Genomic DNA, 72,089 nt, shown 5'->3' with positions numbered 1-72,089 from the left:
GGGAGCATCAGATCAGATAGATGGACTGCTATTTCACATCGCTCTGTGCGTACATGAGCACGCTCGTCTGAGAAAAATTAAACCCGGTGTTTTAAAAAGAGACTCCTTGCGGGAATTACGAATCTTTTCTTTCATTGATTTTAGACCCTTTTCATTGATTTTTAAAGCTTTAGGATGTTTCAATTATGGAACTTAAAGTACATTAGAGAAGGTCATTATAGACGTAATTCAGCAAAGTATATCTTCCAGTTAAAAATAGCGGGAATGAAAAATGATTATTGTGCAAACGGTGGTAGACCAGCTCATCTTGAAGACCTCTTCTTCCTCTTATAAGTAAATAACATTTCTACTGGATTGTAAATAGTCCACTCCAGTTGTCCAAAGTAGTTGCAGCATTTCAACATCCTTGCTGCAGAACATCATCCATATTAATAAACCCTTTTTTGCATGTGGAAGATGTCTGGAATGAAATTGAAGATACTCACAGCTGTTCTGTTGGGTTAAATTTCTAAAAGTGAAAGTATGTTTTGTGTTGTCTTGCATCTTGGGCTGTAGCCCAGTAGGCAACATCTGCTTTGCATGCCCAGGACCCCTGGGAAAGACCCCCTTCATGAAACCTTGCTACCAGTCACTTTAGACTGTACTGAGCTAGATGAACCAATGGTCGGATTCTGGCAGCAGCGTTCACACAGCGGTTTATTCCATTTCCCTGACATGCCCCTAACTATTAATTTCGGCCATTATATTTGAGCTTTTGCACAATGTAAAAGGCTGTGCTGGAAAACTAATGGAATATAGTGCATTTGGGTGCTCATTTCCATGTTATTTGCTTCCAGAAAAGAATCTGTTTGCAGTCCCCTTAACCTGGAAAATGGCAAGAGTAAAGAGATTGAATTGGGGACAGCACATCAACAAACAGCTCTTTCCTGCTGCTTTCATGAGGGAAAAGAAGCAAGCATGTTCGAAAGGGTGGGGAGTAGTGATGTCGTCCGATGACCTTTGTTGTGTCACACCACACCCACAGGTGTCGATGATATTATTTATTATTATTTGTCAAATTTATACGCTGTCCTTCATCTGAAGATCTCAGGGTGGTTCACAAAATAAAAATACAGGATAGAAGCACAAAATAAATAGTTAAAACCATACCAAAACAAGACTATAACCTCCCACTCCCACAAACACATTCAAATGGCCTTAGAACATTAACCAGCCAAAGGGCTGGTGGAAGAGGAACATTTTTGTGTGGCACCTAAAGATATGTAATGAAGGCACCAGAAAAACTTCTCTGGGGAGTGCATTCTTCCAAAGTGCCCGTTCTTTTGTTGCCACCCTCCATACATCTTGTGGAGGAGGCACACCAAGAAGGGCCTCAGATGATCATTACAGAGTCCAGGTCAGTTTATATGGGGAGAGACGGTCCTTGAGGTATTGAGGCATTGCCAGTTTAGTGGTCAAAAAGCGACAGAAAAGGGATAAAAGCCCAGACATTATAATCAGGAAAACCATAGCAATATTCCCGATGTCTGAATGTACCCTTAGAATAAATTGGCTCCTTATGTTCCTACACTATTTGAACGTAAATTAAGTCCTGTCAGTATCTTGCTTTTCTGCTCTTCCTAAAATGGACATAGTTAGGGGACTTCCTAGAAAAGCTAAGGACCTTCTTATGAAGGGCTACACCACAACCAAATCCAATCACCTTTTCTGCCACCGCGAGGTAACTTCCATCCCTGCCCCTCTGTCACCTCCCACCACTTATCTGCATGCATATACTTGTGGTGTGGATGACTCAATGTTGAGTTCTGAGGGCAAAAAGTCACTCCGGGGAAGGGGAAAAAATTATAATGATGTGAATCCGCAATGAGTCATCTGCCCTCACAGAAGTGTCAGTGGGAATAAGGACTATTTAGCTGCTTTGCGTTGTCAAAGTTGCTGGCTGGCAGAAGCAGCAGAGCAGCCTAGGTTCCTCCAGGCAAGCTGGAGAGTCCAGCCTCTGCTGCATACACGCCATCGCTGCCATCACTCTGAACCTACACTTGCAATGGGTTGATACAGATAGGTGACAAGCATAATAAGCTAGTGTTGATTGTTCTTGTGGCGTTCATACGGAGCCCCCGGTCGTCTCACGGACTATTGACCTATACACCACTAATCCACTGCCAGGTCCTCCCCGGTAAATCACTTAGTCTCAGTCAGGTTCCTAAGTTAACAATGAAGACTGTAGTTTATTACAAACACAAATAAACTTTAAATGCATTTGAAAATCTGTTACCCTTTACCCTCTTAAAGGTAAAGGGACCCCTGACCATTAGGTCCAGTCGTGGCTGACTCTGGGGTTGCGGTGCTCATCTCGCTTTATTGGCCGAGGGAGCCAGCATGACTAAGCCGCTTCTGGAGAACCAGAGCAGCACACAGAAATGCCATCTGCCTTCCTGCTGGAGTGGTACCTATTTATCTACTTGCACTTTGACATGCTTTTGAACTGCTAGGTTGGCAGGAGCTGGGACCAAACGACGAGAGCTCACCCCATTGTGGGGATTCGAACTGCTGACCTTCTGATTAGCAAGCCCTAGGCTCTGTGGTTTAACCCACAGCGCCACCCGCGTCCCTCTTTACCCCCTTAGTCTTATTTTATTCTGTCTCTAACTCTTCTACTTCCCCTCACACAAGAACCAACTGCACTAACTGTCTCTCTATTTCCATCTGTCTGCCAACTGCTTTCCCAACTGCCTTTTCCCAACCAACCAACCAACTAACTAACCAAACCTCGGGCTAAGCCCTTTTATAAACAGGTAGGCTCCGCCTCTGGCTTTTCTGTTGGTCTACCTATTAACCTTTTCTCTCCCCCGGTACAGACATTTTCAAACGAACGGGCAAACGCCACAGTTCTAGTCATGGGAAGGGATGTAGCTCAGTGGTAGAGCACCTGCTTTGCATCCGAAAGATCCCTGGCATCTCTGAGTCAGGCTTGGAAGGACTCCAGCCTGAAATCCTGAGGAACCACTGCCAGTCAGAGTGATACCTATCGGTGTGGACCAATTGTCTGACTCCAGATAGGTGGCTTCCTATGCACAGTGCAGCACCTTTGCAGGTCACATTTGCTTGAGAAGAGGAACAACTCTGCAGAAGGAGCAAAAGAACCCTGTTGTTATGTACTAAGCTTGAAACTAGAACAATAGGCACGTAGGATCCTAAAATGCAACAACTGATTGGCTTGCAGGAAAAGACCAGTCAGGCTCCAGGAGGAAGTTAATCGTCCTATTAGGCTGATAGGATCGTAGAATGCAGCAACTGATTGGTCTGCAGGAAAACACCAATCAGGCCCAGGAGGGAAGCAGAATCAGCCAATCAGATGGGACTCATTGTATATAATAATGTATATAAAATAATGTATATAAAATAATGTGTATAAAAACCTGAGGTTTACAAGCTGCAATAAAGAGCATGAAATCACTACAGGACTCCTGAGTATATGAGTATATTTCACCTGTGCTGTTTCTCACGCTCCCTTCAGAGCCTCGCTTTCAAGGCAAAATGATTCGACGTAGGGCTGCAAAATGGCCGTTGGGCATTGTGAGCAAATTTAAGCACTCTCAAAAGCAAGTGCAAAAATGCCACAAATTGGAGCTGTGCCGGGAGGGAAGGCATCGGTGGTGCGGAAGCAGTAGACTGCTAGCTCCTTCTTCCTTGGCCCTCCTGTGTCTCTGATGAATGGAAGCCACAAAATGGGGCTGCAATTTCTGTTGGGCTCTGAGGTGCACAAATGGAGACCTGGAAAGGACAAGCCATTTTATTTATGTATGAGCGTAGAATATCAGCTTGGCTCTCTGGAAGGGAGAAGCTTGACACAAACCAGCTCTCTCTCTCTCTGTGTGTTTTAATTCATACGCAAAGGATTAAAAAACAATCTGTTGAAGCTCAAATGTTTTCCCCACCTCCCATTTGGATTTCAAATGGACTATATCTCATGGGGATGTTTGCTAAGGAACATATGCACTAGGGAGCAAGCCTATATTTTACTTACCACCTGATTTCAAACGTCTATTACAGCCCAGCTGCGTTCAGTAGGTTTATATCATTTACATGCTCTCTAAGAACAGTGTTTCTCTGAGAGAGGCTCCTGACCTTGACAAATAGAATGGAGAAGATAACCGTCCTTCTGCAATTGCTCTAACAGAAAGTTAACTCCCACAAACAAATCTGATTTTTTTTTTTTTTTACTGTGCTTTTGGCAGAACCAAATGGCTTTTCGGATGCCATTTCCCCTCAGTAACAATGACTCTCTGTTCACTGTGGAGCTTAAAACTAGAACTAATAATGTATTCAGTAATTACAATACTCAGGTGCTATTGAAATGGAGGATCAGGGGTGTCTTACCCATAGATGTTAGTGGTGTGGGGTGCCGAGGGCGCCACAGACTGAGTGTCCAGGAAGGAGAGTCAGGGTGCGCTTCCTTCCCCGCTCTAGGGCAGCCCAGTCCTCTCCTCTCAGCCACCCATCGGAGGGTGCTGTGTCCAGCTCAGGGACACCCCTTTGCGTCCCCTCCCACCGGGGCTGCCTGGGCACCTGCAGGTGCAATCAGGGGTGGACATGTCTCTCCTGCCTCTCTCTGGCCATGTCACTGCCTGTGCACCTCCCTGCAGAGTCTGCGAGCGGAGCAGGGAAGCACCCTGTGCAATCCCGGCGCCGAGCGAGGATGGGACAGCCGGCAAGCCACCTGATCTGCTTGCTTGCTCTCCAGACGGGGGTAGGTAAGGGGCGCCAGGTGCTTAGAGGTGTAGCCTTATTAGACTTTACCGATTGGTAGGGTGAGCGTTGCTCCCAGAACAGGGAGGAAGGAGTCAAGCTTGCAAAAATATATCATTTGCCTGATAATAAATGCTGGAAATGTAAAGAGACTGAAGGTACATTCTTTCACATTTGGTGGACGTGCCCAAGGATTAAGGCTTTCTGGGAGATTATCTATAATGAAATGAAAAGGGTATTTAAATATACCTTTCTGAAGAAACCAGAGGCCTTTCTCCTGGGCATGGTCGGCCAATTGGTGTTAAAGAAGGATAGAATTTTTTTTTATGGATGCTACAGCAGCAGCAAGAATACTTATCGCAAAGTATTGGAAGACACAAGATCTACCCACCCAGGAAGAATGGCCGATGAAGGTGATGGATTACATGGAACTGGCGGAAATGACTGGCAGAATCCGAGACCAGGGAGAAGAGTCGGTAGAAGAAGGTTGGAAGAAATTTAAAGACTATCTACAGAAACATTGTAAAATTAAGGAATGTTAGAAGGTTGCTGGGATGAAGTTATGTGGTTTTAGCAGCAATGTTACAAAGGAGTAAGTAAAAATGGATTGTTAACAGGTGAGAATGTAAAGTTACAATATATTAAGATAAATTATTAAGATAAAAACAAAGATGGAAAGGATTTGCTGAATTAACTAATTGAACTAGAACACAAAAAAGGGAGGTGTGAGGAGGTCAAGGAAACAAGCAAATGAAAGATAATATATGGAAAGATTGACTTGTTTTTAATTGTTTTTGTTTTTCTGTATTTTGTATTTTTTGTTTTATTTTTCTTTATTTTTGTAATTTTTTGATATATATATATCAAAATATATATATATCAAAATATATATATATATATATATATTTTTGATATATATATATATGGAGTCAAATGACACCAAGGTTTGGTTCAGAGAAAGAGCTTATTCTGCTCTCCGGATAGCAGAAGGCACTGTGTGAATCGGTTCACAGCAAGCACAAAATCAAGAGAAAATGCATACAGTATATATATATCCTCCAGGCACCCTCTCCCCCCTTTCCAGGAATCCAGACACGCCAGCTTATGCATGTAAGTTGACATCCATGACCATAAACAGATATTCCTGTTCCTGTACTCTTGGCCATAAAAGGATGTTTTCCTGTATTCCTTATCTTGGGGTAAGAAGGTCACCAACTCTAAGAGCACTCCTGGCATCATTCCCGAGCGTGTCTTGCAAGGTCTGTGCGTCACACAAGATAAGATAAGCCCCAGCTCTGTCATCCTGTCTCCACTTCAGAACTGGCAAGGCCATTCATTGAGCATCACGTACTGATGAAGGAGAGAGCTTCGCTGGAGGGCACAGGAGGCAGTCTGGGCTGTGATCCGGGCGCCTCTTACTTACGTGCAGTGCCGAGTGCGCATCAGACCACGTGATGTAAATGAGCCGGACCGAAGTACCCCCTGCCACTTAAAAAAGGTCAACAACTCTGGGAAACGGTTTCTGCTCTATAACCAGCCCTTAGCATTTCTTTTTATCCTCTCTTCCATTTTATTTCTTAACTCCTTTTAGTGCTTCGTTTTGTTGTTTTAATTTATTGTTTTATCTCATTGATTTATTGTTCTAACTCCCCTAAACTGTGAGGCTGCATGAAGCTGGGCTGCATGAAGTTTGGCAGTGCCAAACGCAAGGTTGAGCCAAAGTTTACAAGATACAGTGGTACCTTGGGTTAAGTACTTAATTTGTTCTGGAGGTCTGTTCTTAACCTGAAACTGTTCTTAACCTGAAGCACCACTTTAGCTAATGGGGCCTCCTGCTGCTGCCACACCACCAGAGCACAATTTCTGTTCTCATCCTGAAGCAAAGTTCTTAACCTGAGGTACTATTTCTGGGTTAGTGGAGTCTGTAACCTGAAGGGTATGTAACCTGAAGCATATGTAACCCAAGGTACCACTGTACTAGTTATAAATTAAGGAAGAGAAACATCTTGATTATCAGAACTGTTGACGAGCGAGCCCACGTGGCAGCTGCAGAGAGTCTCCAAAACACTCCCTTCTGCTGGATGGCACTGAATTCGGACTCATAAACTCAAGGCCACCATATTTGGAGATAAATGATTTCTGCAAACTGCTGACGAATAATCATAATTATTATGGTACTTACTAGAAAGAACTGCAAAGATCTGGGAATCATGCCAGATTCGTTAATCAGCTCCCCAGAACCCTGAAGGAGACAGAGCAAAATCACTCATTATTTTCTCCAAAAGGAGGAGAGTAAGAGGGAGCTGAATGAGTTAATTCTAGATGAGGCCATTCCTCCTCCTTCCACTGTTTTGGATTGGTCAACTCATCTTAAAGGGCTCCGTCAAGATTCCAAAAATATTAACTACCCAACAAGCCTGGCTCAGGAACTGGCCTTAGCTGAGAAATCATATAAGGCAAATATAACTGATATAACGACTCAGAGGCCACCTCCTGAGCTTGGAAATAAACTTTCAAAGTCAACAGGTTACTTCCAAATGTACTCAAACAGAGGAGAGAGATGGCTAACTTCAGGACCAGTTCCACTTGATATGCATGGACCTCTCCAGCATGAAAAATATTCTAACGATAACAAATGGGCTACTTCTGACTCTAGTGAAAATTTTACACCTCAAGAAAGAGGCACAGAGCCAAATAACACTGACCGAATGAACAACCTACCCGAACCAGCAGATATGAATCACCCAGTAACCAGCAAGCAATCATAGTTGCGAAAACTATAGTGTTCTTATCAGCACAGGACAAAAAAAATCTGACTTTTTTTTGGGTGAAGCAAAGGGATTTGTGCCTTTGCTACAAGTACCTAGTACATTGCCCCACTTATATAAATAAAGCAGAAGAAAAATATTTTTTCTTCCATTTCACTGTGTGCATTTATATTAGAATAGTTTTATCCCACATTAAAATTTCACCCACAATCCTGATCTAATGTTTCTGAAAAGACACAGAAATGAAAACACCATTCACTCTTTGCTTTCCCCTTTTCGCTGGCTGTTTTGTTTGTTGTTTGCATCTCATTTTCTCAGCTTGGCATCTTTACAAGAATAAGAAATTAATATATATAGTTATCGGGTGCCATCTGGGCCCAGATGGTTTTCTTTGGGAGGGCTTCAGCAGCGTAACGTGTGCTGGCATGCATAGGAGTGAGAAGAATGATGAAAGACTCATCACTTCTTAATCTTCTGTCTCTCTGTCTCATTTAGACACAATAGGTATTCCATATTTCCAAACTCTAATGTACCTAATGGCTATTGTTAAAAATGCATCATGTTCTTTGGAAGAAAAAGTGTCCGAAACCTGGAGCTTTTCTTTTAAACACAATATGTCCAACAAGCACTTGTCAATCACAATAGTAAATGACAAAGACAATGACAAAACACACACACGATGAGGAGAAATCGGTTCAGTTTGAATTACAATGTGAATTTACCAAAACTGCACTTCCCAAGCCGATATGCAAACCCAAACTTCAGCAAACACTCCAACATCCCTAAAATGAAAATGGAGACATTTATCACTCACCCCACCAACTGATCTTGACTCCCCCCTTTTTTTTGTTCCTCCCACCCCACAAAGCATTTCCTATAAGGAAGACAAGTGCCACTATAACTATACCAATAGGACACAGCACACATACCTTCCATTGTCCTGAGAAAACCCCAAAATCCCAATTTTATTTTATTTTATTTCTTTGGGCATTTTTTTTTTAAAAAGAAAAACACACACCATTAAATAAATTTTAGAAAGTGGCAAGATTCAGTGGTGGAGGAAGGGGTGTGCGGGGTGTGTGGTCCGCCCTGGGTGTCATCACTGAGGGGGGGAGGGTGACAAATTGAGTTTAAAATAAAAAAATAAAAATTGGGCTCATGAAACTTTTTAGGAGTGACTTGGTGGCTTAGGCGCCTGCAGGTACCACACTGCCTAAAATGGCAGCGTGGGACTTGCGTCTGCCTACTGCCTCTCCCTCAGCCACCCTACAGAATAGCACGAGAAGGGGTGGGAGAAAGGAATGATTTATTTATTGAAAACATTTATATACTCTCCCTTATCCAACACATCTCAAGGTTGTGGCCGACAAATATATAAATATTAATTATTCATATCCTAAAACACTAAAATAAGGCCATGACGCCAGCAATAAGGTAAGGCAGAAGCTAAGACCAGACAGCAAGATAAAGTATGACACTAGCAAGCTCAGTTGAGGATGACGTTCCCTCCAGCCCCCTGTGCAATCAATGTTCACTTCCTGGAAATGGAAATGAGGAATTTCCTAGGGCCAGGGCAGCATTGGAGTTGTTAAACTATGGTGTGGCAGCCTATGCCCAGGGGCATAGCTAGCTCCCCCAGTACCCAGTACGGTGGGGCGGGGCGACCCGCCCATGAGGGTCACCACCACAATCCTCGCATGGGGGCCATTTTGTCACCCCCTCAGGGATGACACCCGGGGTGCAACGCACCTCCCACACACCCCTTCCTACACCCCTGCCTATGCCCTTGTTTGGTGCTGGGCACAGAGGCAAAACCCAGGGTCTGGCTCAAAAACCTAGGACGTAGGTCCTTGGGGCCAGTTCCTGATGTCGGTTTTGTTTTAGGCAGAGCTATAATTGTTACCAAATGTTCTCTTTTTCTGCAAATATTTCAGTTTTCTAAATGGAATTGATAACATCCAGATAGGGATGGATGAACATGATAGGTGTGTGTGTGTGTTTGCTTTGATCCACCATCCTTCCCTCTTCCAGTTTCTTTCTCTCCGTACTTCTTACTGCAGGATACAGACTTTTAAGCAACATCCACTGTACAGATTATTGAACCATTATATTGATAGGATAGCCTCAAGTACCTCTGAGAGAAGCTCAAAGAATAATTCTTTCTTACAATTTTTTCCCCTGTGTACTATATCTGTAAAGCTGCTAGTATCATTTGAAAAGCTGCTAGTCCCTCGCAACACAATCTTGTAACAGATTGCTATATAGTTAAGGAAACACCATAAGAAACATAAGAATTAATATTAATGGTTACTATCATCACCTCAGTAAAATAGAGTTTAAGGAAATGCGTACTGTAGGTCAGCACATCAGATCAGACAGCAGCTCCAAAACAATGACAACAAACAAAGTAGCATTAATATAATGGCCTGGGTTCAAAAACATTGTTTTTAAAATCAAGATTTTTTTAAAAACAACAACAACAACAACAGTACCATTAAATATCTCCAGCACTCAAATGAAACCTGTTTGGCTCACACAATTGGCAAATCAGAGAACACCCCAGAGCTTGCTTCAAAGTTCAATTACTGTGAATTTTTCCCCTGCCTCTAATGATAACCAAGAGCAAGTGCAGACAGTGAATTCTTTTTCTGTGTTGAAAAGGAAAGCTGCTGTCAGCACCACCAAAGTCAGAAGGATGCTAAATGTTCCAGCACTTCCAGCATTCGCAGAAAGTAATGAGGTGAAACTATTTTTGCCGTAATGTGCTGAAGACAATGATTACCCATGGCAGTGTCCACACAAAGGCTCGCAGACTGTTCTCTAGAGGCCTGTATCTCTTAGCTGCAGGCAATATGCCGACTCTCTCCCCAAGCCCACTTGTTTCCTCCGAAACCATATGAAGAGAGCCCACACATTCGGTCTGAAATGAGCTGAAACAAGCAGATAAATATAGGTACAAGGTATTTGCTGAATAGAAGAAAAATGTGCAAGTCTACAGGACATTGTTAACCAACAGTCACTGGCAATTATCTCCCAGAAACATAAGCCTAACTCGAAAGCAGAATAAACAAGAAGATATTAAATACAGCATCTCACTTATTAGAGGCGTTCAGTCACAGACCACTTCCAACCACAAGAGACTGGAGTCTGCTCATTTTTGCCATGATAGAAATACAGAATAACACCCGCTTAATTCAAGGATATTTTCTACAGTGTTACAAAGAGAGAGAGAGAAGGATCTGGAAGGAAGCTTTACAAAGAAAACAAACTTTCCAAGGTGATGGCACAATTGAAGCTTCCTTCTAATAAAAAAAAAAAAAAGTCCTCCTGGATCATAATGCAATATATCTGGAGCCAATGGCGATTTTGTACATAGCTGCTTCACTTGACTGAGCTGTTCAGAAGAATCATTGTTGTTTTTGTAAGGGCTCCACAGGAATACAACAGCAACAAGCTTGTAATGCAGAGGTTCACAACCCTTGGCATCCTGATCGTCCTTAAGTCAAGGACAACCCTAGCCTCCAACTCTTTGAGCTTTTAAAGGAGCAATTAAATTAAAACTTTGGGAGCTGCTTTACACTGGCCAGGCTATGGTCACCCCCAGACTGCCAATATTTTGTGGGAGGGATTGAAGGCTATCCTGAGAAATTCAGGGTGGCACAATTAAAGCGGATTAAAGTGTTCTTTTGTCTTAGAGCTACAAATCCAACATAGGAAATGCATGGAAAGGTGTTTAGCTGGAAGATGTAGAAACGCCATGGAAGCAAAGCTGAGTGAATACTCATTGCCTTATAACAGCCCCACAAACAAATCAGAACAGAGGCTCAATAAAGACTGAGCATTGTCTAAACTCTTTGTCAGCTTTGTGTAAGCAAGCCAGGATGGGTGCTAAATAAACAGGTGATGCGGAGGAGCCCTGTTTGCCCAGTTAGGCCAGTTTGTCAACTCTCTGGGGTCTTCAAAATGAGGCTGCTTTTACCATTTGCCATTTAGCTTTGTAGAGCTAAAAGAGAAAGGTTCATGATCATAACAAAATGCCACTTGCGGGCTTTTCTAATTCAGCTTCTGTGAACATTAATGTCATATCCTCCAACACAACACAGCCCAAATACAGGACACCATTTTGGGGGTCCAAAATCCCATGTGAGTCATGAGACCCATGCAAGATCATGGACCTAGGAAAAGTGCTTTTTCAGGCACTTTCATTCAAAAATGCACATTTTTGGGTGCTGCACAAGATCATGGACCTCAAAATGGTAGCCATACTCTCATGGGAAAAACAGTATGCCCTGGTTTTTCAGGGGCAGTTGGTGGATATGTAATATATTATTATTTTCCCACCTTCCTTCTGTAGCACTCTGGTGTAAAAATGTAAAAAGAACCCTGCTGGATAGAGAATGAGACTTGTTCACGGGGTTGTTGCTTTGAGTCCCATGTTGGACGAAAGATTCCTCCATTTCAGGGGGTTGGGCTAGATGATCCTTGTAGTCCTTTCCAACTCTACACTTTCATGATTCCATGATTCTAGCTCAAAGGCCCATCTAGTCCAGTGTCCTGTTATCATGGTAGTCAACCAGATGCCTATGGGAAGATCACAAGCAAGAACCAAGGACAAAAGCACTCTCCACACTTGCAATTTCCAGCAAGTGGGAATTCAAAGGCTTACTGCCTCCAACAGTGAAAGTAGAATATAGCTATTGTGGTACATGGAGTCCCCTGCTGGTATTGTATCCAGGAACTAACCAATGGTCTACTATGTGGCTTCAGATGACACCCTGGGAGACCCTATCCTACAACTCTATATACTCTTTACATTTTTAAAACTCCTCTCATTTAGATCCTTTGATAGATGGTTATCAGATGTCACAATATTCAAGGTCCCGGACAATAATTAAGGAGTGCCTACCTTAACAGGCTTTCTTTAATTAACTGATTAATGCTACCAAGAAAATGTTCTGCCAACAGCTCTGAAGTACTGGCAGGTCTGGGCTTCTCTGCATTCTTCTGGCTATAACTGTTGGGCTTGTTCCACCCAAATATGTCTGTCCCCGACAAGGTTTTAGCCGTGCACTTAAAATAGAAAATTGGTATAATTCTCCAATGAGTGCTATGGGCAAAATGCTTCAGATGTAGATCCAGCACTTGGCCTGAGAGTTCAGAAAAGGAGGGGTGGGGGATCAAAGCTGTTGAGTAAAGCCATAGACTAGGGATCAAGCCCAGTAGCATTTGATGCCTGGCTTAGCTTTGTATCAACTGCTTCTTCTCAAATGTTTTTGGACGGAAAATAATAGGGAAGCAGACAAGAAGAGGGGGAAGGAGCAATCACAAGCAAGCATGGAAAAGGACAGGAGCATCCTCTGATAAATTGATAAATGATAAATGATAGCCAACACAAGCTATTACCCCATCTCTGTTTGGCATTACGAGAAACATGATTGTGGACGAGATCAACATCTGGTCTGATCCAGGAGGGGGATCTTCTTATGTTCTTAAAGGTAAAGGGACCCCTGACCATTAGGTCCAGTCGTGGACGACTCTGGGGTTGTGGCACTCATCTCGCTTTATTGGCCGAGGGAGCTTCCGGGTCATGTGCCCAGCATGACTAAGCCGCTTCTGGCGAACCAGAGCAGCACACAGAAACACCGTTTACCTTCCCACTGGAGTGGTCCCTATTTATCTACTTGTACTTCATGCTTTCGAACTGCTAGGTGGGCAGGAGCAAGGACTGAGCAATGGGAGCTTATGTTCTTACACATTAACAAAAGGGTTGCAAAAAACAAACATTTCTTGCAAAGAAGCTGCAAGGTCAAGTGCAGCAAAGCAAGGCCATGCAGAAAAAGCACGGTCAAATAAGATACAGGAATGCCATATGCAAAATAAAAAGATACAACATGGATATATATGTAAGTAATTGCAAAAGAGTCACATATAGCAGTTCAGTAGGGTTGCCATATTTCAAAAAGTGAAAATCTGGAAAATGTTTTGTTTTGTTTCGCTGAGCTTTTTTTTTGCAAAATAAAAAAGTAAAAAAGTTTTTGAGCTTTTTTTTAGGGAATTCACCCAAAAAATCAATACTTCCAATATGGGCTGCCATATACCTGGATTTTCCTGGGCATTTTAACTGATTTCTGAAAATTCTGCCCAAACACTATTTTCAGCGAATGAATCCTGAATATCGCCGGGAAATTCCGGATGTATGGGAGCCCTAAATTCAGCATTTCACCTTTAGTTTAGTTTTGTCTAGTATTATGCAGGTTGTTAAGTATATTCCACTGCCACCCTAGTTTCTATTGCATTATTATCCAGGAGGGCAGGTCATCTTGGTTGAGTTTTGCTATTTGAAACAATTTCTTCAGGAACTAGTCAGTGTTTTGTGGGAGTTACCCTGTAATTTAAAAGTGCAAGATAAGGATTGGAATCAACAGATTTCCCACTAGCCCACTGAACTGTAAGAATTGTAAGAGGTTTTCTGATAGAATCCATATTTGTATGCAAAGCCGTCAAGTTCATGACAATCAATATGAAAGGCATTAGCTGCCCTCACTGGTTCTGGAATCTTATAATCGACACCACTGCTTCTGAAACCTTGTGGTGTATATAAATTGATTTTATGCAAAGCAAGGGGGTCAGAACACCTCAGTGGTTATTAAGTTTCTGAACAGGGCTGGGGAGGAGGAAGGCTGCGGAAGAGGTCAATTTCAGGACTGGGGGGATAATTATCCCTCACCAGACTGCAAGTAATTATTTCCTGCTTGCACAAGCTGACCCATACAGCTCACTAGGTGGAAAGCATGGAATTAGGAACTTTATTAGAAGTGCCATTGGCACTTTCCTTTGATCTGACCTGTATTTATGGCAAGCGGTGCAGGTCTACTGTTTATAGTTTCCTCTGTGTCAGCAGCTGTAATATACTAAGCCAATATAAAGCATCTCATACTTTGTTCTTACACACACACACACACACACACACACACACACACACACGTGTGCTGGAACTCGCTGGAACTCAGTTCTGCCATCTCTCAGGTGGGCCTGAACCATGTGCACTTTGCTGTGGAGATTGTTGAACCCCTGCCTGTCGCTTAGACTATAATGCATAAAGCTACTCATTAAATCCTGATAATCAGTGAAACCAGGAGACACCGCACCTCCCAAATGCCATAGATAACCAACCTTGAAATTCCAAAACAATGAAGGGCTTTCATTCTGTGCCATTCAGCCATCTAGGAAGACAGCTTTAGGAAGATACCGTATGAGGACATGAAATGCCCTTGTGGCTCTGGGCAGCTGGAAACAACAGAACATGCCTTTTTTCCACTGCCAATACTATACAGATATGTGAGCTAGGTTCATCTTGCCTATACTACATAAATTCCCAGGTTGCACAGAACAGCTTTATACCTCTCTACTTTATACCTCAGAACAGCTTTAAAACCCATCTTGAAGTAGTAGTACATACTTTAGTTGCTAGATTTTGCGCTGCTGTGATGGATACTCATCAAAGGATGGCTTGCACCACAAACTAGGCTTAAACTGAAAGACCTGTGCTCCTAAACCAAAATGCAGGACCTGTGCTCTTTTACGCCCCCTCCCCTAACAGTTTGTCCTTGTTTTTATGTTATGTGTGGTATAATCAGCTTTTAATTACTAGTTTTTATCCCTTACCTGTTTTAAGTCTCATGTGTTCAGTTTATCTGTATGTTTTATCTAATGCTGGTCTGTGACTGAAATAAAGTTTGATACTGATACTGGTAATTTTAGATCCCAGAGCACAGCTTGTCAGTGAACCTTCTACACTGTTATCCATTGAGCTCCCAACTTTTTAGATCAGTATGAAGGGACATTTCATATATTGACGAAGGTTATATTAAACATGATGACCAAGATTAAAACGTGTGTTCCCTTCTTCCAAACACCACACCACATTCTCAGGCCATGCACAACTTAAACCTAGATGAATAATTGCTTGCATATTAGCTGAGGTGACACATGCATCGAGGATGTAGCACCGGCATTTTGCTTTTTGATGCAAGGAGGCTGCATTTTGATGTTTTCCTGCCTTTTCAGATTGGGCATCCCTTGTGACTTGTGTGTAATGGAGAACAGGCTACTGGTGTAGAAACAAAACAGCTAGAAGCTGTATAGCTGTGCACAACCGCACATGGGAAAACAATGTCTTCTGCATTCTTTTGGTATTGTTTGGGCTAACTAGAGCCTCGTGGTTGTTCACGCCGCATAAATGGTGTGTAAATCTTTTATGAACATAGCCTTGGAAGTGAAATATTCACGCAGTGGCTTCTTCCCTCTAATCTCAGTTAAATTCTTCAGGGCATTCCTTTCTGATTCCTTTGAGCTGTACTTACATTAGGTCCCTTGTAAATGAGAAACGCATTCATTCATTTTCCTCTGGCACCGACTTCTAGACGTTTAAGTGGAAACAATCATTACACAATTACCGAACTGCACATCCCGCAGGTATAAAAAGTTTTCTCATAATTAGAATGGGGAAAGGTAATGGCAGAAATGTTTTAGCATGGCTTTAGTCCTTTCTGAGTGTTCAGAAAACTTGGTAAAGTAATATACAAAGGAAGCACAGGAATGAGTTTGCTTTCTCCTCTCTGTTCCCACATCACCCTCCACAACAGAGGGCAACTGTCCTGAATGGCTACCAACTTGGATAGCTTTCAAGGGGAGCTGAACAAATTCATGAAGGATAAGGTTATTGATGTTACTAAGCATTATGGCTGTGGACCTCCATCAGAGGTTATAAGTCTCAGAGTACCAGCTGCTGCAAATCCCAGTTGGGGAGAGTGCAGTTGTGTTCATGACTTGCTTTTATTATGCTTAACATTTATCGATCTACATAACATGTAATTGCTAAATGGGCTTCTAAGCCATTTTTCAGTGTAAAACCAATGGCGCTTATTTAAAATGCGCACCAACGGATTGTTGTCAAAGCATTAGAACAAATATTCACAATTAAAATGTTCAATAAAATAAGCCCATTAACACAGTACAACAATTAGACGAGTTAAAACAGCAATCCAGTCAACAGGTGTGTGTCTTCAGAAGTGTATGTCTGTGGGCTCCTCATAAGTCTCTGGTTGGCCACTGCCAGAACAGCATGGCTGACTAGATGCTCCCAGTGGCTCCCGGCTGTTGCCCAGGAAAGTATAAAGACAATGAAAAGTTTCTTACCATCTTTTTTATTTTAATATTTACGGAGACACTTTAGAATCCAGCCTCTTGGACAATGGTGTTGTCCCAAGTGAATTTCCACACCCCGTCTCTCCCACTTCCTCCTTTGTCATTCTCATTCTCTCTTCTATGAGTGCAGCTATGCACCCTCTTTCTTTGAGCTCTTTGCTCTCCTACTTTTAAGTTCTGGGAGATGGAGGGTCTGGAATGCTTTCTAATGACAACGTGTCAGCCAGGTGTTGCTCTGGCTCTCCCATGATTTCCCAGCTTTCCCCCTTATCTGCGTCTGAGCTGCTACCTCCCTGAAACCCCTGTTGTAAATCTATACTGTCTTCTTCCTCTTCCTCCTCCTTGGAAGGGTTAGGATGGGGAGGCAGTCTCCACCATTCCTCCTTTCCCCAGTCCCTGACACTAGATGGGCCTTTGGTCTGATTCAGTGGGATTCTGGAGAGCACGCCTGCATGGGTACACCTGCAGGAATATCAGACTGATTTGCTGGTACACCTGCCCAGCCCTGACTTCACTGCTTCACCTTTGTCCAGCATCATTCAGGTAAGCTGAAGGCTTACAGAAGGCTTTTCCTAGTCTTGTGTGATGGACTCAACCGTGATGAACCCAGGGCAGTCTGACATTCCGATTTGGGCCGAAGAATGGATCTGTCACAAACATTGCACACACTATTTATGCATGACTGATGCAGTCACACAAAGACAACATCCACAGGCAGTCTGTGGACCAACATTGTAACACTTGGGTAGGGTACCGACTCCTTTCACTGTGCAACATTTCCACCAAAAAGCATGCCTAGGGTGCTTATGGATTACAGTGGAACCTCTACTTACAACCATACTACATTCCGGAGGTCTGGTCATAACTAGAAACATACATAAGTAGAGGTGCACTTTTCCATAGAAAGTAATGGAAAAGTGAATCGATCTGTTCTAGACGATGAAAAAAACCCCCTAAAACAGCAATTTAACACGTATTTTACTGTCTAACAAGACCACAGATCCATAAAGAGATCCCCTCAGCTTTCCCCTTCCACCGCCCAAAATCTGAATGAATCCCTCCTCTACCTTTTTCCTCGACAGAAGGGGTGGGGAGCGACATTCTCAGCACCCCTCCCTGTCCCCCTTCCCCCTGCGCTAGGCAGCTTGAGGCTCGCTTGCTGCATGGGCTTCCTCAGCAGTCCTGCTACTGCCACGGGGTGGGCAGGAGGGAGAAGGGCTCTGTGTAGCTTTGTGTGCTACGGCCACTGCCTCCTCTCCCAGGCAGGAAGTGAGAGAGTGCAGCTGGCAGTAGGAAGAGCTGCCGCCACCACCCAGCATGGGCACCCCTGACGGGCGGGTGCCGTGGTGCAGGGCGCCACTAACCCTAATGGGTAAGACGGCCCTGCTAAGAGCAGTGGTAAGACTGGTACGAAGTGTACTCTATTACTTTTCAGCGTTGATGGCCTTTAATATTATTTCATTACAGCGTAGTTTGCTCTGCTCTTCACTCAAGTCTCATTGGAAACTCTGTGAGTTTAGATTTGCAAAACGCACAATAGAGAAGGCCCTTTGGCACTGGGAGCAGCTTTGCTTCTGCATCTATCATATCGACTTGAGACTGAAGCTTTGTTCCCTTTAATGCTGCCTGCTAACCGAACTGAGCAGTTTAACTAGTGATCTAAGTGAAATTGTATGTTTTTGTGGTAGTAGAAGCAGGATCCCTGCCCCTTTCGCTTGTTCTAGAAAGAAAGAAAGAAAGAAAGAAAGAAAGAAAGAAAGAAAGAAAGAAAGAAAGAAAGAAAGAAAATTAGCCTTTCTGCATGGTCACCTCTCCTGATCCAGGAAGTCTGCTCTTCCTCTCCCCCCTTCTTCCCATTTGTTGTCACAGTACAAAACCTGGAATGAGTAATCATTTAATTCCACAGTGCCGGGCTGTTTTTATCAGATGTGTTGGTTATGGCTCACATTCCAGACAATGGGTGACAGCCGATGTTAGAATCAAATCTGTTAGAATCAAAGACTAAGTTGAGCTGGAATAAAATAATGCAACATGCTTCTGAATCTTATAGGAAAATGAAGTACAACTTTAATCCAAAGTAGAAGTATTAAAATGTGGTCAAAATAGCCTGCAGTTTTATCTGTGTTTGACTACTGGTTTGTGATCAATTTTGTTATCTATTACCTCAGGATTTGATCTGACTAGATAAGTCAATCTGTTATTGTATTATCTTTGTAATTTTATCTATTTTGACCACATTTTATACTTTACACTGGATGAAAGTTGTCTGGTAACCTGCTGCTGCAACCACCGCTGATTCCCAGAATGCCTTGCCACTGCTTCTGGCTGCCTTCCTCCTTCCTGAGCTCCTCCTCCTGCCAGACCGACTCTGTTCTGATTTCCTGATTTGCAGTTCCAAGACACCAAATATTCAAATGGGCCTCTGCTACAAATTCCCTTTTTCGGCACTGCAAGATCCTCTTTTCATTTTCACGATTAAGCGCAGCTTGGTATTTGTTCCGTGATCATAATCAAAAGGCTGGGATCAGGATTCTAGAGATGAATAACTTAAGGACAAAGTGGTAGGCTGTAAAATGGGGGGGGGGGGGAATTAAGCTTACAAAACAAAGTGATATATAGTTTGGTCACAAACTGATTTTGATTTGACAGGAGATGGAAGATTGATGAAACAGGGTGATACATTATTCTAAACTAAAAGGTGATGAGAGATTTATGGTAAACAATCATTCCAGATTGTCAGTAGACTCACACTCTCACACACTCTTTCTGTCACTATATAACTTTTGTTATGACAGCTACACAGTTTTGGAAGAAGGGCAAAGACATAAATAATCATAGCAGACCTCCCTCTTTCTCTTAGAATGGCAATGGCACCCACTTGAGATGTTCTGGAACCCACCTCAGAAGTGCCAGAACTGAGTTCTGGAAAGTTTCCCCTTAACAAAAGTCCTGGATACAATCATGCCTCTCTCATTGCTGAATTGTGGCATTGGGTTTATGACCAGGAAGAAAGAGTTCACTCCTCAAGCTCTTTACTTCTGGGGCATTTCTGTGGAGCAGAAATCGAGGGACTCCAATCCACCTTTCTCAGGTTATTTGCCGCCACACTCTGTGGATTCAGTAGTGGCTGGTGGAGGAAGACAAACTGTTGTCATTTATCACCCAGCTCACAGAACGAATTGTGCATTTTATTCCGCAGAATAGGCCTGTGTGCTCTTCAGAGGAAGGAAGCATAATAATGACATCTCTGGCAGCAAGAGATTTTGCAGACTTTCCTCCTGGAGTGCACCATCATGACGGTATGGATCTGAGCCAATGGATTTGTTATGAATACATGCTCCTCAATGGTGCCAGGAACATGTCCTCATGGTGTGTGCTTGATGGAAAGCTACCACAGTGAGCCTCTCTCTCCCCCTGCTGTTAGATATTCATGACTCTGTGGCTGTTTGCATTTGACAGAATTGTCATTCAACCTGAAGACAAAACTCTATGCCTTTTAATCGATGTCTTTAAACTCAGTTCTCAAGGTTCTGTCACATTTTTCCATGGCCAAGATGGGCTTCTTAGTCACTGTATTTAAGTCTCACCTTGAATTAAAAGTCGAAGGCCACTGACAATTTGCTACAAAACAACCACATTGAAAAGTCACAATATATTAAAAAATTAAAAAACTTAAAACAGCAAGAATAGAACATAGATTATAATAATAAGAGAATCCTTAAAACGGTAGCCGCGTGAGACACATCAGAATTTAAAACTGCAGGATTAAAACACAACAGCAGAGTAAAAGGCTAAAAATAGTGTTAATAACAGCTATGGTTTCTAATAATGGTTTCTTAATTGTTTGCTTTCTAGAAATAGAAGTCTTTCCTGTATGGTGGAAATCCATTAGAAAGGAACAAGGCGCACTTCCTTTGAAAGAGAATTCTGAAGCTTTAGTGTGAGTAGCAAAAAGGCCCCACTTTCCGGTCCCAACCAAAGCACACACAACCTTTTCAAAGTCCACACTTTTCAGGATTTTGTGATGCACAAAAGAAAGTCTGGATGAACCCTCAATAATATCAAATAAACAGAGTTCAATGATGAAAAGAGGTAACCAAACTGATGAAAGCCCCCACCAGGTGGGTTACGACAATATAATCATACAACTAAAACCAGGTGAAACAGATACTACAATTATAAAAATGAGCGAAACAATTCCAAACAAATGCACATATTAAACAAAATGTAAGAAGTGGGCCCACAAAAAATAACTCTCAAAGCACAGGCTAAAGAGACGTATCTTCAGCATGCGACATATTACTCTGCTGATTTTATTTTATGAAACGTGCACAGAATTGGGCTACGTCGCTGAATACAAGCTTTCCAAGAGGCTGGCTGTCTTATCATAATTAAGAATAAACAGTTTGCAAGTGTTTGTTAAACATGAATCTAGCACTGAGCGTAGCTTGCCCTGCAGAACAAGAGGATTAAGACTGAAAGTCCAAAGAGATGTTTGGGAGAAAGGAGCATTACTTGCAAGCAGAGCACATGGCATTAGATTTGAAGCTTGACTAACATCTGTTACAGCCAGTTAATTAGTGCATAGTCCTTTATTAGCTAGGAGGAGGAAAATAATTGCAGGTTTCCATATTTGTGGTCTGGGATAACTGCTGCCAGATGAGGCCAATTCAAAGTCCATAATTCGCTGCCCTTCGTGTGCATTCAGTAGATGAGTCTTCAGATAGCTTGAACTTGAAAATCCTTGCTCAACAATTAGTTTTGCTGAGTGGTGCTTTTTCTTGTACACCCTGTAAGTGGGGGAAAGTGCTGTAAACAATGAAACACATTACTTTGCCATTCCATCACCACCAGTTTCAAGATCTGCAACTGAATCACCCAGAGCGCAATAGCACCAGGGAGCTTGCAAAAAACCACGTGGAATGACTGGAGTAGCCATGAAATGGGAAGGGGGAAGGGGAAACACAGGGATGTGGGGAGAAAGTCATTTCAACTTGCATTTAAATGCGAGCTTTTAATTTTGCACTTTCCGAAACAATACATGAGCCGAAATTCATCCAGCACAATTGGCACTTCACCACATTTTGAAATGCAGTTCTCCAGCCAAGTAACATGTGCAAAAAGGCATGTACCAGAGAAAAAATTGTATATATGTTTGACAATAAATGCATTGGGGGAATTTCCTTTGCCAGGAAAAGTGTGTGTGTGTATTAGAACGAATTGCATACAGACATGTGTATATTAGGAGACATTTGCACTAAAATGCTGATGACTTTTCATGAGGTTTTGCAAACTGATGCGGAAATGTGGAGAACTGAATTTGGCACTGGAAAAATGAGAAGCTAAGAGAAACCAAAATTGACCGATTCACCCATTCCTACAGGAACTTAGATGGAAGTACTTCCCGATCCCATCTCCTACTCATGAACAGTTTTGTGAAATTCATATACACACTGCCAGCAATATCAACCATCATTGAGAGAGATACATTGATGAAGTCCTCCCAGCTGTGAAAACTTCAACCAGGGCCTTGAAAGGCTATTGATGTGTTATCATCGGAATAAGATTTTCCCAAACATTTATACCCCCCTTTTTTCCACACGGGGGCTAAAAGTTGTATTCCATCCAGGCACTCACCAGACTCGCAGCTCCTTAGCTTGTTAGGTTGTTGTATTGTATGTCTTCCTTAGCCATGATTATTTTGATCATCCCAGCCTAGAAACTACATTGTCATGAAGTGAGAGCAGCTTGAAACAAAACAAACTTTGGAAAAACAAGCAATTGCTTCTTGGATTGTCTGCAGCACATCTCGTGGTTAGCTCATGGTTTGTTAAACAAGCCATAGCTTAAAGAAATCATGACTTGGGGTTATGTGCAAACCAGGCCATTATATGCACTTGGAACATTATTTAGTATTCTGAAAGCATTTTCTCCTGTTTTTCCTAATGCAGACATTACATTACATTACATTTACATTACTATTAATTATACAACAGCACCCAATTTGCACTAAATGTAGGCCCAGTTTCGTGTTATAAGATACCTGTGTTCGAATGGCTGCACCCTATTGTCATGAATGAGCCAGCCCCCAGGGAAGGTTTGCAGCCAGCTCCCAGTGATGGAAGTAGCCAGGAAGAGAGAGGGTTAACTGCCAGGCAAGATGAGCACAGCCCAGTGTCAATTCCCCTGCCCTTAGGAATGTCAGTTGATGAGAGAATGGTGGAGCCTTCAAGAAGTGCAAAATACCAGGAATAGAGAAGGAAGCAGTTCATCAGGCAGGAAAGAGTGAACAGACAGTCCCTTAGAGAATGAGGAAGAGGTGGGAGCTGACCCTCTTAGTCCCAGGTCTTGGCGAATGGGAGGGCTACAGGATGCAAAAGACGTCAGAGGAAAAAGTTCAGTTGCTTCTGGTCTCGTCGGGAGCAGACTTCAGAAGGGTCATCATGATAAATTATGGCAACGGCTGTGTTACAGCTGTCCGGAGTTATCTCTTTGTTTTGACAATAAATCATGCTTTAATGAACTATGCTCACCGTGTTATCAAACCGGGAACTGGACTCCTGACACCTATGCTGCTTTGAAAATGTATGAATGTAGGAACCACAAGAAAGGAGTAGGAGGTCATAAGAAGGACCACACAAATGTCTCTTCTCCAATCTGATCTTTCATGATCCTGATTACATGGTTTTTCTTCCTAAGTGTTCTTGGCCCTTTCCCCCATGGGGCCATCCTATATTATTGGAGCTGCCTGGGAAGGAACTTGCCATCAAAATTGGACCGTGCTTTTTTGTCAATAGATGTTTGATCTATGCTCAGATGTAAGGCTATTGTTAAAAACACCACAACTAAATTGGCAGTGAGGGATATCTAGGAGAAGTGAATTACATGCAGCCAATTGGTAGCATCTTACAAAATCAACTGATGAGGCAGCTGCTCAGATGGTGTCTCCATTTGATTCTCCAGTCTGTAATGAACTGTCACGAGTCTGAAATAAATGCAAGTTTCAAAAGCACATTTTTACAAGCTGGAAATAACTGCTCCAAATCTTGACAATATTATGCCAACTGCAGTGTGTAACAAGGTTTTCCTTTTAAATTCAAACAAGCCTTGCAAGGTGCAGGTTAAAGGTGTCTTAAAAGAAAAGGAGGGAGGGGGGAGATGGAAGGAGCAACTATAGTGATTAATGTAAAGGTCACTTGACTGTTCAACTAAAATCAATCTCCTCCTCTGTAGCTATTTGGAACTTGGAGAAATGTAGCCCCTGTGGGGATTTAATAAGAGGAAATAGCAGGAATTTAGCCTTAGTAAAGCATGTGGAGAGGCCATGGTCGCTATTGCTCCTATGGCAGAACATTATATTGTATATTTCTGTCAATGAGTGGGAAGATATCATGGTGCTCTTCCCAGGCCAGTGGAAATATGTATTATGCACTCGAAGACTGCAAGGCTACAAAATGTACCCAGGATAAATGACTTAGCCCGGCATAGGGTTGTATCCAATGAAGTCATCCTGGAAGTATAAGGACTTCTGATTGCTCAGTAGGACTTCCTCTTCTGCCATCTTCTCATGCATCTTCCCAATGTGACAACTGATTTTTCAAACAAACAAACAAACAAACAAACAAACAAACAAACAAACAGCAAAAATGAATAATACCGCCAGATTTTAGAAGCATCACATTTCAGGTCTACTGGATACAAAGCATCTTCATGAACCATTTATATCTCACTGTGTCTTGATGCAGCTTCCGTTCCATGCAGTTGGGCTGCAACAGCTGAGCTTATTGGCATCTATTCTAGCAACAGTTGCTCCCAGAAACCATCAGGATTTGGAACGATTTTCCAGCCGTGATTATGGTTTCACAGATAGCGTGGACCTTATCTTATTTGGAACATTTATAAACAGCTGAACATTACAAAATATGGTATATAAACACAGAACAATAAAAAATGCAATCAGTATGGGCAGATTAAACAGTTGTCAAAGAAGAAATCGGATGCTGCCTGCTGGTCATCTCATCCTTCAGTAGCCTGAAAACCCTGCAAAAATAGCATCTGACCAAATGTGTATGAACCAAGTTGGAACATTTAATGGGCAACGTGTTCCGCAAGGCTGGCGCCATTGCAAAGAAAGACCCTTTTCTTCCTTCCTCGTATCTGAACATAATACTTGTGCCATCTGGCACATGTTGTTGTTGTTGTTGTTTAGTCATGTCTGACTCTTCGTGACCCCATGGCACGCCAGGCACTCCCGTCTTCCACTGCCTCCCGCAGTTTGGTCAAACTCATGCTGGTAGCTTCGAGAACACTGTCCAACCATCTCATCCTCTGTCGTCCCCTTCTCCTTGTGCCCTCCATCTTTCCCAACATCAGGGTCTTTTCCAGGGAATCTTCTCTTCTCATGAGGTGGCCAAAGTATTGGAGCCTCAGCTTCACGATCTGTCCTTCCAGTGAGCACTCAGGGCTGATTTCCTTAAGAATGGATAGGTTGGATCTTCTTGCAGTCCATGGGACTCTCAAGAGTCTCCTCCAGCACCATAATTCAAAAGCATCTATTCTTCAGCGATCAGCCTTCTTGATGGTCCAGCTCTCACTTCCATACATCACTACTGGGAAAACCATGGCTTTAACTATACTGACCTTTGTTGGTAAGGTGATGTCTCTGCTTTTTAAGATGCTGTCTAGGTTTGTCCTGACCTGGAGCAGGAACCGGCAAGCCACTCCAGTATCCCTGCCAAGCAAACCTCATGGACAAAAACTGACACATGTTACTTCCAAGCAATTGAAATGCTGGAGTCAAATGCCTACAACAGCAGTGCAGAATGGATTGCTAAGAATATAAGATGGATCAGATCAAAGGTCCATCTAGTCCAGCATCCTGTTCTTAGAGAGGCCAGCCAGACAGCTGTGGGAAGTCTGCAAGTAGGATCTGAGCATAACAGCACTTTCCCAGCAGCTTGTGTTCAGAGCCATGCTGCCTTGAACAGTGGAAGTAGAACACAGCTAGCATGTCTAGGACCCATGGACTCAAAATTAAGCCTGTAACTGGAGGGACTGCCCTTTATTTTTTTACACCTAGTACGTTTCTGAGCACAATTCAAAGTTTTGGTGCTGAAGTTTAAAGCCCTAAACGGCCTCGGTCCTGTATACCGGAAGGAGTGTCTCCACCCCCATCATCCAGTGCCGAGGGCCTTCTGGCAGTTTCCTTGCTGCGAGAAGCCAAGTTACAGGGAACCAGGCAGAGGGCCTTCTTGGTGGTGGCACCCACCCTGTGGAATGCCCTTCCACCAGATGTCAAAGAAATAAACAACTATCTGATGTTTAGAAGGCATCTGAAGGTAGCCCTCTTTAGGGAAATTTTTAATGACTGATGTTTTAATGTATTTTTAATCTTTGTTGGAAGTCACCCATCTGGCTGGATTTCCCCAGCCAGAAGGGCAGGGTATGTATGTATGTATGTATGTATGTATGTATGTATGTATGTATGAATAAATAAATTACACCCCCCATTTTTACAAACAAATAATGAAATCTATAAGATTCCTTTGTCATTATTTTTTTCTCCCAGAAGCCAAGCAAGCCTGCAGATGTCCTACCGAACCAGGTAGAACTAAACATTCTTAATGTGACTGTTTGCATTTTCGGGTCTGAGGAACTCATGCATACCTGCATACTTCACCAACTATTTTGTAGCAGTGTGCGTGTGAGGGATTTGTTCTTATTTCATTTTTTAAAAACCACAAGGCAGAGGACAGGGGGCACAGGTTTCCTTTGAGCAGCATGACTCAGCAGCATCTTCTTCATTTTTTCTGTATTAAAATGCTTTATTTACACTTATGCATCATACAAATAGACAATGAATAAAACGAACATATAATACCAAACCAGAAAAAATACAAAGCAAAAAACAAACACATAAATACAATCATGATAACAAAAACTGCAGACAAGAATATATTCTCCTATGAAAAAGAAAAACTCTACTTCAAGAAAAGAAGATTAAAAAGAAACAAACCTAGAAGAAAAAGGGAAAAAGAAAAAAAGAAAAAGAAAAAGATGACTTCCAGCTAACTCCATGTGGTTAATTCTTCTTATATCACTGGTTATTTGTAATGATTAAATTTTGGAGAAACATTTTGATTACCTGTGAGATTTTTTTTCTAAGCTAAGCCAAGTATAATTCTGCATTTTCTTCTTTGCTAAGGTGGGTCGTGAGAAAAAGGGTTTGCTGACGACCTATTGTTCTCAGTTGGGGGCAGGGGAGAAAAAACGTGATGAGGAAGGGAGGAAAAGTGACTATTCACATTCTATGTCCTTTTACATGTGTGGAGGGAGAGTGGGTGCTATTGATTTGCTTTTGCTTTCGTTATGTATTTTGTGGCCATATTTCGTATTTTAATATTGTGAACTGCCTTGTGACCATCGGATGAAGGGAGGATGAAGGGAGGTTTACAAATTTAGTAAATAAATAAATAAATAAATAAATAAATAAATAAATATAAATTAAAAATATTCTGGATGCTTCTGTAGAAATGCATGGGAAATCCGTTGCAGCTAGGATTGCTAGCAATCCTGTACGCTGGGCTGTAGTCAACAAAGTTCTATGCAGAATAAACCCATTGAAGTTCATTGACGCAGCTACAAAAGACACCCACTCTAGTCAGGCAGTAGGAAAAGCCTTTGCAGGAGCAGGAGCCAATGCTAGCAGACACAGTCAAGGATGGTGTATATAGCATTGAAGTTCACTGTGTTATTAATTTGCCATAAGATCCTGGAAGAGCCCATTTAGTTGCTATAGAAAAACTTTGGTAACTAAAGCCAATTGCTATTCTTCATCAAGACAACCTCATGCATACAAGCTGCCTGCCAGGCCCAAAGAACCTGATAGGCAAGTATAGCAAGTATAGTATAGTATGTGTGTTGAGATGTCAATAGCAGTCAAATGGGTACGTAGACCTCTGGTCCACCACCAGTGTGTTCTTGTGGGTAGGAAGTGATATTTAAAGTCAGAAGGGTTGTGGTTGGCAATAGAGTCTGTACAGTGGTACCTTGGTTTGTGAACAGCCTAGTTTATGACCATTTTGGATTATAACCAATTCAAACCCGGAAGTGCATGTCCCGGTTTGGAAACGATTTTTGTATTACGACCTGTTTCTTTTCTATTACAAACAATTTTTTTTTTGTTTGCGAACAAAACAACCCAGGTTTTTTTTGGGGGGGGGGGTTGAGGCCCCATTGGCGAAAGCGCGCCTTGGGTTATGACCTCTTTTGGTTTGTAAAATGGGCAATGGTGCATTCAGGGCAAGATATCCAGAGCCCATCTCAGCAGAATGAACAGATCTCCCAAATGCAGAAGGACTCTGCTACATTAGTCAAAACACAGTGTTTTGAACACATTATAAACATGCAACATAAGATGGCGCTGGAGAGCAAAAATAATAATTCTATGCAATTTTCCATAGCGTTTTTCTTTTGTTATGATTTATTTTCTCACTTATTTATAGTGCCCCCCCAGTGTGTCTAGATCCACCCTTACTACATTTTGAAGTGGTAGAATAGGATCAATAGAATAATAGATCTGGAAGGGACTGCAAGGGTCATCTAGTTCAATGCAGGAATATTTTGCCCTACGTGGGGCTTGAACCCACAACCCTGAGATTAAGAGCCTCATGCTCTACCAACTGAGCTAAGTAACACATAAAGAGGGGGTTTCTATAGGGCCACTATGTCCTGAGTGTAAAATTGCCTAATGGTACCTCTGGAAAGTGGACGGATGTGTGAACATTTGCAATGAAGATGAATGCAGTCAGAGTTATAAAATTTGCCTGCTCGTCCTGTAATTGATGGACGGTTAGATCTCACCAGTTATTTCTGGATGCATATTCCACTTACATTCCTTACATGCACTGTATTTACACTTCAGGGAGAAATTATCACATGAAGTTTGCAAAGCTTGGCAGTTTCCCCATAGTTTATGCTGGGAAAGTATAGTCACAACAGAAATGCCACCTGCCATCTACATGGGTAATTTAAAATTCTCTGCTTTTGTATCAGTTTAGCGGCCCTTACACTATTGCTTCTTTAAAAAGTGGTAATGGATGTCAGATACAAGGTGAAACCAGCGGGATGAAAAGCAGCAAGGGGGCTCTTTGTTTTTCATGTGCAATATAGTTTTCCTTTAGAAAACTCAGACAAACTGGGGACAGCCGCTGCAATACAAAATGCACGTACTCCTGCGTACATCAAACTGCTCTCAGTTCCTAGTCAGTAATGGAGCAATTGACACAATATAGGCAAGTGTGTGTCTGTGTGTGGTGTTTAAGTTCAATTTATTTCTATGGGGAAATGTAAAAAAACACATCCATGTTTTCTCTCCCACTAAAATCAATAGGATTTAAACAGTTTTAACATCAACTGGATGATAGCCCATTTTCTCCTTGCAGAACTTTGGTGATAGCTATAACACACAACAGTGTCGTCCTTTACATGCTTACTGTAGGTCCTGCTTACTTCCTAGTAGTTAGTGTGTTCTGGATTGCATTCCGAATCGTGGAACAATAAGGTTCCCGATGCTTCCTGCTGTTCTAAAGTACTGTTTTCTTCATTCACCCATACACACTTTGAAAACTTGTTTTTCATTCCGGGCAGTGGTTTCCTGCATGAACCCAAAGTATGGTATGCTCTAAACCAGGGTTTCCCAAGCCTGGGTCTCCAGTTGTTTTTGGACTACAACTCCCATCATCCCTAGCTAGCAGGACCAAGTGGTCTGGTCAAACTAAGCATTGCTGTGCCTTTGGTTTAAACATACACATCTAAAGTATGTATAAATAGCACTAATGGACCAAAGTGTTATCCAGTATCAATCCAGACACAGATGACACAGCAAGTTCGGAGCTCTTAGAGCAGAAGGTCAGGGATGTGCTGAAGCTCAGAAGACCATCATGTCTGAGGCTAGGAACCTCCAGAAGAACCTCCCCAAGTGCCAGGGCCAGAGTCAGGGCCCTCCCAGGCACTTCCTCCTGAGTGTGAGGAACCACATGCCTCCCCAGTAGCTCACCACTCCACAAAGCAGGGCATGCACTAAGCAAGAGGCTATGGAATGGAGAAGAAGGGCCTGCCTCCAGGCCAGAGGGTTGTACCTTTAAGAATCTGAAATCTCTGTGAGTGGGTGGGGCTAAGAAGAAGGGGCAGAAGCTTAAAAGGCCTTGGTTTGCTCTCATCCTCTGTCTGAGCAAATTGCTCACTTGGTGCTATCTGTGATCCTGCAGCTTCTGGCCTGCCTTGCTGTTGTCACTTTCAGATAAGTAATTAACAAGTAGCACCACTATACCAAGGGGGAAGGAGCTCATGCCTGGAGGCTGAATGTGGTTCTCTCTCTGGTCCTTGAACCCAGGACAACCCCCTCATTGGTGCTGCTTTACTTCCTGATTGTTTTTGCCTGCCTGGAATGTGTTATTGACTTCTGATATAGATAGGTAGCCGTGTTGGTCTGCCATAGTCAAAACAAAAAAAATTTCCTTCCAGTAGCACCTTAAAGACCAACTAAGTTAGTTCTTGGTATGAGCTTTCGTGTGCATGCACACTTCTTCAGATATCTGGTATCTGAAGAAGTGTGCATGCACACGAAAGCTCATACCAAGAACTAACTTAGTTGGTCTTTAAGGTGCTACTGGAAGGAAAAAAATTTTTGTTTTGACTTCTGATATGTTGCACTTATTTAAATGTTACATTAAAATGGAGTATAATTGTAACAGAACTGTAGTCAGGTTACTGCAAAGAATGTTTGGACACACGGCTGAAGCCTTGTGTTTTTCCATTGCAAAGGTGGGATGAGCTAAGTTTTATGACTGAGTCACAGGTTTTTATAGAGTTTCAAAGTATTTACTTATGTTAATGAAGTAGCCCCCACCATTCAGAGTCATGAGTTGTTTTTGCAAGCAGACACAGAATCTCCCTGGGTGTGGACCAAAATGGAGCAAGCTGGAAAGAGGGCAAATATGTGGAAAAAGCTGGTTTGGGGCAAATATGTTCATCTTGAGCCTTACACTAGGACCAGAAAGTATAAGAATAGAAATGTATTACCGAGGCAATGTATCTTTCGTTGTTTTTGTAGCATTTGAAACTAGGTTTCTGCAAGTAAAGCTTTACAACTTTTGTGTGTGTGTGCTGAGGATTTATTTCTACACAAAGATCATTGAGAGAACTTCCACAGGCTAAATTAACAATCTTCACAATAAAGCCTCTGGTTTGCCTGAATAGAGGCTAGAGAGGGATGTGTGAGTGTTGATAGAAACTAGCCTACTGTACAAAGGTAAAATAAAATAGAAATCACATTGCTCCACCTACTATAGCCTCTGACCCCACCCACTACTGACTAGAGCTGGGCAATATCTGGTTTTTATCATGATATATCACCAACTGAACATCGTGATATATAGATATGCCACAATGTCTGAAATAAGGATGGAGCAATGTAGAGGCATTGGCTGGCTTCATGGTTTTCCCCTGTATTGTGATTTTTCCATAGCAGACACACACACATCATGATTTGTGATATATTGCCAGGTCAAAAATTATGAAACTGATATCACAATAAGAACTTCAAATCAGTTTTGGAGGATATCTCGCCCAGCCCCACCACTTACATGCAGCTCTTGGAAAGTTCCCAAGAAGGAAATGTGGCCCTCTGACTAAGAAGAGGCTTTCTATCCCTGCATTAAACAATAAGCAATAATCAAAACAAACTTCTCTCAAAAGAAAGAAATCAAGCAAGCCTCTTTGCACATAGGAAGCTATCATGTCAGGGAGCTAGCTCTGTCACAATAACTCTGCTCTTAGTTTTCCATGTAGATGGAATTCTTTTGAATGGAGGAGCATGAATTCATGTGAGCCCCTGCCTGCAGCCTGATGTTGCAGTCCAGACACAATATGATTTGCAGAGAGGTGGTGGGTATCTGAAATATTATGATATGCATATCTGCATGAGAACCATATATACACCTATACACATCTTGCTGTGATTTGACTCTCACTGGCTCTTGCCAGCCCTTCTTTGTTCCTTCAGTGTTTGTCGTGTGTTTTCAGTACATAAGCTATATAGAACAACAGTGGAACGATGAAGGACAAATGTACCCGTTCAATCAGCAAGCTGGAATACTTACAAGTCATTTTACTTACTGGCACGCCTTCAAATATAGGAGGCAGCAATATCCCGCACAATCTGTGAGGCACATTGCAGAAAAGTTGATTCCTCTTTCATAAGGTTCTGACTTCCTGGGGAGAACTTGGTCATGGAGTCTTAGCCAAGCACACCACTTGCAGCTATGATCAGGGGTATCAAAGCCTACTAGCTATGATGACTATGCTCTGCCTCCACAGTTTGAGGCAGCAGTGCATCTGAATACCAGTTGCTGGAAACCAAGGGGGGGGGAGCGTACCTGTGCTCCATTCCTACCTGCAGGTTTCCCATCGGTATGCGATTGGCCACTGTGAGACGAGGGGGGTCATGCTGGCTACGGGAGGCCTGGAAGGCCACCGCGCATCCTAGCAGAAGGCCACACCTTCCTTGCAGCCCCGATCCTCTCACCGGATGAAGGGGGTAGCGCCGGCTATGGGAGGCCTGGAAAGCAACCGCACTGCATAGCAGAAGGCCTTGCCATACTCACAGCCCCAATTCTTCCACCAGATGATGGGGGCAGCGCCGGCCACAGGAGACCTTGAAGTGTGCCATGTGGCCTAGCAGAAAGCCGTGCTGTCCTTGTGGCCCTGATCCTTCAGCTGGATGAAGGGGGGGCTGCTTCGGCAATGGGAGGCCTGGAAGGCCACTACACTGCCTTGCAGAAGGCCTTGCCATACTCGTGGCCCCGATTCTCCTGCAAGATGAAGGGGGACTGCACTGGCCAACTCTACCTAGAGAGGCCAAGGATTGAACCTAAGACCATCACACATGAGACCAATGCCCTACCACTGAGCCCAAGGGTTACCCTCAGCCTGCTATATGCTATGTAAATCATTCCATCTGGAAGTAATCCCACTTAAATATTTCAATTGTTTTATTTTTAATAGCCTTAGAATCAGAATGGGGGAATCAGGCTATATATGTCATTATTGATGTGTATTTATTGGTAACTGTGAAGAAGAGATGTTACATAACTCCAACACGTTCCCAATATTTCATATATTTCAAAAGACCAGTCCTTTCTAGGATGGAGGTATGGGGAAAGTATTGCATTATCTGACTCATTCTTGTACAATGGTACTGTCAGGGCAGGACTTTGGGGTGGAAGCCTGGGTCCCACTAAGTGTAGGTGGGCAAAACCAGCAGGGCTTGCTTACCACATATGAACATAAGCAGGGGCGGGGGGTGGAACCCACCAGATTACCATCTATAGAGGAGGAACCCCAGTAAGATAGGTCTGGGGTGGGTTGGGGGGCTATGTCAAAAATTACCTGACTCCACCACTGCTCTTCCATCACACAATGCACCAAAGAGACCTGCAGTTTTGCACCCCATAGGTTATAAAGAATTACACCAGCGTCGTCGTCGCTGGGGTTGGTTCAAAGCGCTGGGCGTGAGCGCTTGTGTCAGGGCTGCTGTGAACTTGCCGCGTCCAGGCTCATGCATAATTCTTGCTAGGGCTGGGCTTCCCCCTTCGGCGTCTCCTCCCTCCAGCCAACTCTTAGCGAGGTCATTCCAATGAGAGCGAAGGAGGCGCTCAGACAAGGTCGCTTTTCCCCCCTCTCTCTTTTCTGGAGAAGACACCAGCTGAGCGCGAGAGGAGAGGAGTGTGGTGCTGAATTTAATCTGCCTTCGCCAGCCTCAAGGATATCCAGACTCTTATTATACAGCGTCCGCAGAAAGAGAGAGCAAGGCAGAGACAGACACCCCAAAGGAGAACAAGATCGATGCAACCGCTGAGGAGAGTCGTGTGATCAGGAAGCGTCTGGAGAGCGCGCGTCAGGGAGGTTTGGGAAAGGAGGAATCAGCACCTCGGACAGCTCCCCGCTGAAGCTTCCTTCGGGCTCTGCGTGGCGGCAGCGGCGCTCTATCCGCTCCGGGCTTCCTCGACGCCCAGCACCGAGCAGCGCGAGAAATCCACTTCCCCGATCCATCAACTGGAGGCGCGCCCAGATTTAGGATCTCCGGCCCGGCTTGGAGAGAGAAGTACGCCCAGACTAGAGGCCACCCGGCCTTCACCGCTGTGGCTATATGCCTGCCCGCTGCTGCTGAAGAAGAGGACAAAAGTTTGCCGCGGAGGGGAGAGCCCTTCTCCTCCCTCTTCCCTTCCCCTTGCAGAAGGCGAATGCGTCGCTTTCGGAGCTGATTTGGTAGGAACGATGACCGAGCGAGGATGTGCACCAGCAGTCAGATCATCGGAGGCCTCCTGGTGCTCTCTGTGCTGGAGATAGGGCTGGGGGTCTCCAGCGTGGCCGTGGGGGCGGTCAGCTTCAGCCTGGCTCTTTCCGAGCGTGCGCCTCAGCTGGGAGACTCTTCTCCGGTATGGAGCGGGGTGTGTGTACGTTAGCCATTTCACTCTCTCTTTAACTCTTGATGGTGATGATGTTGTGCTCAGCGGGTGCTAATTTTCCATACGCCCTTTCTCTAGCTTGCATGCTCAGTGCACTCTTGATATCTGCATGATCCATGTGTATAGACTGCTTCCTTTCTTCCCTTTCCTCCCCTCCCCTCCCAACCTATTTTAGGACAACATAACCTGAACTTTATTTGAACCCTCTAGCATAAAATCTCACACCCCACCGCAGCTGTCATCAGATTTATACCTGCAGACCACTGGGCCATGCCTTTGGCCATGGAAAAACCAACAATGGGGTGTAAAACTATTCCAGCTGCCCTGCTCCATGCAAAGCCATGGAGGAAGGATCATGGCTCAGTGGCAGAGTGTCCATCATGCATGCAGCTCCCAAGTGTCTCTAGGTAGGGCTGGGAAAACTCCTACCTGAAGCCCCAGGTCAGAGCAGATAATATTGAGCTAGATGGACCAATGGTCTGACTTGGTATAAGGGGACTGGGTGGGCCGGCAGAAGTCCAGGACCCCATGCAGCAGAATAGGCAGAAGACTCCCAAATGGAACAGGGATGGCTTAACACTTTGGAAGTAAGCAAAGTAATGCACATTGCCATCTTAAGCCAGCCCCCCCCCCCCAGATGTTTATGTCTAAAATTATCTAGTTGCACCATTGTGCAAAGGGCCAGGTGGTAGTCCAAAGACAGAAAAGGGATTTCCAAATGATGCCAAGGACATGACTTAGACTGCATATTTCTGAAAGAATGAAAAGGAAGCATATTTTTGCAGCATTACATCATTTTATTGTGATCAGGATAGAGCAACTGCACCTTTTAGTCAGGATTTACCAGGAACTGAAAATGTGGACAAAGTCAGTCAACATTCAAACATATTCACAATTCATTTTGACATCATATGTTGTTTGGTTGAAATCACTTACCACCACCACCACTTTAAATATCAGTAAATCAAAGACTGACACCTCAGCTTCAATAGAGGGTGTCCCCTTCTTCTTCTTCTTCTTCTTCTTCTTCTTCTTCTTCTTCTTCTTCTTCTTCCCTCCATTGTAACTATTTGTTGAATGAAAGTACATTGTACTGTTTTCTATTGCAATTCATGAGACTGGCATCCAATGTGCTTCAGAGCTCAGCTTTAGGCACCCTTCTCCTAAACATAATCTTTGGAAACCAGTCCTATTAATTTAAATGGAATTTGGTGCAACCCAAATAAAACTAAGTAGGTTTAATTCCCATTCAGTTGAATTGAATTTTAAATCTCAGTTACATTATTAAATCCAACTGAGTGGGATAGGACTTAAGTATGTGTAACTTTCAATGTTATGCCCAGCATGGCTAACATTGTGGTGCATGGTAATAATTATCAATGCAGCCATCATGGAGTAGCAGTGGAGTTTTCATCTGAAATTAGTTAGGTTACAGTGGGGTATGCTGACCAATGATTTCACTTACATTCATATAAAAAGCATAGCATACAAGGTACATTTCCTCACTGGTTCTGTTTAAATCATTGGAAAGCAAAGCAAATGTGACCTGTATTAGGATTCATAATTTTAAATGAATAAGAACTTTAAAACTTAAAGAGAAACGAAGTGGAAAAATATTAGAATCATATAGACTTATATTGGTCAAATAAAAGAAACGATGCAACAAGGTGCACCATTTCCTCTGATTTTAGACTAAATAGCTGCACATTTCTGTTTTGAAATGTCTAGTTAGTACATTTACCTACATGTTAGGGCATGTATCTTGGAAAGTAACAGCAGCACATTAATTAAGCTGCTGAGCCACAGAAGAAGCACTTATAGATTGTGGTAAGAGCTGAGAATCACAATTTCACACTTTCAGGTGGCCCGAGTATAATAGTGGGCATGTGGGGGGGGGGGGAGGTATAGCTTTCTGAAGAGCAGGTTGGATCCAACCCAAATTATTTGCACTTAGATCCCAATGAAATCAATGGGACTTAAGTTCCAACAAACTTGGGTTGGATTCAACCCTATGGCTTTTGTCAGACTAGGAGTACTCATTAAACCTTTGAATGGCAATGCTCAGCTGAAGAAGCAGCTGTGGACAAAAATACCAACACTGATAATTTTATAGGTATAGACAATTAGATAATTAGGTGCAGATTCATATTAGCTTAGTGAGTTTCCTGCCTCATTGTGAGCCTGGAAATGTTCTACTATTACAAAGTTTTATTGGGTAAGGATCTTGCATATTTTTAATCTATTTCTGGGCTTCCTTGCTAGTTGCCTCTGTGCATACCCATATCATAAAAAATATCATATATGAACAACCTGATCTAGAACATGGTTAAAACTCATGATGGAGTCATCCAACCATATTAATTTGCAGCTACCTTATTCCACGTGGATAGTACACACATAGCAGGGTACACAACATACAGGATGTATGGGACATTTCCACAAGCCTGGGTTCTGGGTGGATGCCTAACTTAAAAATGTGCCATGCTGTATGGTTTTGTGACTGCATCCTCAAGTATTTGGTTTCAAGCTTACCTTTGCTAAACTGTCATTGTTTTCCCACAAGAGTGAGATCTCTGCCTTTTTCAAGAACTGCAAGGGGTATGAGCTGGTTGATGCAGTTAGATGTACCCTACTCAATGGCTTCTAAGAGAGCTAATTCATACAGTCAGCTTCCTCACATGATCCTGGCCAGGTTGTAACCCTGTCAATGGCGCAGCAAGCTTTCGGAGACCACTGTGTCTGTTCTGTAAATGTGCTCTGTGGTTGGTCTTACAATCTCATCTTAGACATATTTGCTCCAAAGAAAGCCATATTAAATTCATTGAGATTCATGTCCAAGTAAGCATGCTTGTAACTGCAGAATTAGGCTTGAAACTGAATGGTTTTGTTTTAATTGCAATAATTTCAGGTATCAGAGGGAGAATAGGTCAGGAAGGGTGGGATGAATTGCTTCAAACTTCTGAAGAGCACACCCATTAGAAGAAAGCTGATTTTTATGCACTCTTCCTAAAAATAACATAACATGGAAATTTAATTAAAGGCCTTTGACCCACTTCTGCCTCCAAATAGCTGCAACTAGATGGGAGCCCAGTTTCACACATAAGTGGCTAAAGGGAAGGTTACTATGGAAACCTTAGCTCAGAATATCCTGCTTTGTGTAGATTGAAATCATGCACATCTCTATTACACATATTGTCTCACCAACCACAATATCCTATTAAGCTGCCAAATGATATATTTGCTTTTATTTGTTTACTGCCAAGCACCTTTAGCCACCTTTTCTATTCTAAAAGAAGACTCAAAGTGGCTAAACATTTATAAAGCAGAGAATAGCAGTTGAATGCACCATCACCGCCAGTAAAGGTTTTAAAAAATTACCCCAACATTGTTACCCTGTAATTCAGATACAGTTTAAAAGTATCTCAAAAGCCAACTGTAATAAATATATTTTCACAAGGTGAGCAGAAATGGGACCAGGCAGACTTCCTTATGGAGGGTGTTTCATAACTTTGGGATTCCATAACTTTGGTGTTTATACAGTCCATTGCTGTAAACCAATTTATATTGACAACAATGGTATGCAGTATAGCCATAGTTGCAATGTGTGACTCCAGTCCACAGCAGTATTTTTTTTTTGCATAACCAAGCCCATTGTTGAAATTGAGGTCACATTTGTGCAGAGTTCTGATGCACAAGATAGTTTTATTGCTAACTGCCTTCATGGATTGAAAAAAATGGTTCATGGTCAGTAGCAGACCCACCAAGATCAATGGAATTGCTCATACAGTCAGTGCTAATTGCTTGCATAATGATAAGGGTCATGTATGAGTGGAAACTTGTTCATAACTGAAGACTAGTTGGAAACATACTGTGAGATGCAGACTTTGAGGTATTGGGCATATTCTTACAGAAATTGGCTGTATCTTAATTACAAGTAATATCAAAAGATGTGGTAGACAAAGCTTATTACACTTCCTGAATACCCAAGATATCTGGGTGGAGCAATGTTGGCATCATTAAATTGATTTAGAAATCTTGGGGCAGAAAAGCCATATAAGAATTTTAGGGTCTTGCTTACTTTGGTACATAATCCAAAGACTGTCAGGCTGCAACCATGAAAAACATTATTTTAAAAGAGAGAAAACCAGATATTATTTGATATTTAATGGGAGCCACTTAAGTCATACCATATAGGACTGGGGGGACCTGTGACTCTCCAGATATTGTTAGACTCCCAACCCCCCATCAGCCTCAAGCAGAATGCTCAATGGTGATGGGTGATGGGAACTGCAGACCAACATCTGGAGGGTGCTCATCTCTGTATTCATGATAGGGATATTAGACCTGGAAGATCCTTGGTACCAAGGATGGTTCAAAGATGCTAAAGATTCATGGTTTTGCTTGGATGAGAGTAGCCAACACTTAGAAAGATATGAAGCTGTCTCATACTAAATCTAGTTCAGTATGGTCTTGACGCTAAGGGCTTGGGTGAATATCTTGCCAGCTCTTCTACCAGCTGTCTTTTAAGTGAACCTGGGACTTCTGAACCCAAAGTATTTTGGAAACAAGAGGAAAGAGTCATTCTATGCAAACATGTGGGAGCAAGCTGCATTGACCACAGTGGGACTTAGAATCATAGAATCATAGAATCATAGAGTTGGAAGAGACGACAAGGGCCATTGAGTCCAACCCCCTGCCAAGCAGGAAACATCATCAGAGCACTCCTGACATATGGTTGTCAAGCCTCTGCTTAAAGACCTCCAAAGAAGGAGACTCCACCACACTCCTTGGCAGCAAATTCCACTGTTGAACAGCTCTTACTGTCAGGAAGTTCTTCCTAATGTTTAGGTGGAATCTTCTTTCTTGTAGTTTGGATCCATTGCTCCGTGTCCGCTTCTCTGGAGCAGCAGAAAACAACCTTTCTCTCTCCTCTATGTGACATCCTTTTATATATTTGAACATGGCTATCATATCACCCCTTAACCTCCTCTTCTCCAGGCTAAACATGCCCAGCTCCCTTAGCCGTTCCTCATAAGGCATCGTTTCCAGGCCTTTGACCATTTTGGTTGCCCTCCTCTGGACACCTTCCAGTTTGTCAGTGTCCTTCTTGAACTGTGGTGCCCAGAACTGGACACAATACTCCAGGTGAGGTCTGACCAGAGCAGAATACAGTGGCACTATTACTTCCCTTGATCTAGATGCTATACTCCTATTGATGCAGCCCAGAATTGCATTGGCTGTTTTAGCTGCCGCGTCACACTGTTGGCTCATGTCATGTTTGTGGTCAACCAAGACTCCTAGATCCTTTTCACATGTACTGCTCTCAAGCCAGGTGTCACCCATCTTGTATTTGAGCCTCTCATTTTTTTTTTGCCCAAGTGCAATACTTTACATTTCTCCCTGTTAAAATTCATCTTGTTTGTTTTGGCCCAGTTCTCTAATCTGTCACGGTCGTTTTGAAGTGTGATCCTGTCCTCTGGGGTGTTAGCCACCCCCCCCCCAGTTTGGTGTCATCTGCAAATTTGATCAGGATGCCCTTGAGTCCATCATCCAAGTCGTTGATAAAGATGTTGAATAAGACCGGGCCCAAGACAGAACCCTGTGGCACCCCACTAGTCACTCTTCTCCAGGATGAAGAGGAACCATTGATGAGCACCCTTTGGGTTCGGTCAGTCAGCCAGTTACAAATCCACTGAGTGGTAGCATAGTCAAGACCGCATTTTACCAGCTTCTTTACAAGAATATCATGGGGCACCTTGTCAAATGCCTTGCTGAAATCAAGGTAGGCTACATCCACTGCGTTCCCTTCATCTACCAGGCTTGTAATTCTGTCAAAAAATGAGATCAGGTTAGTCTGACATGACTTATTTTTCAGAAATCCATGCTGATTATTGGTGATCACAGCATTCCTTTCTAGGTTCTCACAGACTGTTTGCTTAATGATCTACTCCAGAATCTTCCCTGGTATTGATGTCAGACTGACTGGGCAATAATTATTTGGGTCCTCTGTTTTCCCCTTTTTGAAAATAGGGACAATATTTGCCCTCCTCCAGTCTGCCGGGACTTCGCCTGTTCTCCAGGAATTCTGAAAGATGACTGCCAGTGGTTCTGAGATCACATCTGCCAGTTCTTTTAATACTCTTGGATGCAGTTCATCTGACCCTGGAGACTTGAATACATCTAAACTAGCCAAGTATTCTTATACTATCTCCTTAGTTATTCTGGGCTGTGTTTCCTCTGCTGAATCATTTGTTCCAAATTCTTCAGGTCGGGCATTGTTTTCTTTATCGGAGAAGACTTAGGCAAAGAAGGCATTGAGGAGTTCAGCCCTTTCTGTGTCCCCTGTTTGAATTTCACCATCTTCTCCTCTGAGTGACCCCACTGTTTCTTTGTTCTTCCTTTTGCTACGGACATACCCATAAAAGCCTTTTTTGTTGCTTTTAACCTCTCTAGCAAGCCTGAGTTCATTCTGTGCTTTAGCTTTTCTGACTTTGTGTCTACATGTGCTGGCTATTTGTTTGAATTCCTCTTTGGTGGTTTCCCCCCTTTTCCATTTTTTGTACACATCCTTTTTTAATCTTAACTCAGTTAAAAGTTCTTTAGATAGCCACCCTGGCTTCTTTAGGCACCTTCCATGTTTCCGTCTCATTGGTATTGCCTGAAGTTGTGTTTTTACTATCTCCCTCTTAACAAACTCCCAGCCATCATGAACTCCCTTTCCTTTTAGTATCACTGTCCATGGGATCTCACCCAGCACTTCCCTAAGTTTTATGAAGTCGGCTTTCTTAGCCGACTTAGACTCAAGAAATTGAGTCCTAGTATGCTTGGCTGCTCCTTTCTGCTGTATAGTAAACTTCAGAAGAGCATGATCACTCGCGCCTAATGATCCTTCCACTTCTACCCCACTAACCAGGTCATCAACATTGGTTAGGACCAGATCTAAAATGGCTGTTCCTCTTGTTGCTTCTCCCACTTTCTGGACAATGAAGTTGTCTGCAAGGCCAGTGAGGAATCTGTTTGACCTTATGCTCTTGGCTGAGTTTGACATCCAACAAATATCCGGGTAATTGAAGTCCCCCATTACTACTATCCCCCTTCCTTTTGCATGCTTGGTCATTTGTTTCAGGAAGGCATCATCTATGTCCTCTGTTTGGCTTGGGGATCTATAGTAAACTCCCACAATGAGGTCCCTGTTATTCTTCTCTCCCTTAATTTTGACCCAAATGCTCTCACTTTGGCTTTGAGGTTCTAAATCTTGGATCTCTTCACAGGTATACACATCCCTGACATATAACGCCACTCCTCCTCCTTTCTTGTCTGGTCTGTTTCTCTGAAATAGATTGCATCCCTCCATTATTACATTCCAATCGTGGGACTTATCCCACCAGGTTTCAGTGATGCGTATTATGTCATATTTAGTTTGCTGTACCAAGAGCTCAAGCTCATCTTGTTTATTTCCCATGCTTTGCGCATTAGTGTACAGACACTGAAGTCCATTAATCATTCCCCTGTGTCTCTTATTTAAGGATTTTTTCCCTCCCACCACTAGGTCTGTGTGCTGTTTGCTCCATTTGGTCTATGACATTTGGATGATCATCTTCATCAATTGATAGACTCCTACCTTCAGGAGCACTGTCTCCCTCCCCCACATTAGTCAGTTTAAAGCCCTCCTGATGAGGTTTCTGAGATTTTTGGCAAAAACATTCCTCCCAACCATTGTGAGGTGCAGCCCATCACTTGCCAGAAGTCCATCTTCAAGAAACTGCAGTCCATGATCTAAGAATCCAAACCGTTCCTGTTTACACCATTTGCGAAGCCAGCTTTTCACTTCCACTATTTTCCCCTCTCTCCCTGGGCCACGTCGTTCAACTGGGAGGATAGATGAGATGACAATTTGTGCATTTAGTTGCTTCAATTTCCTGCCCAGAGCTTCGTAGTCTCTTTTGATCTTCTGGAGGCTATTGCTTGCAGTGTCATTGGTTCCCACATGAACCAAGAGGAAGGGGTATTTGTCAGTGGGTTTTATGATTCCTTGCAGTCGTTCAGTTACATCTTGGATCTTAGCCCCGGGGAGACAGCACACTTCCCGAGACATCTTGTCAGGCCCACAGATCACTGCTTCTGTTCCCCTCAGTAGGGAACCCCCTATCACCACTACTCGCCTCCTCTTAGGTTTGGTCGGGGTTTTTCCGTGAGCTGTCCGTTCCAAGGTCACCTGCACATTCCCTGAGGACTGACTTTGCTGCTCGTCTTCATATACCTGATTGACTGTAATGAGGGAGAGATCCTCAAATGGAGTCTGCTCTTCGTCTTCCATGCTAGGGGAGAGGACCTCAAAGCGATTGTGTATTTCTAAACAATCAGCGCGAACCCTGGGCCTCCTACTTCTTTGAGTCACGTTTCTTCATATATCTGGCTCCTGTGTTGGTGAATTAGCCTCCATCTCAGGGGAGTGCCCTTGTCTCCTCCTTGGTGGAGACGGTGTGCTCTGTTGCTTCCAAGAAGAGCTCCAGCTCTCTAATTCTTTGGAGCGTAGCTACACGTTCCTCCAGTTGCTGCACTTTGTCTTCTAAGAGGGCAATCAACATGCAATTGCTGCAGGTAAAGCTGCCTGCAACCTTTGGCAAGATGGCAAATGTTGCGCAGGAACCGCAGGCGACTGCAGCTGTTCCCTCACCCTCCATCTTGAGAACGTGTCGTTGGGGGTGGCTACAGTGGTCCTCCATCATAAAAAGCGTGAAGACAGGACAAATAACTCCCCCCCCCAAAACCTAGGTCTCCCCCAACAAATGTTTGAGACTGGCTCCCCTAAATCTAAAAGATGGATCAAACTGCGTGCGCCGCTAGGCGCGCGCTGCTGCCCTGCAAGCTCTGATAAGCTCCTCCCACAGCTAATCACCTGCCTCAACAGAAACCCTGCCCCCTCTGACCCTTGCACAGGGAGAGCAGCTAATCAGCCACAAAGAAACACACACACAAGAAAACCCTTTTTGCTCTTTCTTCAGCTGCTGCCCTTCTAAACTTGCTTCTAAACAAACATGTGTGGGATTGCTCTGTTCATGTCTATTAAAAGGAATTTGTGTGGATTGTCAAAATACAGAGCTCTACTCCCGTAAGGAACCTCAGAACAGAATGGTTACACTAATTACAAATGTGAAAGCTAATGAGTTTTCCAAGCTCAAGAGCAGAAAGGTTAATATATCCGAGAAGAGAGAAATGAAAGGAAAAGAAATACATTAAAATATGTAGTAAAATATATTATGGATCTGCTTCTGTCCACCTAATATTTCTGGAGTTGAAATTTGGCATGGTTCTCACTCTATAAGAAATCAATTTCAGTTAAGGCAACAGATATTGGAAGAAGAGTCTAGTTATATGGCAACAACCTAAAATCAATCACTCAGTTAATCTCATCTGTGTGGAGACCCTTATCTTGCTTGTGATATAGTTGAAGATATGTCTGTCCTCTCTGTTATATAAGTGGATAAAAGACTGAAATACAAAAACTCTTTGAATCCAGCCGTTGTATGCGGCCTTTCCATTTGTATTACTTGTCATAGTCATACAACGTGAGGTGTAATTAGTCCTTTGAGGTGAATAGAAATGCTGCTAGATTTGACTTTTTAAAAAATCTACTACTCACACGGAATGAGCTGGTTCTCCATAGAAACGGGAGAACCAATAGCATGAGCGTGTTGAGCACACAGGCACACACTGCGAAGAGAGTGACAGCATGCATACAAATCGCCTCTACACACAGAGGAAGGCATGCAAGCATGCATCCACCCACCAAAAAGGAAGAATAAATCTGCTTTTTAAAAAAATAATCATCCTGAATTATGTAAGCCACATCAGTGGTAGTGCATGTGCTAACCACTAACTTCAAAAGTGCCATAATGATTCAGTGTTTTGATTTCTCAAACAAGAAGTGCCCAGGCTAAAAACTTCTTGGATCTAGATATCCCTTTCCTCTCATTTCGGATGTTTGAGAGGGCTGCTGGCAGTGGTTCCCTGTGGTGCTTGGAAGTCACTCTGTTCATTAACAAGAGAGACACCCACCCACTCGCTCACTTGCTCTCTTCCTCACTTCCTCTGATTCTGGGCTGAGCCCTGACTCCATGGCGTAGCAGGCCAGGGAGGAAGCGCCACCATTTATTGCACAGCAAGGATGATGATGTCATTTCCTGGAGGGGGGGTATGATTGGCCAATCCTCTTCATGCCAACCATTTCATTAATCAATCAATTAATTAATGAGATTTAATATCCTGCTTCATCAACAAAAACCCCCTCTAAGCAGTTTACATAAAACAAGGTTCATTGAACAATTCTGATCAAATCAAATGTTAAAAGCAAGGTATCCAAACAAAAATAAAAGCAGAAGTTTTAAAAGAAATATACATAATGCAGGAAACTCACAGCCTATGCGGGATTATGGTCATACTAAATCATGACTAAAACCGAAATCTTGTATAGTCAAAATGCATTGAGTTCAGAGGTGGGCAGGATTGCCAAAGTTATTTCCCCCCAAAAGCTGTCCCCTTTCCACTCCCTTTAAAAAAAAGAAATTCCCCATGTGCGTAAAGCTCAATGTGCAGAAGCTAAGTGCACATAAGGTGTTGGTTTACTGTAAAACCACATAACAAAATGATGTGCTACCCTGGGCTCCTTTGGGAGGAAAGGCGGAATGTAACTTTAATACATAAGCAAATATTAAAAATACATGTATGAGTAGGTTTGATCTTTTTTTAAAAAAAAAATTGTAGCAGGTGCTGAAAACAATACAGTGAAGGCTCCTACCTAACATTAATGGTCAGGGACTTCCAGAGAGTAGGTGCTGCCACAGTGAAGGATCAATTCCTTGTAGATGTGATACTTGTAAAAGTGCTGTTTCCACAGATCAAAGTAATCAAGTGGGCCCATATGGGGTAAGGCTACCCTTCAAGTAAACTGGTCCCAAGCTGTTGAGAGCTTTAGATATGACCATACTGTATAATAGCTTATATGCCATAATACCAGTAGCACCTTGAATTTGGCTCGGTAAGAAATCAGCAGCTGTGCAGATCTCTGGGCAGGGGTGTAATATGCTGACAGGGTCTCATTCCCGTCAGAAATCATGCTGCAGTATTCTGCACTGATTGCAGTTTCTGGGCCAAGCTCAAAGGAAGCTCTATATACTGGACTGCATTACACTAACACAGTCTTGAATTAGTGTGATCAAGCTCTCCCAGTCCAGGGAAGGTCGCAACTGTTGTACCAGTTGTTAAAGAAGCTGTTCTCAAAGAGAGAAACTCACTAAGTAGGCGAAGCAGACATAGAGATGGGTCATATTAGCATGAATATGCCACTTTATTTTTTGAAAAACTCCCAAGTCACTTTGTTATTCTAACCAAAATGCTGCAAAATAGCTCGCAAGCATTTGAGTCAGAACTGTCCATCAGGCTGGATAATAAGCAAAAGTGTGTGTGTGTGTGTGTGTGTGTGAGAGAGAGAGAGAGAGAGAGAGAGAGAGAGAGAGAGAGAGAGAGAATTTAGTTTGATATTGAAGCTGTAGTGTCTGCACTGGTAAAAAAAATCATTTTCAGGATGAATCATTTTTTGTGAATTAATTTCAGAAGATGCGTAGCTATTGGGGTTGTCATGAAAAGTACCTGAACTTATTCCCTGTATTTATTATATATATATATATCCACCCTTTCTCCAAAGAGCTCAAGGTGCCATAAATGGTTCTTTTCCTCCCCATTGTACCTGCACAACAGCTCTGTGAGGTAGGCTAGGCTGAGAGTGGATAACTGGTCTGGTGAGCTTCATGGCTGAGTAGGGATTTGAACCCTGGTCCCGCTGGTCCTAGTCTAGCACAATAACCACTGTACCACACTGACATGGCCTCACAATTTACCACTACTTCTTGGCATCTTTAAAAAAAGGCACTGGAACTGAGTCCCCACAACCCTGGTTCAAAATAAAGAAAATTGATTTAAATTTAACATATTCAAAAAAAAAAATGCACACAATAATATCCAACAAGTAACAAACAAATAACCTCATCTCTTTCACATTGCTGCTCAGCACATGGACAGCTTGTTGTACAGCACATTCATCATGGCATGGATGCCAAAGCCCCACCTGCAGCCATCTACCCATTCATATTGCAGCTGGGCTCACCACTACTCTTATTTTCTTTCGCTTCAGTGCACCAACTACAATCTGAACCAGAGATGCGGGGGAAAATTAATCCGGTTTGCATTTGAAAATGAAGCTATCAAATGCACATGTTCCGAAACTGCCTGAGAACTGAAACTCAGTGATCTTTTGCAATGTTCTCTTCTCTGATTTTTCAGGGCAGTTCCCCAGCCAAACGATGTTTACAGCATTGCATGTGCTAGGGGAGATGGTGCATAAAAACAGATACATTTGCAAAAACGGCACATAATGTGCATTGTCTTAGGATAAACTGTTTGCAAAAGTGCGTGCATTGGTTAAAACGGCACACAGAGGTGTTTATTCAGAGAAATCAGTACTAAAATGCTGGTGAATTTTCGGGAGGATTTTTTTGAAAATCTCAAATTGCTGCAGAAATTTGGGGAAGCCAATTTAAGAAGAGAGAACTCAGAAACTGAGCAAAGGCCTCATATGAGCCCATTGCAGGGAAGTGGTGGAAACATCTGGTCTTGTGCCAGAAGGGAATCCTAACTGGTGGTCAGAACAGAAGGGGGGCAGGTAGTTTGCCTGGAGAAGATATGGTGACTGGGCTTAGACTGGGCCTGAAGCCATCACCCAACAGCAGTGGGTTGGCTCAGGATCCAATGGGTCCTGGGGTGGCTCTGTCCTTCCCTATCCTTGGAATGGCCCATGTTGTGGCTGGCTATTTCCAGTGGGGGGGGGTCTCACCAGTGGCATTCCCCCCTGCCTGTGCTGGCAGAAGGGGAAGGTGTTGCATGTCTCAGGCAGGAGCTGGTGGGAGGCTGTTGGGTGGGTGAATCCAACTTCCCTCCCCACAAGTGGGGCAACAAGGGTTTTGGACTGCTGCATTAGTGGTTGTGTGAACTGATGCTCGGCCGCACACGCACATGGGGAGAAAGGTAGCTAGAGGGAGAGGTGGGGAGGGAAAGAGAATGATGTTAATGGCATTATTATGTCATCTGATAACAGCATTCTCTGAGCAGCTTACTATAATAACGTTAAAGTACAATAGCTTTCATGAGTTATTAGGTTCCGCTAAATTAATAACCACGGCTAGACTGATCACTCTTTGTCTAGTTCTCTTGCAAAATCATCCAAGCTACCAAACAGTGCCTGAGAGAGTAAGGTAAAGGTAAAGGTAAAGGGACCCCTGACCATTAGGTCCAGTCGTGACCGACTCTGGGGTTGCGGCGCTCATCTCGCTTTACTGGCCGAGGGAGCCGGTATACAGCTTCCAGGTCATGTGGCCAGCATGACTAAGCTGCTTCTAGCGAACCAGAGCAGTGCACGAAAATGCTGTTTACCTTCCCGCAAGAGCGGTACCTATTTATCTACTTGCATTTTGATGTGCTTTTGAACTGCTAGATTGGCAGGAGCAGGGACTGAGCAACGGGAGCTCACCCCGTCATGGGGATTTAAACTGCCAACCTTCTGATTGGCAAGTCCTAGGCTCTGTGGTTTAACCCACAATGCCACCTGCGTCCCACGCCTGAGAGAGTACCGGAAGGCAAAAGCTGGACATAGTCTTCCTCTTTGCCAACTTTCTCTGTTAACCTGGGATCTGTTCTCTTAGATCATGGGTTGGCAAACTAAGGCATGGGGGCTGGATCCAGCCCAATTGCCTTCTGGATCCAGCCCAAGGATGGTTCAGGAACCACCACGTGGATCAGTGTGGGGATTCTGATCGTTCGGGCTGCACCATTCCCCTCCCCCCCGTCTCCCTCCAAAGTCTAACTTGTGTGTGAATATTAAGGAAGAAGCCTTATGTAATAGCAAGCACACACACAAAGCAAACCTGCTAACTTATTGACAGTTAAGCATTTATGCCACTCATACAGAAAGCCCTGATGACTCACTTCTGAAATGAGTGACAAATGAGTGGCATTCAAATGCCAAAACTGATCCAATGATTATTCATTCTCTGAATCTTCTCTCTGGTCTAGTCACCTCTCGGTCTGCCTACAGTAAACCCAGTTAGGCTCCTTTACAGAGAAACTAGCTGCACCTAATTTCATTGAATGAAATCAGTGGTATTTTAGGTGCTCTTCAGACAAGAGACACAGATGTGTGGTAGCCCCTTTTTTGTGTGACACAATCCCATCTGGTGCTTGGGATTCTGTATAGTCACAGCCCCAGCTGCATGGAATTGCTTCAGAGAAAAGCAGTCTAAAGGCGGTGGCAGCTGAGAATAAGGGCACCTTAGTCACAACTGATCTAAGTCACTGATTTCAATAGAACTTAGAAGCAATTAGCTCAGAAACTTCCAAGCGCTCCTCTTTTCCAGGGACAGTCCTGGATTTACAGAAGCCACCCCAGTTTTTGATTTGATTCCAGAATGTCCCCCTTTTCCTTAGGACATCACTGTTTTTCATTGGAGAAATATTGGAGGGGATGGAGTTATGAGACCCCTGAGCTGACATGCTGGACAAAGCTTATTGAAGGCACTACAAGCAGCAGTAGCCCAGCATCTAAACCAGGTGTAGGAAAGTTTTGGCTTTCCAGATGTTGCTGAACTGCAACTCCCATCAGCCCCAGCAAGCCAGGTTCATAGCCAGGGATGATATACAGTTGAACAACATCTGGGCTTCCACAAACCTGATATAAATGCTTCCCCCAAGCTTTGCAGTGCAGCCCCATAACTAAGATTGACTCAACAGCATTCCCCAAATCATTGGCTGACAGTGCCTCTGCCTTATGTACAATGATCTTCAATTTTTTTTTAGCTTTCCACCAGCCTATTACTGTCTCAGGGTCTGCTTCCTAAGTTACGGAGAGTGTTCTCCACAGCTTATGAAAGGAGAGACCTGGGTCTCAGCTCCTTGCCTCAGTTCCTCCCCTCTCTGCTCCAGACCCATTTTTTCTGCCAGCAAAGAATCTGCAGACAGCCGAATCATAGCATTCAATAGATCTTCCAAGCACTTCCCAGGTTGCAGGCTGAATATATTTTAGTCGCTAGGAAAGAAATTGCCTGCAAGGGGATTTATGGCAGTCTTTTCGTTTTGGTTTAAGAAGCTCAAGTGGATCAGAACAAAGGCAATTCATTTCCAAACTACATCAGGAACTTATTGGATTAATGCACATTTCGGCCTGAATGGCCTCCCCAAGTAACTTTATGCAACTGTTTAGTTTATTTTTTTGCCTCCAGTAATATCTAATGACAGTTTATTTGTAATTAGAGTTTATGCAGATTGTGACTTATGTCTTGCTAACCTGCTTTTTATGCAGACTGAGGATGTAGACTGGAGTAATACACAAGTTAAAACAATCTGGGCAGAGGATGAGAATCATACTTGATAAAAGTAGTTGCTTCAGGCCAAACATGATGTGTGTCAGAAAATGTGCCTAGAAAAAAAAATGAGTGAGCAATTTCCCACTTGACCCACACTTTCTACACATGGGTCCAAGTGGTTTCTGCCTTGCCCTGCTCCTTTCCCCCTAGGGAAAACCCATTTTCACTCTAAATAGGAGCAAATGTCAATCCAGATAAAATCTGAATTGCTGTTTGTTCTAATTGCACACTAAAGAGTGGTTTTCCCCAAGGGGAAAGTGGCAGGACAAGAGGAAGCACGGATTAGCCTTAAGTGTGTGTGTTTGTATGTGTGTGTGTGTGTGTGAGAGAGAGAGAGAGAGAATGAATGAATGGAGAAAGAGCTTTAAAATGCACCAGGAGAGAGCTGAACATCCCCCTTTGCACCTTGTAGGGCTCTGTAATTGAAAGTAACATGGAAGAAAGCTGGCAGGTGAGAACCAAGTTTGAAGAAGAAAAGGGTGACTAGGGGAGTCTGTGGTCCTCCAGATGTTGGACTCCACTTTCCATCCATCAGTTGCAGCCTGTATGGTCAATAGTCAGGGATGGTGTGGTCCAACAATATATGGAGGGCCCCAGATTCTTCATCCCTGGTTCACCTACTTTTGTCTTTCCTGCCTATGCTGCACTTTAAGTCACTGCACACCCCTGACTTTTTTATAGGATATTGGCAAGCTGAGTCTTGCTGCTGCTCTCCTGTATTATCGTGCCTGTAACCTCACTGCTATAGGTGGAGATTCTTCCTATGTCACAAGGTAGTTAGTCTGGGGTACAGGTGGTTCCAAATTACTGATCACCTAAGGAATCCTCCAGGCATCCTGTTTATTGAGAATTCAGCTCAATTAAGCTACACAAAGCTTACACCGAGGTTAGACTATGTCTACCGGAAAAGCTAATTGTGATGTGTCTATGTATCAATGATTGCATTCCATCAAGTGATCTACCACCAGAGAGCAGAAGTGCTTCCAAGCTTGAGGGGGACATAACAAGAGAGCCAGTGTGGTGAACCTCACTTCACTACAGAGTAATTTGCCATGTTGCAAGTACCACTGCTGCATTGTGGGTTGCTGGGCCCAGAGAACTACTCAGACGTGGTGACACCAACTGGTATCCATGGATGTGTGACATCTTACACAGTGTTGGGCTTAGGTATAACCAAGCACACTGGGTTCAACTTGGTTTTCCAACCATTAATATTTATAGACCACAGACCACTCTGACAGCATTTAGGTTTGGTGATATTTGAAACAGAATTGAACTTTTTCAGGAGGATGAGGTGGAATGTGTTGAATTTCCCTAGATTTTAAAATAATAAAAATTGAGTGTTCATGTGAAACAGTGTTTTCATGTGTAAGCACTGTATGGTGGTAAATTGGAGGAGGGGTTAAATTAGGGTTTCTACGATTTCTCTGTTGAGAATAAGAAACAAGTTGGACATGCAGTGCGATTCATGTAGCTATTCTTGGAAGTCCATTGAAGTACGTTCAATGATGCTTATTCCCAGGAAAATGTGCTGAAATCTAAATTCCCAGTTTTAGACTTTATGCTTCAGTTTCTGCACTAAATACATCAGATTCATTTATTGAAATTCACTGTTTGAAATTTTCTGTGCATGAAGATGCTTGACTTGTAGCATTTGGCTGACTTTTCCACATTAAGTATAATTGTGTTCATGGCCATTATTGCCACTGGTTGTCATTTCTTAAGGCTGAACTGAGAAGGAAAAGTAAAATCCATAGCCCTACCATTTTGGCCAGAAGTAAGAGGATGGCTGTAAAACATTTTTGCAAAAGGAGAAACATTCAATAACTGGTTAATAGGAAATATGAATAACTTTGCATGCACTCAAGGATAAATTCCCAGTCCAGATAAAGGTAAAGGGACCCCTGACCATTAGGTCCAGTTGTGACCAACTCTGGGGTTGTGGTGCTCATCTCGCTTTATTGGCCGAGGGAGCCGGCGTTTGTCCACAGACAGCTTCCAGGTCATTTGGCCTTTGGCCAGCATGACTAAGCCACTTCTGGCGAACCAGAGCAGCACACGGAAATGCCGTTTACCTTCCCGCTGGAGTGGTACCTATTTATCTACTTGCTCTTTGTGCTTTCAAACTGCTAGGTTGGCAGGAGCAGGGACTGAATAACGGGAGCTCACCCCGTCGCAGGGATTCGAACCGCCGACCTTCTGATCGGCAAGTCTGTGGTTTAACCCACAGTGCCACCTGCGTCCCTCAAGGATAGATATGACCTGCCAAAAGGGCAGGCTGTAGCTGACCTTGCAAACAGGCCTAGAAACAGACTTTCAGAGCAATCCTAACTATAGAATATCAGTGTAACAGGTTGGCATAGTTTGACTCATTCCAAGCTCCATCTGGGAGCCTCTGGAAGGGGCTGTTGCTGGCTGAGTCTGCAGGTGAATGTGGGCCAAAGTGTTGAGGATTGGGCCCTAGATGACAGGATGGAGTTGAACAGGGTTTTGAATAAGTGTAAGACACCCCTTTCCCTTTCCCACAACTCCTCAGAAGTTCCCCTTTTAAGGTGGCTGCAATGGGATGTTGACGTGGTTCCAGGTTTGCCGAATCCAAACTCTCATCCCAGCGGATTTTGGATTTGGTTTGTGCTGTTCCTAAATACAAAGAGGTTTGGCTGAAAACTGTTTTTCGAAAGAGTAATCCTGTCATCTAGATATAGCCACAGCTTTAAAAAAATGAATATTCTGTTACGGTTTTCATTGTTTTACAGCGCGGCAGAGTTGACGCTGCTGTTCTAGACTTTCAGTTATGACATATGTTCTTCTTGTTGTTACAGTTTCTGCTTTGTGGAGCGTGTGGAATACTGTGTGCCAAAAAAAAATCAGGACTTGTCGTAAGTTTTTGCATGACTTGTATTATGTATCAATAGATGAAATGCAAACTGTCGTGTGCCTTGAATTATTTACTGCTGCAAGACACCATGCTCCATCTCCAAAAGGACAGTGGAAAGTGCCCTTGGGAAAGGTAGGTACTTTCCTAATCTGGGCCAGAGGCGAGTGACCGGCAAGATTCAGTTTAATTCTGTGCTGCCCTTGGCCTAATCCCATAGGAGAGGGAAGCCCTGAGGGTGAGAAGGAGTGTAAGAGGAGGAAAAATGGGTGAAGGAATGGAAGGAGGAGGTGGGAAAGCTCTTTGAAAGCTGTCAGTTCAGATCTCTGCCAAGAATGAGGTTATCCAGTGCTATTTTTCCAGAAAAAGAGGTGCCAGAACTTGCCTCATTCCCTCGTTAATAATAATAATAATAATAATAATAATAATAATAATAATAATAATAATTTTATTTATATCCTGCCCTCCCCGGCCAAAGCTGGGCTCAGAAAGGTTAACAGCAGTAAAAATAGCATAATTTACATAAAATCACAGTCAATTAATTAAAATACATTCTAAAATCAATTCAGAATCTAATTAATGGCAACCATTGGGCTAGAGTTCTATGAGGATTACAGAAGGAGAGAGGAGATCAGACTGTGCCTTGGCCAAAGGTCTGGTGGAACAGCTCCAACTTGGAAAGATGTCAAGTCCTGCAGGGCCCTAGTCTCTTGTGACAGAGCATTCCACCAGATCGGGGCCACAGCCGAAAAAGCCCTGGCTCTGGTTAAGGCCAGCCTAACCTCACTGTGGTCTGGGATCTCGAAGATGTTTTTATTTGAAGACCTTAAGGTCCTCTGTGGGACATACCAGGAGAGGCGGTCTCATAGGTACGAGGGTCCTAGGCCATTTAGGGCTTTAAAGGTTAAAACCAGCACCTTAAACCTGATCCTGTACTCCACTGAGAGCCAGTGCAGCTGGTATAGCACCGGGTGAATGTGATCCCACGGCAAGGACCCCGTAAGGAGTCTCGCCATGGCATTCTGCACCCGCTGGAGTTTCTGGGTCAGTCTCAAGGGCAGACCCACGTAGAGTGAGTTACAATGGCAATGTAATCTCTTATAATGGCAATGGCACCCACCTGAGAGGTGCTGGAATTGCGTTCCGGTAAGTTCCAGCTGAAAAAATGCCCTGATGTTATCTAATATTATGATTTATAATGGCAAAGAGCCCACTGATGCAAAACAAAGAAGGACAATCTTACCTAGGCACCTCTTTAGCTTGGCTTTTGATATCTGAGGTGTACACTTTTAGGGCCTCTGTTGAAAATAAACTTGAAAGAAGCATTATGTGGTAGCCAATATGAGAAGCTGTCCAATCTGCCTGGTTGTGGCGTACATGGTGCCCACAATGGTTTCTATGGTTTAAAGATGTGCCCACAGGCCCCAAAAGAATGGCAACACCTGTTACACATACTGAGAAAATGTACACACAGGTGTCAAAATTTCTATAGAACTCATAGCTACTTCTTACACCTTTCATATATGTGTTCATCGACATGCTGGGTGTAACTGAGGTCAAAAACTGTATTTTCATGAAAACTCACCTCCCCCCACATGTGCCTACCTGATTTTCTTCAGAGGCCCTGGTATGGCTATGAGTGCCCCACCACGTGAAGTGCAGCAGGTGGCTATCAAGCAAAGGGCCTTTTTGGTAGTGGCACCTCAGCTGTGGAGCAGCCTAGAGAGGCTCACCGGGAGGCTGGTGAAGAGTTGTTGTATTTAATTCACCTAGGCTTTTAAAATTTATGTTTTGAATCTGGGCTGTATATCATTTTATGCTGCCTCTGGTCAAGGAAGATTTTTCTTGTTCTTTTTGGCCGTCTTTTATCATTTATGGTTGGTTTTCGGAAAATCTAGATTCTTGGAAATGTAGAATTGGGATGGGCCCAGAGGGTCATCTGGTCTAACTCCCTGTGGTGCAGGCATCACACCTGAAGAATCCCCATTGCATATACAGTGGCACCTCGGTTAAGAACTTAATTCGTTCTGGAGGTCCGTTCTTAACCTGAAGCACCATTTAGCTAATGGGGCCTCCTGCTGCACCGCCACTGCATGATTCCTGTTCTCAACCTGAAGCAAAGTTCTTAACCCGAGGTACTATTTCTGGGTTAGCTGAGTCTGTAACCTGAAGCATCTGTAACCTGAAGTGTCTGTAACCCGAGGTACTACTGTAACGTATTGGCCCAAATATAAGCCACACCTTCCTCCCAAATTCTGACCATGCAGCTTATATTTGTGACCTTACAGTATGCAGCTAGGAGTGTGGGTCAAACAGCACCAGGAGCTTCCCCCCCCACCGAGACTGAGGAAGGGGAAAGTCCACCGGGAATGCAGCACGGCTCCCCCCCCCCAGTATGCAGCCCCCCCAGTATGCAGCTAGGAGCAGCAAGGAAGGGAGCGAGTTATATTCGGGTATTTTTTTTCTTTTTTTCTTCCCCCTTCCTCCAGTTTTAAAGCTGCGGCTTATATTCGTGTGCGGCTTATGTTCGGGCCAATACAGTATTGTTTGCAAAATACTTTGTCATCACCTGCCCAGGGGAGTTTTATTTATTTATTTAAATGTTTTGGGCTGTGCAGCAACATATCCGTCAGTCCGTCACTCTGCTTTCTAGTTCCCCTGCACCGCAATTGCCTTCTCTGGCCGAGAAGTCCATGGTAACGTGATCTTTCTTGTCTCCTCCTAGATGATACTTTTCTCAGCCTGCTGTATCTGTGGACTAATTGGAGGAATATTAAATTTTCAGTTCCTTCGGGCTCTGACAAAGAAATCCTCAGCTCTCTATCCTCTGCATGTCACCTCCATGTCCCTGGCTTGCATCGGCATTGGTGGCTGCACTCTGTCCTCGTGGCTGACTTGTCGGCTAGCTAGCTACGAGCAGAGAAGAATGTTTTCAGAAAGAGAGCACTCGCTGCATCACTCCCACGAAATGGGCGAGAAGGTAAGTTGGGCAGTCTTCCCAAACCATTGCGTTTCTTCCCGAAAGGCTCTTCTTGTGTTCTAATATATTCATTCAGCAGTAAGAGGAAGAATTCAATTTTCGGCTTTACAAAGGACTGGGAAATGAAACACTGCCATTTGGTGCACGCTTCGTTCTGTTATAGAAAGCTATTTTTGGATACCGTATCTCCGCAGTACACCCATTTCAACAAAATGCGTCAATTATCTACATTGTTCCATTGTATAAGATAGACAAATGCTTAGCCGCTAAGTCTAGCACTCCCTAAATAACCTGCTTAATTAATGTGAATATACAGACACACCTCACTGCATGGAAATATTGTTTCCAGTGATATTTTCCTAGAAAAAAAGGTGCCGGAACTCACCATGAACGCCTCCCTCATTCTCTTATAATGGAAATGGTGCCCACCTGAGAGGTGCAGGAACTGAGTTCTGGCGACTTTTGGCTGGGGGGGAAAGCCCTGAGTGTTTCCCCCTGCTTAGTACTTTGTAAAATGGAGAGAGTCCAAAGATTAAATCTATGTGGGACAGGGATGGAAAACCCATGGCCCTCCAGATGTCCTTTTGAATGACAACTCACATTGTCTCTGATCCTTGGGAGCTGGGAATGATGGTAGCTCGGATCCCAACCACACTGGAGGCCACAGGTGAACTCCACCCCAATGTTGGAGGTCAAGCTGAACAATCAGCAACCCCATGCAATGGATGTGTTGTTGGTTTGTACTGCTTCAAGCTGCAGGTGGAAGAATCAGACAGCTGAATTTCCCCCTGGTTTGAGTCAGGCTTTCTGGGGATGTGCAAGGTATTCTTAGCAAGAGAATGCCCTTGGGCATCTGCTCCTATACTCTAAAGAGGTACAGTCCAGCACTAGAGTATATTGCCAGAAGTTGCTGATTGTGTACATCTGTACAGGAAGTACAACTTTCTATATATTGATACTGACATGCTGCCTGTTTCTCTGCCTCATTTGTGACTGTTATATTAGAGATTGAGGGGTATTGAAATAACCGACCTGCCCAGCTGCCCAGTGGTACCCCCGACACCAGAGTTACCTTCAAGGTATGCTAAATTCTAGAATGCTACAATGCTTGGTTTGGTTTTTAATAACTCTGTAGCAAGTTTAGTTTCTTACAGGAATGCATAATCAGACTTGGGGTGGATCTACACACAGGGGGGAAATGCTATAAATAAGTCAGAAATTAAATCTTTAAAATGAAAGAAAGAAAACACTATGGACAATCACAAAGATTTTTTTTCTTTTTCTCTCCAGTGCTATCTGGCGTTGCATGTTTATAACACATTCAAAGTGCTGTTTTTTTACTAATGTAGCCGAGTCCTTGGTTGGTGCTTTGAAATCACCCCCAGAAGTCTTTATTCACTTACAATACTTCTAGGAAACATGACACAGAAAACTGCACAGTAAGATGTTAGAGTTGGAAGTATGTTCTTCACTTAACTTATTGATCCTTATTATAAGCATCCAAATAGGCATTTTGTTGAATGTACCGGTGGACTCACTTACACCTTTTCAAATCAGTATGCACTTAAAATACAGACCCTTGTCACAGACAGCCAAATCATCTTTTAAAACAAAAAACAAAAAAACCTTACACTTTTTTGCATTGCACTTTCCTGAGTTAGATTGACACGGTTGCAGTGCTTTTTTTCTAGAAAAATAGGTGCTGGTACTCACCATGAAGTTGTTACAGTAAGTGCCACACTTTTTAACAACAAAAAGAGGTGCTGGTACTGCGTACCCTTGAGTACCCCATAAAAAACCCCCACAAAGCACTGCACAGTTGGAAGCTTAGTGTCATGAGTTAAACAATTTAGTTAAAAAACTGACCACCAATAACCATAATGACTTTCAGGAGCAAAATTCAAATAGCTAACTTTATGTAAGCATTTTTGAATGAATGTATTGAGAATTTACCGTATTTTTTGCTCTATAAGACTCACTTTTTCCTTCCTAAAAAGTAAGGGGAAATGTGTGTGCGTCTTATGGAGCGAATGCAGGCTGCACAGCTATCCCAGAAGCCAGAACAGCAAGAGGGATTGCTGCTTTCGCTGCACAGCGATCCCTCTTGCTGTTCTGGCTTCTGGGATTCAGAATATTTTTCTTCTTGTTTTCCTCCTCCAAAAACTAGGTGCGTCTTGTGGTCTGGTGCGTCTTATAGAGCGAAAAATACTAATTTTTATTAGTTTTCAATTACAATAATCCAGTAATAGCCTCATTATAACAATGCCAAATTATAATACAATTACTAATACCAATTATTCACATGCCAAATTATATAATTTAGGTGACCGCCCCGCGTGCTAGAATTGATGGTTTGATGATTTACTTTATTTCTGCATTCCAAAGTCTTCTTAATTTCAGTTACACTCCAGTCAAAATAACAATCCCTTATACAACAACTTATATTAACTTCCATTTGTATTGACATATTAAATGATTTATAAATTTACAGTTAAACATTCAAACTATTTCCTTGCTCTTCCTGTGTGTGGCAATTATTCTGTCTGTGACGTTTCTTCCTGTCCTTGTAAAACATTATGTCTATCTTTTCCCGGTTGTTGCTGTTCTCCATCATGCCTTGGGTGGAGCTAATATCCTGGCAAGAGCCAGGTACTGAGATGAACTGCGAGTGAAGCCCATTCCCCCCTGTCCCTGGGGCGAACTTGCAAGGATAATTACCCTCAATCATCCTTGTTTTTTCTTTGGCAACGATCTCCCGCTGTTGTGGGTGCTGCCTCCATTAAGGCAGACTGGAACTGGAAGCCCAAATAAACTGAGAATTTAGACCTACCCCCACTAGCTCACAAAGGATACAAAACCATGATGTTGCACTTCCCATGTGAGAAGTGCCTAAAACGGCCCTTTAACCATCCATCCTCACAACTCTCCTGAGTTGTTCTCCTCTTTCAACTATTTCAACAAGTTTGGATTTGTTTATACTATGAAGTTATATCTGAGGCAGAATCCAGTTATAATGGGTATAATCAGGGACTTTCCTCCTCCTCCTCCTCCTCCTCCTGTATTTTTATGTGATAGTACTCATAGTACTGATACATCCTCGTTATCTCTGATCATGTAAGCAAGCTCCATAATTTCCTTTTTATAAATGGGGAAATCTAAGCAAACACAGTGACTTGGCTGACTGAGGAGTTCCTGAGTCCTCCTCCAATATTTGTTTTACTGAATGATACTGGCTTTCACTGGTGACATCCATTGGCTGCTTAATGGCTGAAGGGATGTTAAGTTTACTCATCTCACTCTGTTTCCCAGCAGACAGGTATCTACATCACCACATCCTCACCTCAACCGACATTATCTGGCGCCCTTCCTGGAAATCCCAGCAGAGACCAAGGTATCAAATTGTGACCCAACTGTCATCTCTTCCATAATACAAACATAGGTTCCATTTCTTCCATGGGGCATTATAAAAACAGGACAATACAGATTTATTGTAAGAAACTGCTTAGGGCGACCATTAGGGAAGTTTTTTAATGTTTGATGTGGTATTGTGTTTTTAATATTCGGCTGGAAGCTGCCCAGAGTGACTGGGGAAACCCAGCCAGATGGGTGGGGTATAAATAATAAATTGTTGTTGTTGTTGTTGTTATTTCTGCTGCTACCGCTTGTCAAAGACACTTTTTCAGTCACATGCTATCTGCTGTCTAGGGTGAAGGAGGGGCAGATGTCCCTCTGCTGTAAGGAGAGTTGAAATAACCAGGAGGCAGATCCCAACAGCACTGGGAATGAAGAAGAAAGAAGTCAGTAGACCAGGGGTGAGGAGATAAGGAGTCTAGGGCCTTCCAGATGACCTTGGACTCCAACTCCCATCAGCCCCAGCCACCATGGCCAATAGTGAGGGATGATGGGAGTTGGAGTAAAACAACTAGATGAGCCACATCCCTAAAGTAGGTCCACATCTCAATGTGAAATATAAGTTGTTGAGAAACAGAAACCTATCAGGACCTAACAAGAACTGGAGCTCAAGGGCCACCACAAAAAGAAAGTGAAAGCTAAGTTAAAGCGGCAGTGAGGCAGATGTCTAACACAGGGGTCCAAGGAAAATACCAGACAAGTCATAAAACCTAGAGGGATGAGTGACAACCAGGCCATCAATCTGAAGAACATAAGAGCCTGCTGGATCCAGCCAGTGGTCCGTCTAGTCCAGAATCCAGTGGCCAACTAGATGTTTATAGGAAGACCGCAAGCAGAACCTGAGGGCAACAGCACTCTTCTCCCCGTGGTTTCTTGCAACTGGTATTCAGAAGTGTACTGTCTTCTGAATTCATAGCCATTTGGGGTAGTCTCTAAGCTTCAAGATCAGTTGCAGGTGTACAGGGGATGTTTTCATTTTACCTTGTTGCCTGTGTGCTGGAATGGGTAAGGCTGGTGTTGGTGAAGAAGCTTTTGCTATGCTTCTGTACGTAGCATCCTTCCATTTGGGTGGCTGAAGAATGTCTGGGGTTTTTTTCTAGCTCTCTCATGCAATCACCTTTCATTACATCATGTTACACAGCATTAAGCTCCCCTAAACGATGAGTCGGGGAAGCAGCCTCAGGCCTGTGGGCTGCAAACTACCAAGGCTTTTCCACACCCATGACTAAGGGCGCTTCCAGACTGTCACTCTTTTGGGTGGGATTCAATCATACCCCAGGAAATTCAGGTGCAATTGAAGCCGATTTGGAGCCCTCACACAACAAGCCTGATTTCCAAAAGATCAGAACTTTTCCCTAACAAGCAAAGGGATGAGGAATGACACTTGCTTGGGATGACACTTGCTTAACACAATGTCTTCTAATCTCACAAACAGATCAGAATGATGGCTCATTCAATGTTCATTTATTTATACTTTTCTATGCCACTTTTTCCTCCAAGGAGCTTGAGGTGGTGTACTTAGTTCTCCTTCTCCTTATTTTATCCTCACAACAACCCTGTGGGGAGTAGGTTAGGCCGAGAGGGAGCAACTAGCCTAAGGCCACCTTTAGAGCTTCATGGCCAAGTGGGGATTTGAAGCCTGGTCTCCCAGGTCATGGTCCAATACTCTAACCGCTACACCATGCTGACTCCTAATAGTCAGTGTCATCCAATCTCTCATTGAACAGATTGTCTGGCAGCTCCATACTGTCATTGTGTGACAATGCACCCAGGGGCTGATCATTCTGGGTGGAATAATTCTAGGAAAGAAAATCTGGCACAGGCCAGATGTGAGCTTCAGTCCTTACGTTGCTTAAATCTGTACTGGCTAATTAGCAACATGCAAAGCTGACAAAAAAAAAATGCCTTTAATCATGACTCCCCATTTTATGCTTACAGGAAATGACAGACAACATGTGTAATGGAGGCCCACACCTAATTTATAATGGAAGAGCCTACTGAGTGGTTTACAGTTTTCAAGAAGAACAACTACTTTCAGGATTTTCTTTAAGAGGCAAAGATGTAGACGGCAGCGACTTTTGAGAGAAGGCAATGGAAACATGGCGGCTTTTTATTTGCAATAAGTTCACAGCTGAAAACAACAACAGCACAGTGGCATCTCCTTGCAGAGATTCGTCTTGATTTTCTCTCCTGTTATTTGAAGATATTTTACTGCATATTTTGACGATACACAGTAGTGATAACGTCCTTAATGTTTTCTTCTTCTTTTGTCTGAATGATTTTTGGATGGCTGTGATCATATTTTAAAATGAATTTTTCAGACTCTTACTCGGGCTCGCCTTATGACGTTTTTCTTTAATGAAAACTAAAACACAACAATCTGCAGACGTGAAAATGGAGAGCGTTTAAACAATGGATTGCACAATGGCAGGAATGGAAATGAGACTTGAAAGGCTCGCCTTTCCTACGCAAAGCCTAATGAATGAATTATGAGCATGCTGCAACAACACGGATGTCTTTGTTTTGAAAGACAGAATGCTTTAAGGATGCCATAAGTCAAAACCTGAACAATGCCTTGCTGTAAAGAAAATGTAAATATTTCCAATTTGTGAGGTATATTTCATAATTTGTTCATACAAGATGTCAAATAAAGAGAAACCTAAAAGTGTGACAGTTCAGAGTATTTGTGAAAATGTTCCACAATCATCCTGAAAAAGATACATGGGAACAAAAAATCCTGATTTTGACTGACCAGTATCTCCTAACCACTACAAACAATCTCTCACATTCTGACAGAGTGGATCAGTCTCCTGGCATGGATGTTGGATTATTTTAAATGGAAGATGGCGACTTCACTTCCTTTCTGTCACCTGACCCGGAATAGTGTTGCACTGAGTGCCCAAGCAGACACAGCTAGTCTAGCACAGGGCTATCCAGATTATTTGCCCAGGACTTAGTTAAACACACCAGGTTGTCCTCTGTATCCACAAACAAATTGTGGATGATAGATGCTTTATTCTGGGCAGACCTGGGATGGCTCTACACTTGTCGTTTATAACGTTAAAAATGTGTCATTAAAATGTGACACTAGAGGGCACTGCAGAGCAGCGACCCACTGGCAAAGGGAAACTGCCATTAAGCATTATAGATTGTTATATTTTATAACGCTTAGAAGATCAATGCAGATCCTGCCCTGATGTTTAACACCACCACCAGACCAGGGGTCAACTGACTAGCACACACAAATTATAACATGTAGCAGGGGAAGCAGAGAAGGAGCAAGGCTTTGATGCAACAACCCTCCTTTGACTACCTCCATACCGACCCCTACCTACGATCACAGGCATTACAACCAAAGTATAATTAAATTGCTTGGTCAAACATTGCTGCCAAGTTCACAGACTCATCCTTATCACAACCAAGTGTATAACAACACTCAAGTAGTTCGGCCGAAATTCACAGTAAAGAGGCTTCCTCTGCCAAAGGTGCCGCTACAATGCAGAGCGCTTGTCCTCTGCATAATTGACAATCGGGATCATGTGTAAGCCTTGCTTCTGGGGAACGATGATCTGGCTTACACCCAGGTCATAGATTGCAATAACATAGACAATACTACTTTTCAGGGCACACAGATCTGCAATGTGTACATATGCGGAAGTAGGATCTGGGCCAAGGACAATAAACCCAAAGTGTAATTGAATTGCTTTGTCAGATGTTGCTGCCAAGTTCATGGAGTATAGACAAGTAGGCAAAGGACTTTGTCATACATTTGTGCACAGCATGAAAGCTCTCACAAATGCAAAACATGAAGCTGCCAAGAATTGATGTTCAGGTCACCCCTTTCATTAAATCAAACAGAGAGGCACCAGTAGAAGCTAGATCTATTTGGTTTGATTATTACAATGTATTTATTCAAATAGAATAGCTAATCTTCCCCTTTGCTAGAACTAGAGAGAGATGATATAAGTGGGTCTTGCTGTAAATGTTTGATGCATCCTTGAAGGGGACCATTCTTGCTGCCATTCACCCCAACCAGTGGCCTGCATTACCACTGTAAAGCAGTAACTTTGGCCATTGGTTATCTGCACAGTCACAGGAAGCACAAGTGAGTCACATTGCTAGCATTCATCATTTGTGGTCAAAGAGAGATCTCATGCATTCACCCCTCTGTTACAGAGATGAATAGCAAATGAATAGCAAAATGGAACAAATAAACAACATAACGTCTCCTACATATCTGCAGTCCATATCACACAGACAAATAAAGTAATCAGGGAACCATCAATAGAGCTAATCAGCTAGCCAAGCATAAAGAGAAGGCCTATAATATCACTCAGTAAAGCTGCATGAGCTGATGGAGAAAGCCGCTCATGCTCTGTGACCGAAACATATTTGATCAGTCACTTTTAAGTATGCTGTGAATCCATGCCAATAATTAACTATTTCCACTTTGCTTTGATGTGCAAGTTCCCTTGCCATCAATGGCAGATTTGGGAGAGGTGATTTCCCATCCCCACCAGTATTATAGATGTGGAGGGAAGGTTTCACCTTTGCCTTCCCAAGCACGACACACCTGAGAACACTGGTCATCCCCATGCCTGCTAGTTAATTTATAAAAATTTGCAGCGGGTGGACTTTGGTCTTGTAAATTTCAGTGGCACCCTGAGCAAGACCAAAATTTGGTGCCCCCTGCCTCTTGCCTTCCATTCTGCTCAATTTACTACATCATCATTGCGACTCCCTATGACATCACCTAGGCTCAGTGCCCTGCACAGCTGATTGGATGGCTCTGAATATATTATTGCCAAATTTTAAGCTATTCTCTGAAAGCTAAACTGTGTCAGAATGACTTGGAGGTGTGGGGAGGAATCTCCTTCTGGTGTACATTAACATTTAGACAGGCTGTAGAATATTTATGCCTGTGATTTATGGAAAATGAACTATGTGCTCCCATGAACAAAGATAGTTTTAATTTTGACAATCAAAAGGGGGGGGGGGGACCTCAGTGCAGATTATGAGGGAGACATTGTTGCATGTGATATATGGCTGAAGACTTTGCACTGCTCTCTCTTGAATACATATTTATCACATATAAAATGAATTAACAACTGCTTGAACAGTGGCAAAGTCAAGTTCAGTGCTAGGCTTACATAAAGCTATTCATTATCTCAGGCAGACCAATATTCATATCAAGAGCTCTCCTGGAGGCCAAGATTTTCCCTTGTAAAGTTATCGCTGAGCTGTCAGGCCATCAAGACTTGATATATAATTGGATTCTGAGTAATATAGCTTCTTAAATCTCAGACGGGCAAGTGTTCCATTTTTAGAGTGTGAGACAGGAGGTTAACAATAGCCCTAATAGATTAACGCATGACACACGCAGGCCATGGGGACGTTACACCTGTATCACAAAATTTTAAAAATACACCAAGAATGAATGTTTCAGACTGGAAGGACAAGAGGGGCTGTGGCTCAGTGGCTATATATGCAGAACCTTCCAGATTCAATCCCCAGCATCTCTAGATTAGGGCTGGGGAAAGGCTGTTGTCTGAAAGTCTGGAGAACCCATGGCAGTAAGATCCTGAGTTCTGTAGTTTGTTAAAGGGCTGGGAATTGCAGCTCTGTGAGGGGTCTCCTAAAAACCCTTAGCAAATACAGTTCCTGTGATGCTTTGAGGGTAGCCACAATTGTTAGAGTATGAAGTGTTTCTAACCTTTGTCACGGCTCATTAAAGGCCTTGTGTTAGGTTATAGGTATGGGAAGAAATTTGCTTGGGTTGGTCTTACATGCTCTTCCTAGAGGAAAGAGAAAGTAAAGGTAGAATTGAACAAAAGAGATGTGAAATGAAGCAGAACATCTTTCTTAACAATTGCCCTTTTTGTTGTCCCTCTCTGTCCCTAGAGGTTAGGGTCAAATTCAGCAGGTTTAATAGTTTAAATGTGCAAGATTCATGAATATGAATTGAAATACAGTGGTACCTTGGTTTAAGAACAGCTTAGTTTACGAACAACTTGGATTAAGAACGCTGCACACCTGGAAGCAGGTGTTTTGGTTTGTGAACTTTGCCTTGGAAGTAGAAAATGTTTTGCTTCCTGTTGAGTGTGTTCCATTTGTAAATTGAGTCCCCCGCTGATATGGGAAAGCACGCCTTGGTTTAAGAATGCTTTGGTTTAAGAACGGACTTCAGGAATGGATTAAGTTCGTAAATCAAGGTACCACTGTAATGTGATCTATGAATGTCATGGAGTCCTATGTTGTTGGGAAGAACTGTGTGCAGTACATAGTGAGCTTGTAGAACAACCCACCATCAAAAGCATAATCAGATTGGAAGAGAGGATATGTTTATGTCACGTTACTTCACAGTGGGGATAATTTAATAATAATAATAATTTTATTATTTCTACCCCACCCATCTGGCTGGGTTCCCCCAGCCTCTCTGGGTGGCTTATAGCATATATGAAAAATTGTAGCACATCAAACACTAAAAATTTCCCGATACAGAATTGCCTTCAGATGTCTTCTAAAAGTCAGATAGTTGGACTAGGAAGATGGGTCTTCCAGCTTTAGTTCTCTCTTTAGTTTAGTTCTTATTTTACCACTCTTCAATTCAGTTCTCCACATTTTACAGCAATTTGCAATTTTTAAAAAATCCTCATGAAAATTCATCAACATTCTAGTTTGAATTTCTCTGAATAAACACATTTTTGACTGAAATGTTGGCTAAGGTACATATTTGTGCAAGCAATTTCCCCTAATATAATGCACTAGTGAGGAATGCCTGATGTTGGCCTGGGTTTTTAATAAGCAAAAGAAATTGTGTTTGTCTTTTTTTAAAAAAAATTAAATAAAATTATAGTGTATTCTGTGAGTTTGGACTCACCACACCAAAAATTGAGTAAAATAATGCCAAACTCATATTTTGGTCTGCTGCTTTGGTTCAAAATGGCAGCCAGCATCCAAGGAGCAATGAAGATACACACACACACACACACACACACACACCTCCAGAACCCTTGTACGACATTGGGCAACAATACTTTGAGTAGTGGTTTAACCTATGCCAAACAATGGGTAAAGTCATGCCCAAGTCACGTGCTGGTCTGCCATCTTGTTTCAAAATGGTACCCAGAATCCCAATGGTGACAAAGTCCACCAGCCCCACCTCAGGAACTCTGGTGCCAAGTTTGGTGACAGTATTTTGAGAGGCAGTCGAACCTATGCCCCAAAATGGGCAAAGTCTCACTGAAGTCATGTTTCAGTCTGACATATGGATTCAAAATGGCAGCTGACATCCAAATGATGACGAGCACTGCCCCCACCAAAGGAACTCTCATGCCAAGTCTGCTGCCAAGGTATTGTGAACCATCCAAACGTACAGAGAACAGAAAAACAGAAAGACAACCATTTCCCAACATATATAGTAGATTTGTGTCTCTTATTTTCATCAATATAGGCATTTTTCTGCACCCTAATATAGGCTTCTTTGTAAGCATTGTCTGGTTGGCAAACTGCAAATTTTGGATCAGTGTGAATTTTGAATGAAAGTTGTGTTTCGGTTTGCATATTGCTTCAGAAAGTGCAAATGTGATCCATTCAGCTTCAAATGAGACCTGAATTGAATTTCTTGGCCATCTGTACTTCATAGCACTTTTAACTGAAGTTCGTGTACGCTTTAATATAATCTGTGGCTGGTTTTATTCTTCATATATTGTAAGCGATACATTGAAGTAATATTTTGCTTCATGGCAAAATATGCCAAAATGCTACATTTATCTAAAAGTAAGAGTTTTCAAATCTTTTTCCATACTGAGCTTAGACATTTGATTTCTAATGTTTATTTTAAAAAAATGTAAGTAGAGATTAATATAAACTTTACATCCAAATGCTGTTTCATAACTTGGCAGATGCACACTGATTTTGTAAATATATGAACTCTTGAGCCTTTCCCATGGAAACGTATCTAATATTTCTTACTAAGAGCTTATAACAGCCAAGAATCTCAGTCATTCTATATCTATAAATCTAACATTGTCAGATCCTAGCGCTAATACACAAAACGAAAACAATTACATTAAATAATTGACATTAAAACCTGGCACGCTGGCTAGACATTTTTGTATGTGCAGAGTTGCCTATGGAAATACAGGACACAGGTAACTAGGAATGTGGAGGTGGACATTTTTCCACAGGAAAAAAATACAGAAAACACTCCACTACTATATTACTCTGTGTACATTTTCCTAGTTTTAGAAATACTTTGTTTCTTAGCATGAATTAGCAACGGGAATCCTACCTCGCTTTACGTAAGGCAGGGAGTTGGAGTGTGGAGAGGGAAAACACAATAAAATAAACAGAAAATAAATAGTTCCCTGTTGGATCAGGCCAAAGACCCATATAGACCAGATTCCTCTTTTCAGAGCAGCGAACCAGATGCCTGTGGGAAGCCTGCAAACGAACCCTGACCACAACAGCGCTCTCCCAACCCACAATTCCCATCAACTGGTATTCAGAGGTATCCTGTGTCCAAAAGTAGAGGTAAAACATAGCCATTGTGGCTAGTAGCCATGGAGGGATTGGCTTGCAGATGAACTAACAAGTTAAACGTGTTAACACCAGTCCTAAAGGATCTTCACTGGCTCCCTGTACATTTCCGAGCACAATTCAAAGTGTTGGTACTGACCTTTAAAGCCCTAAACGTCCTCGGCCCAGTATACCTGAAAGAGCATCTCCACCCCCATCATCCAGCCCGGACACTGAGGTCCAGCACTGAGGGCCTTCTGGTGGTTCCCTCCCTGCGAGAAGTGAGGTTACAGAGGGCCTTCTCGGTAGTGGCACCCATCCTGTGGAACATCCTCCCATCAGATGTCAAGGAAATAAACAACTATCTGCCTTTTAGAAGACATCTGAAGGCAGCCCGGCTTAGGGAAGTTTTTAATGTTTGATGTTTTATTGCGTTTTTAATTTTTGTTGGGAGCCGCCCAGAGTGGCTAGGGAAACCCAGTCAAATGGGTGGCATTATCACAGTTCAGGGACACATTCCTGCCTGGCAAAAGCACCCAGAAAAACACAGATCAGGGGTGGTGAGAGGTGTGGGTTGGGGAGAATGCCAAGGGCTAGAAAGAAAGGCATGGAGGGCCGCACTTACTGTGCAACACTCAGGAGATCCATTGCATTCAATGTCACTAACTCCCAGGTAAGTGAGCACAGGATACATACAACCTTTGGCACATGTTTAGCTCTCACTCTGAAGTCAAAGGAACCTGGAAGTTATAATTTTGCATAGATTGTGATCATGCATGAACGACTACAAAGAGAGACAGAAAGAGTTTGAAAGAAATCCAAGTTATCTTGGCAAAATAATATTGAAATATTATATTTGTCTGAGTTTCTTTTTTTAAAATAGAAATCATTATTATATTACTCGGTACTTTGGAAGCTAAAGAAGAAATCCTATATTCACATACTTAAGGATTAAGCATCGTTGAACTTAATGGGACTTACTTCTGAGTTTACATGTAAAGAATTCTACTGTAAATCTCCCTAAAGACAGAGAAGAACTGAGAAGAAGAGAGTGCCCTTAGCAAGGCTTTGCTTCTATTTGTTTAAAGAAGTTGTTAAATGCTCTAACCAACCATTAATCCCATATTTATTGGTTAATAATGACCTCAGAAACCCACACGCCATTATTCCATTATTAGTAACAGCATACTCTGAGTAACTGCAGCCCTCAGGGAAAGCCGTTTTTTGTCTGTTTCTCATTCAAAATGTGCAAATGGTTCAACTGCGTATTTTGGCAACGTATTGCAGGAAATAATATATTATTTCAATACATTTTAATCTTTCCACCCACACAAAAACGTGCACACAAAAAACAAAACATGCACATTCTGTGTATCTATCTGTGATTATGACAAAATGTTGAGACTTAATCTAACAAAATGACTGTCAGAACCTAGTGTAACATAGTGGCTACAAATCTAGAAGCCTCCAGTTCAAATTTCCCCTTTGCCATGATCTCACTAGGAAGCCATAGGCAAGTCGCTCTCTCTGAGACTCAGCTCACACCCACACCGTACCTTTAAAGCACATGGCTTCCCTCAAGGAACCCTGGGAACTGTAGTTTGCTAGAGGTGCTTAGAACTGTAGCCAAGTGAGGGGTAAACTATAGCTCCCAGGAGGCATGTGCTTTAAAGGTATGGTGTGGATGTCACATCTGCAATCATTTTAATTGTGTGTGCATTACCTTCTAGGGTCGTTGTAAGGATTTAAACCAGCAGTTCTCAACCTGTGGGTCCCCAGATGTTGTTGGACTACAACTCCCATCATTCCTGAGCTCTGACCTTGCTAGCTAGGGGTGATGGGAGTTGTAGTCCAACAACATCTGGGGACCCACAGGTTGAGAAAGGCTGATTTAAACTAACAAATGGACATGAAGGACATTGGAACTCTTGAAATTGCTGTATGCTTTCCTGTGAGCCCTATTCATGCCTTTACTCGTGTGTAATGTAACGGCATTGCAGTTCATCCCTGATCTTTGCAAGTTGAGCCTGGAGGTCTGAGCAGCAAACCCCAGCAACAGGGATGCAATGTTGGTACCCTGATGTCAGGGACTAGGCAGATGGGGAGGACTGGCAGAGACCTCCACCTCAAAAGCTGTCCAGGCAGGAGAAAGATGGCGATAGTATGCAGAAGTGGAGGAAGGGGTGAGTGGTGGGTACAGCCGCCCGGGGTGTCACCACTGAGGGGGGTGACAAAATGCCGGGTGGCACTCACCACGGGGCCTGCAGCGCACCAGAGCCATGCATCACTCCTGGGAGAGACACAATGGCTTGGGCACGTGCAGGCTCCATGCTGCCTCCCCCCCCCAGCTGTAGGGCAGCTGAGTGGGAGGCAGGCAGACTCCGGAGGCCCCACGGTGTGCCTCGCCCCTATGGATGGCTCACCCCACCCTCGCCCAGCCCCTATGGGAAGCTCGCCCCATCCCTGGGTGCCCGAGCGGTTTCCTCTGCCGCTGATAGTATGGACCCAGATTTGTGGTGGCGGCAAACAGAGCACACTCCAGAAGAAGAAGAAGCAAAGAGCTGGGGAATAATGGAGGATGAGAAACATGGGCAAGCTAACAGATTTTTTCGTCTTGAACAGAGACAGGACTCAGAAGTGGGAGATAGAGCACAGCATAACAATGGACATTACATCACTTGAAAGCCTGGTAGAACCTCCTCCTTCTCCAAGAACCAGACCATCCCTTCCTATCTCACAGCAGATGGCCAAACAGAGACAGAAAGATTTGTTGCTGGGCCCCGTAGGCAGTAAGGAGGGATTTGGAAGCTAGGAAGTGTGCAAGGGGGATGGAGAGGGCACTCAGAGCTAGACCGAGGGGAACATAATCCATGGTCTCTCTGTGTATTCTGTTGATTTAAATAAAATAACTAGCAGGACTTCCGGGAGATTATGGTGCCGGGTCAAGTCTCCACTGAGTCTCTGCTGTGTGAGTAGGAGCCCTAATTATCAAATTACTCTGATAAAAAGGCTCAACCTATGAAAATAACTGCCAACTTTTATCAGTAAAAGACTCTGGGAGCTGTCAGGTGGACATTCAAATCTCCCCTCCCTTTTGAAGCTACTTAAATCAACTTTGAATTCCCCCCTTGCAAAGCCCTTAAAACTGTGGGCTGAATAAAGAAGCCCTATTTATATCCGAGTCCGAGCATGGTACTTACAAGACAATGTAAGACAAAGAACTAGGGATTTCACCCACAACTCCCCCAAAGAAAAAAACAGGCTAAAATTTCAACCTACTTTCAACCCAAGGCTAATGAAGCAAACAATCCAGGAAACCTCCATTCTCATGAGTGGTCTGTTGACCACACCTGGATTGGAAGGGAGGAAAAAAAATAATGACGGAGGTGAGGGAGTGGACCTGGCAACTGAACTAAAACAAGTTGAACTAGCCAAAGAGGGACCTGAAGCAAATCTGGAACAGGAGCTATTCCTGGAAAACCTAGAAGCCAGGTTAAACGAGCCTCCCCTACCCTCCCTATCAGGAGAGACCCCCTTGTACAGCCTTGCATTTGTTGCTACATGTGAATGTGCATAAATATTGAGGCTACGGGGACTCATAAACAGCAAACTGGATTTTACAAGCAGAGTGCAACACCATGAAAACAGGATGCATACCCCAACCAGATTAGCAAATTCAACAGCGACCCTAAACAGGCAGCTAACTTGAATAATCGGAGGAAGCTTCTCCTCTGCAATGTATCACCTGGGAATATCTTTGGGCAGGGAGGAGGCTAGGTGGAGCTGGTGCGCTCATGTGCCCTCTCCCCTCCTCGCATGTTGACTTAAACTCCACCAGAGGCGCCAGTTTCTCAAGATGATTGAGGGGGGTCTGATGCAATGTCCTGACATCACACACACGTTGCGAGGAGCCAGGGGCAAGGCCAAATGCCATCTGAACACTGAGGGGTCCTGACCCCCTAAAAAACATTGGTGTGGGTGGGTGGGTGGGTGAAAGTGCTTCAGCCCCTAGGAGCTGGCACCTATGAAATCTGTTCGTGGACCAACATCTCCATTTTATGTAGACCAAATTCTGGTTTGTTCATGCTCACCTCAAGATGTGAAGGCCTGGGGTGGAATGGGAAAAAAGGAGGATGGCCAATTCCCCCCCAATCTTTCTGATTTCCCCCCAATTTGTTTCCAAAAAGATGGCCGGTAGGAACATGGGCATAGCCAGGATTTATGTCTGGGAATAAGGATGTAAGTTTGGAGAGCAGAACCGAGCCATCTGCGACAATATTTGGTCAGTTAGTAAAGTATTTCTATTTATTGACTTGATTTAGGGAGGCAACTGCCCTCTCTGCCTCCCTGGCTATGCCCATGGGTGGGAATGGGAGGGAATGCCTCCCCCAATTTTCCAGGTTTCCCCCAAGACACACCTCAGCTCTCATCTGCATCAGAACAAGTTTGTGGAAACCAGAGAAAGGACGCAGGGTATATATGGAGTCTGTTATTTGATCCATCTAGCCCAGGATTATTTACATGGATGGGCAGTGATTTGAGACAGGGGACTTTCTCTGTTCTGTCTGGAGATGCCAGGGC

General features: G+C 43.2%; 1 protein-coding gene and 1 long non-coding RNA gene across 6 annotated transcripts; both read left to right on the top strand.

Annotated features, from left to right (window-relative positions):
• The first annotated feature begins 19,069 nt into the window (after positions 1–19,069).
• Positions 19,070–22,593, top strand: LOC310828538. Its single transcript, XR_014557013.1, has 3 exons — positions 19,070–19,285; positions 20,580–20,664; positions 22,108–22,593. It is a non-coding gene; the product is annotated as an uncharacterized lncRNA (long non-coding RNA).
• A 10,277-nt stretch (positions 22,594–32,870) lies between these two features.
• Positions 32,871–61,659, top strand: TMEM196 (transmembrane protein 196). 5 transcript variants are annotated; one of them, XM_083705416.1, is made up of 6 exons: positions 32,873–34,222; positions 52,545–52,601; positions 55,323–55,577; positions 56,583–56,656; positions 58,887–58,968; positions 60,927–61,659. In XM_083705416.1, exons 1-6 carry the CDS (start codon positions 34,076–34,078, stop codon positions 60,987–60,989), a joined length of 678 nt encoding a protein of 225 aa, XP_083561542.1. In that variant the 5' UTR covers positions 32,873–34,075; the 3' UTR covers positions 60,990–61,659. The 5 variants fall into 5 exon arrangements, with proteins under 5 accessions (XP_083561543.1, XP_083561542.1, XP_083561541.1 ...); XM_083705415.1 differs by having other exon boundaries at positions 32,873–34,234; XM_083705413.1 differs by having other exon boundaries at positions 32,874–34,240.
• The last annotated feature ends 10,430 nt before the right edge of the window (positions 61,660–72,089 follow it).

The sequence above is a fragment of the Podarcis gaigeae genome, assembly GCF_964106915.1.
Source record: "Podarcis gaigeae genome assembly, chromosome: 12".
Classification (NCBI taxonomy): domain Eukaryota; kingdom Metazoa; phylum Chordata; class Lepidosauria; order Squamata; family Lacertidae; genus Podarcis; species Podarcis gaigeae.
Note: the sequence above shows the minus strand (reverse complement) of the source record. Positions and strands in the feature narration are given on the sequence as shown.

Excerpts from the sequence above, each read along its gene's own strand:
- TMEM196 (XM_083705413.1), top strand. The coding sequence starts at position 34,076 with ATGTGCACCAGCAGTCAGATCATCGGAGGCCTCCTGGTGCTCTCTGTG. Across the intron at positions 34,241-52,544 it reads CGGTATGGAGCGGGGTGTGT|TTTCTGCTTTGTGGAGCGTG; the intron begins GTACGTTAGCCA and ends TTGTTGTTACAG. Across the intron at positions 56,657-58,886 it reads ACACCAGAGTTACCTTCAAG|CAGACAGGTATCTACATCAC; the intron begins GTATGCTAAATT and ends TCTGTTTCCCAG.